The 60948-nt window shown below is 36.3% G+C and overlaps 10 protein-coding genes across 16 annotated transcripts; 4 read left to right on the plus strand and 6 right to left on the minus strand.

Annotated features, from left to right (window-relative positions):
• Positions 1 to 6727: 6727 nt before the first annotated feature.
• On the plus strand, positions 6728 to 8665 carry CYCD3;1 (CYCLIN D3;1). The gene is made up of 4 exons (XM_016321031.3): positions 6728 to 7529; positions 7630 to 7831; positions 7930 to 8063; positions 8151 to 8665. The coding sequence occupies exons 1-4, from the start codon at positions 6942 to 6944 to the stop codon at positions 8451 to 8453; spliced, it is 1227 nt and encodes a 408-aa protein (XP_016176517.1). The 5' UTR covers positions 6728 to 6941; the 3' UTR covers positions 8454 to 8665.
• Positions 8666 to 19684: 11019 nt separating this feature from the next.
• Positions 19685 to 22528, minus strand: LOC107617623 (cyclase-like protein 2). Of its 4 annotated transcripts, none has more exons than XM_088499749.1 (7): positions 21836 to 22528; positions 21717 to 21761; positions 21553 to 21625; positions 21046 to 21143; positions 20407 to 20477; positions 20245 to 20290; positions 19685 to 20092 (listed from the first exon to the last, which is right to left on the minus strand). In XM_088499749.1, the coding sequence occupies exons 1-7, from the start codon at positions 22161 to 22163 to the stop codon at positions 19980 to 19982; spliced, it is 774 nt and encodes a 257-aa protein (XP_088355875.1). In that variant the 5' UTR covers positions 22164 to 22528; the 3' UTR covers positions 19685 to 19979. The 4 variants fall into 4 exon arrangements, with proteins under 4 accessions (XP_088355875.1, XP_016174919.1, XP_016174918.1 ...); XM_016319433.3 differs by having other exon boundaries at positions 19685 to 20105; XM_016319432.3 differs by lacking the exon at positions 20245 to 20290 and having other exon boundaries at positions 19685 to 20105; positions 21836 to 22226.
• A 76-nt stretch (positions 22529 to 22604) lies between these two features.
• LOC107617622 (cyclase-like protein 2) lies at positions 22605 to 25324 on the minus strand. Of its 2 annotated transcripts, none has more exons than XM_016319431.3 (7): positions 24804 to 25324; positions 24640 to 24684; positions 24294 to 24366; positions 23834 to 23931; positions 23630 to 23700; positions 23141 to 23320; positions 22605 to 23000 (listed from the first exon to the last, which is right to left on the minus strand). In XM_016319431.3, the coding sequence occupies exons 1-6, from the start codon at positions 25231 to 25233 to the stop codon at positions 23195 to 23197; spliced, it is 843 nt and encodes a 280-aa protein (XP_016174917.1). In that variant the 5' UTR covers positions 25234 to 25324; the 3' UTR covers positions 22605 to 23000; positions 23141 to 23194. The 2 variants fall into 2 exon arrangements, with proteins under 2 accessions (XP_016174917.1, XP_088355874.1); XM_088499748.1 differs by having other exon boundaries at positions 23141 to 23463; positions 23525 to 23700.
• Positions 25325 to 28613: 3289 nt separating this feature from the next.
• On the minus strand, positions 28614 to 31131 carry LOC107617621 (cyclase-like protein 2). 2 transcript variants are annotated; one of them, XM_016319430.3, is made up of 6 exons: positions 30594 to 31131; positions 30273 to 30317; positions 30062 to 30134; positions 29587 to 29684; positions 29210 to 29277; positions 28614 to 29080 (listed from the first exon to the last, which is right to left on the minus strand). In XM_016319430.3, the coding sequence occupies exons 1-6, from the start codon at positions 31129 to 31131 to the stop codon at positions 28955 to 28957; spliced, it is 948 nt and encodes a 315-aa protein (XP_016174916.1). In that variant the 3' UTR covers positions 28614 to 28954. The 2 variants fall into 2 exon arrangements, with proteins under 2 accessions (XP_016174916.1, XP_016174915.1); XM_016319429.3 differs by having other exon boundaries at positions 29210 to 29280.
• Positions 31132 to 31868: 737 nt separating this feature from the next.
• LOC107618737 (Leucine-rich repeat (LRR) family protein) lies at positions 31869 to 33217 on the plus strand. The gene has a single exon (XM_016320875.3). It carries the CDS (start codon positions 31869 to 31871, stop codon positions 33042 to 33044), a length of 1176 nt encoding a protein of 391 aa, XP_016176361.1. The 3' UTR covers positions 33045 to 33217.
• An 8631-nt stretch (positions 33218 to 41848) lies between these two features.
• Positions 41849 to 45464, plus strand: LOC107617239 (ribosome biogenesis protein). Its single transcript, XM_016318988.3, has 6 exons — positions 41849 to 42332; positions 44000 to 44104; positions 44215 to 44267; positions 44373 to 44422; positions 44897 to 45051; positions 45147 to 45464. The coding sequence occupies exons 2-6, from the start codon at positions 44085 to 44087 to the stop codon at positions 45346 to 45348; spliced, it is 480 nt and encodes a 159-aa protein (XP_016174474.1). The 5' UTR covers positions 41849 to 42332; positions 44000 to 44084; the 3' UTR covers positions 45349 to 45464.
• Positions 45465 to 45593: 129 nt separating this feature from the next.
• Positions 45594 to 46941, minus strand: ARFB1A (ADP-ribosylation factor B1A). The gene is made up of 5 exons (XM_016318987.3): positions 46670 to 46941; positions 46522 to 46592; positions 46261 to 46380; positions 45987 to 46105; positions 45594 to 45887 (listed from the first exon to the last, which is right to left on the minus strand). The coding sequence occupies exons 1-5, from the start codon at positions 46815 to 46817 to the stop codon at positions 45791 to 45793; spliced, it is 555 nt and encodes a 184-aa protein (XP_016174473.1). The 5' UTR covers positions 46818 to 46941; the 3' UTR covers positions 45594 to 45790.
• A 518-nt stretch (positions 46942 to 47459) lies between these two features.
• LOC107617240 (stress enhanced protein 1) lies at positions 47460 to 49231 on the minus strand. Of its 2 annotated transcripts, none has more exons than XM_088500311.1 (4): positions 49025 to 49231; positions 48823 to 48930; positions 48092 to 48267; positions 47460 to 47768 (listed from the first exon to the last, which is right to left on the minus strand). In XM_088500311.1, exons 1-4 carry the CDS (start codon positions 49071 to 49073, stop codon positions 47664 to 47666), a joined length of 438 nt encoding a protein of 145 aa, XP_088356437.1. In that variant the 5' UTR covers positions 49074 to 49231; the 3' UTR covers positions 47460 to 47663. The 2 variants fall into 2 exon arrangements, with proteins under 2 accessions (XP_088356437.1, XP_088356436.1); XM_088500310.1 differs by having other exon boundaries at positions 48092 to 48270; positions 49025 to 49197.
• Positions 49232 to 49309: 78 nt separating this feature from the next.
• NHD1 (sodium:hydrogen antiporter 1) lies at positions 49310 to 53160 on the plus strand. Its single transcript, XM_088500309.1, has 10 exons — positions 49310 to 49680; positions 49939 to 50115; positions 50216 to 50344; positions 50600 to 50776; positions 51104 to 51210; positions 51532 to 51652; positions 51891 to 51952; positions 52060 to 52362; positions 52502 to 52796; positions 52880 to 53160. Exons 1-10 carry the CDS (start codon positions 49468 to 49470, stop codon positions 52997 to 52999), a joined length of 1704 nt encoding a protein of 567 aa, XP_088356435.1. The 5' UTR covers positions 49310 to 49467; the 3' UTR covers positions 53000 to 53160.
• An 81-nt stretch (positions 53161 to 53241) lies between these two features.
• EDA9 (D-3-phosphoglycerate dehydrogenase) lies at positions 53242 to 56668 on the minus strand. The gene is made up of 5 exons (XM_016318986.3): positions 55731 to 56668; positions 54940 to 55316; positions 54717 to 54827; positions 54531 to 54626; positions 53242 to 54201 (listed from the first exon to the last, which is right to left on the minus strand). Exons 1-5 carry the CDS (start codon positions 56272 to 56274, stop codon positions 53530 to 53532), a joined length of 1800 nt encoding a protein of 599 aa, XP_016174472.1. The 5' UTR covers positions 56275 to 56668; the 3' UTR covers positions 53242 to 53529.
• Between the last annotated feature and the right edge of the window lie 4280 nt (positions 56669 to 60948).

Below are 60948 nucleotides of genomic sequence, written 5' to 3' on the forward strand. Positions count from 1 at the left end.
AACAATGGGTGTCTTTCCGAGCCATTCAAGGCCGAAAAGTTTTTTTCATCTTTGATGAATCATTCCATGACTTCAAAAATTTCTTTTTCAAAGTACGAACCATTGAAGGCCATCACCCTTTTTTCCTGTATGAGAATAATGAGTCCCGATTTCCTTTGTACTAGGTAGAAGCCTCTACTGTAGAGAAGTATGGCTTGGCAGATTTGGATGAAGTAGAGGAGGCTGTGGTAGAGTTTTTTCGAGAGGCTTGGGAGCGGGCTCCAAACCTGAATACTAAGAAATTTCTTCTTGACTCTCCGAATTTTGTTCGAACCGAGCTAGGTAGTTTTTTGTCTCTTTGTAGCTACTTTCGATAGCTTCCGACTTGTATATACTTATTTCCGACGTGTATGCTAATCACTTTTGTTCTTCTTTTCAGAAATGGTGAAAAGTGGCTTACCTAGAATCGGATGATTAGGTTTGGATTAAAGGCCCAAACGATGAGGGAATGTGGACTCCGGCTTGCTTTGTGTCTGGGAGCCGCCGTCCGAGTGGATTTGTATGTGTATTGGCAAGTAGAGGGTGGTACCTGCAATGACACTCCGATGCCTAAGTCAGCAAGGGGTTAAACAGATTTAGAGTATATTGGAACTTAGTTTTACCTGAGCGTGTTAGTGCATTTATAGATGGTGAACCAATAACCACCGTTGGAGTAGTTCCACTTCTGATGGTGGATAATCGTCCATTTATCTTAGGGTTGTTATGATATCTCTTCTAAAAGTGGCTGAGAGATTTTAGGAGGCAGTTATTTATTTGAATAAGTGTTATTTGCCAACTCATGTCGAATCCGACTTCTTTTGGGGAAGTCGGGTGAGCGGTGAAGGCCAACCCTTTCGATTGGGCTTTTTTAACTTAATTGGGCCTGACAATTGCATTGGGCCAGGGTAGGAATAAAAGTAATGTGATTAAGTGTAATTTACTTAGATGTGATTAAAAAATAATTGAATAACTATATACCGTAAAAAATTGATATTATTGAAGGATAAAATTAAAATTAATTTGTACGTATCGTTTTTGTCCCCAATGTTTTTTTCCTATTTACATCCCTAACGTTTTAAAATCATCTCAATTTTGTCCTACCGTCAATTTTGTTAACAGATTCCTAACGACAGGACAACATTGAGCCAATTTTAAAACGTTAAGGATAGGGGTGTGCATGGCCCGGCCTGACCCGAAGACCCGGCCCGACCCCGAACACTTTAGGGGCTAATTTGGTGTGATTTCACCGGGTCTAGGGCCGGATAAAGGTCTCAAAAATAGACTCGGTCATTATTTTGGGTCGGGTTCGGGCCATGGCTCAGGTCACCGAACTCGGCCCGGTGGCCCAGTCATCGTACACAATTAATATTTTGTGTTATTAGTGATACATGATGGCTATTCTTATGTGAAATTTAAGTATTGTGAACCTTAATATTTTGTGTTATTAGTTATTATAAGACTATAAGTTAATGTTTTATGTTTAAAATGCATAAGATTTTAGATTAATGCATAATATTGTGTTATTTGTATTGATTTAAATATTTGGTGTTATTAGACAATATTAGTATTGATTATGGTTATGCTTTAATTTTAGAGAAGAGTTGGTTCTTGTTGTATTTTTCTAAGTGAATTTTACCATGTCAAATAATGGTTGGAGTCTTAGAAATTTAGATATTTTCACATGCTAGCTTATAAGAAGGTATCAAGGTAATGTAATGTTAACGACCCATTTTTCACCCGGTTTTTACCTGGTATAATCGTGGCCCGAAAGTGTATAGATTTCATCGGGTCTAAGATCGAATTCGGGTCTAATAAATAGGACTGGTATGTATTTCAGGTCGGGTCTGGGTCACATCAAATCCGATTTCATCCGGCCCATGCACACCCCCTAATTAAGGACTTAAATAGGACGATTTAAATGTTATGGACAACTTTAGAACTTACCTCAAATGTTGGGGACAAAAACGATACTTTACTCTAGTTATTATTATTATTATTATTATTATTATTATTATTATTATTATTATTATTATTAACTTTAGAATTATTTTAGGACTTAGTTAACAAAAATGAATGACAAATGAAAAATATTGTGTTTGAATATTCTTTTAAATTGGTGACGTACTTTTTAGATAGACCATTCATAATTATTTAATAAAATTATAGTTGTCCACTTGAATTTATCTTTTATTCTAAAATTTAATAAATGTATCACAAAAATATGAAATTTTTTTGGTGTCAGTAACAAAAGCAAAAACAACCAAGAACACAAACTCATCAAAAAATTACATAGCAGAATTCTTTAACAAAATCTACTTGAGGTTATCACTTAGCTGAATTTACAATGTTAAAGTGGTAAGTTTTGGAAAGTGAAAGAGCAACTTTACAAAACTCAGAAAAGGGAGGCTGTGTTTCTTATTCACATCTCAATCACCATTCTACTTGAAAATGAGAATGCAAAAACTAACTATACAAAAGAGTACTGTTGATATATATAGTCACTAACTACTCTACTGCTAAATGGTTTTTCTCTCTTGTACAAGGTAACTAAGTCACTAGAGTTTTGTAACCTACACTATACACATAAGCCCACTACCCTAACTAACTAGTGGAAGTGTTAAGTCATGTAACACCCCCTCTCAAGACAGAATCAGTTACATCCATCATTCTGAGCTTGTCATGACAGTCTTGAAATATCTTTAGAGTTAAAGCTTTAGTCAATATATCTGCAGTTTCATTAACAGTTGAAACAGGAAGCAATTTTGTCACTTGTTCCTGCCATTTGTCTCGAACAACATGACAATCCATCTCTATATGCTTAGTTCTCTCATAAAAAACTGGATTGGCCGCAACATGCAAGGCCGATTGACTATCACAATATATTGCAATTGGCTTACTCAATTCAATCTTCAAGTCTCCAAGTATATTGGTGATCCACTGCGCTTCTCTGGTGGCCATTGCAAGGGCCCTATATTTTGCCTCACATGAAGAACTGGCCACTGTGTTTTATTTTTTGCTTTTCCAGGATATAATAGATGTTCCTATGAAGAAGCAATACCCTGACATTGATCTCCTTGTGTCTGAGCAGGCTCCCCAATCACTGTTTGAAAAATCAGTTGGTTCCAAATCAGTTTGGGATGAGAACATTAAACCCAGGGTAGGTTTGGTCTTGAGGTATCTTAGTACTCTGATGGCTGCTTCAAAGTATTTGTCAGTAGCACAGTCCAAGAATTGGCTTAATTTTCCTACTGTATATTCGATATCAGGTCGAGTATTGGTCAAATAGAGTAATCTTCCTACTAATCTTCTGTATTCAGATGCTGAATTGAGTAAACTCCCTGAATCTTTTGCCAATTTTATTGTGTAATCCATTGGTGTAGTTGCTGCCTTTGCATCCATTAATCCATACTCCTTCAATAGGTCGATACAATATTTTCGTTGACATATTGCAATGCCCATCTTGCTTCGAGCTATTTCAAGGCCTAGAAAAAAGTTTAAGTCACCTAGATCTTTGATCTTAAACAAATCATGCAAGTGCTTCTTGACGGACCCAATTTCATCCGGCAACGATTAAGTCATCTACATATACCAAAATGGCTGTAAATTGTGAACCATGACACTTTGTGAAGAGACTATAATCATTTTGAGATTGAGTGTAGCCAAAATCGATCAAAGTGGTTGATAATTTGGTATTCCATTGTCTACTGGCCTGTTCAAACCATACAAGGATCTGTCCAATCTACAAACCAAGTCTGGTGAAGACAATGTTAAACCTGGAGGGGGTCGCATGTATACTTCCTCAGCTAAATCTCCATGTAAAAAAGCAGTATTGACATCTAATTGGTGTACAAACTAATTCTTTACGGCTGCTATTGACAAAATTATCCTCAGTGTGCTCATTTTTACCACGGGACTGTAGGTTTCAAAGTAATCCACCCCTGCTGTTTGGGTGAAGCCTTGAGCTACAAGTCTTGTTTTGTATCTCTCCACATATCTACCAGGATTCAATTTCAACCTGAACACCCATTTGCATCCTACCGCCTTTTTAGCATGAGAAGTTTTGGTAAGAGTCCAAGTCTGATTTTCCTTTAGAGCAATTAATTCTACATTGATAGCTTCTTGCCAGTTCGGATCACAAACTGCCTCAGCATAGGTTTTTGGTTCTTTGTATTTGGCCTGGTTGAATTTTTGTGTGATTGACTCAGGTGATAAAAGAAGGAGAGGAAGTGGGGACTCAGACTCAAAGAAAAGAATGGAAGACTTGTCAAAAAATTGATATGCCTGGTTTAGTAACATATTTGTATAATTTTCAAAACATTCTTGAGAAGAACACGATGAATTGTGTGAAATGTTAGAAAAATTATTTGCTGATGTATTCATGGTATTGCAGTGATAATCATTGAGGTATGTGAGACATCTTCTTTCTCTTAAGGATCTTCTAGGTTGTGATGCTATGTCAGGATATGGATGCATGTTTGAGTTAGTGTGGTGATGTGGTGATGCATGTAGATTGTTATTGGGATTGATTTGAGTATGTTAGGTAGAATCTAAATGAGATGATAGATGCATGGTATCTAACCAACTTTGGGAAAAAGAAGGTTCATCCAGATCTAGAAATGGATCCTCAAATAAAGATGCATGATGCAATTTTGGGACAGCTTGTATTTGTCTATTATTTTTATCATTGCTTGAAAATTTCTGTAATGTAAATGGAAAATTTTTTTCATAGAATTGAACATTTCTAGAAATGAAAATGTTTCTACTCTTAACGTTGTAAAGAATGTATCTTTTAACTCCATCTTTGACCCCCAAGTATACACACTTGAGAGCTCTTTGATCTAGTTTTGTTCTATGTGCTGTTAATGTTGATGCATATCCGAGACATCCAAACATCTTGAGGCATGATATATTAGGTAATTTTTGTTTCAAAATGTAGTAGGGTGACTGGTTTTGCAGTAGAGTACTAGGAATTCTATTTATTAGGTGCACTAAATGTCCTACTGCAAAGTTTCAGAACCTTTTAGGCATGTTTGAGTGAAACATCAATGCTCTTGTAATTTTTAAAATGTGTTGATGTTTCCTCTCTACTGTGCCATTTTGTTGAGGAGTCTCAACACAGGTAGTTTGATGTATTATACCTTAGATGCATAGAAATTTAGCAGCTTAAATTCATTTTCATTATCTGTTCTAACATTTTTAATTACCATGCCAAACTGAGTTTCAACCATTTTAACATAATTTTTGACCAAATCAGCGGCTTCTCCTTTTGATTTCATAAAATATAGCCATGTAAATCTACTTTTGTCGTCAACTACAATTAAAAATACTTGAAACTAGAAATTGAAGTTGTATTTATAGGTCCCCAAATGTCCATATGGACAATGTCAAATTTATTTTCACTATTTGAAACTCTAGTTGTATATGGTAATTTTTTTTTGTTTTGCATAGTGACATGAGTCACAAGGATTATTATAAGAGAAAGTATAGGGAGCCAATGACCTAAGCGGACAATGTGTACAATGAAGGTTTAGAAAGTATTAGAGATATGATTATTAGTGTTACATTGTCCTGTCAGGTTACGCTTTTGGGATGAGTGGTTTCAGGACATGGTATTAGGTGATGTTCATTTTATTCATAAACCAAAGATTTAGCCCATTGTACACATTGTACGTTTAGGCCATTAGCTCCCTAGCACTACTCTTATTATAAACAGAAAAATTTAAGTCATTGTATTCTTTTTTCATTACAACAATCCTATCATGAGGTATGTGTCCTAATCAGAGGTGCTAGAGCTCAGAGTTTTAATTAGATAATTCCTATTTTAATTAGACAATTCATAATAATATTAGCTTCTTTTTTTAATCTAAGTGAATGACAACTTCTAATTTTTATTTAACAACTTTATAATATTTTTTATAATATTTATATTATTACCTGCAATATTGTTGATAATATTATTCAGTCAAAAATATATCTTTATAGAATTAGTTTTACAAGTTAAAAACTCACAACTAATTTTTCACATAATCATAAGACTATTTTAGGTTGGCAATAATTCATTCTTAAACATTGAATCAAAGAACAGACTTCCTGGATTACCTAGCACCTAAGTACCATAATGATCGAAGATAATACACTTAAAATTTGCTACAAGGAAATTTGAGAAAACACTAACATCACAGTTAACCTTAAAAATATTATAAAAAAAATACTGTCACAAAAAATTTTAAACTGCATAATCCAAAAAATTTCTACTTTTCTTCAACCTTTTCAATTTATATACATATAAATGCATCCTCTACTACAGCGTTGATGATTTAATTTCAAATTAAGGTTATTGGAACAGAAATATAAAAATGAAAACAAAAATTTAGAGATTTAGATATTTTCTATCTTATATCTTATATTTTTAATATTTTTATTTTTTATTTTTTTGTAATTTTTGTTATGAAAAATAATTAAAATTTTATTATTTTTTATTATTTATCATTTATTCCATTTTTTAAATATTAATGATTAACTAATATTAAAAAATAATAAATCTTATCGACTCTTTTATTATAACACAATATCAAATGGAACGTAGTTACCTCTAAAACGTTAAAAAAAGGGTTATGTTTTATGTATGTGAATATAAATATTAAATAGTGTTGAGTATTCTTAAGAAATTGATGGATGTATAAATATGTAAAAGACAAGCGTGAAACCTACTCTGCTCAAAATCAATCTCTCTCTCTCTTTCTCTCTCTCTCTCTCTGTCTCTCACTGTTTTTCTTTCTCTGCTTTCCTTCTTCTTCTTCCATCGAAGAAATAAAAGTAGTAAAGGGAGAAGAAGATGGGTGTGAGAGTGATGAGTGTTTTCTTTTTACCATGAACAAACAACTACACACTACCCTCTTCTTCTTCTTCTCTGAAGAAAGAAGATGGCAATCCAACATCACAATGACCAACTAGAACAACAACAACATCACCACCAACACGCTGTCCTCGATGCCCTTTACTGCGACGAAGGAAAGTGGGAAGAAGAAGAAGAAGAGTTCTCAGGAGAGAGTGATGTCACAACAAACCACGACCATGAAGAAGAAGATGATGATGGTGTCAACTTCAACTTGAACTTCCATTCCCTTGACCCTCTGCTCTTGTTGGAGCAGGACATGTTCTGGGAAGATGAAGAGCTCAACACCCTCTTCTCCAAAGAGAAGCTTGACCAAGAAGCCTATTATAACAATGCCGATGATGTCATGAAAGCATTGGATCCTTCTTCTTCTTCTTCTTCTTCTTCTGTGTGTATGGCTCGTCGTGAAGCAGTTGAATGGATGCTTAAGGTGAATGCTCATTACGGGTTCTCAGCTCTGACGGCAACACTTGCCGTTACTTATCTGGATAGGTTCCTCTTGAGCTTCCATTTTCAAAGGGAGAAGCCATGGATGATCCAACTTGCCTCTGTCACTTGCATCTCTTTGGCTGCTAAAGTTGAAGAAACTCAAGTGCCTCTTCTCTTGGACCTTCAAGTACGTGCTTTTTTTTTTCCTTTATTTAAAAATTATCTCAGAAAACTCATCATCACGTTTCTAATAATGTGATTATTATTTGATCATGAATCATCATCAGGTTGAAGATGCAAAATATGTGTTTGAGGCAAAGACTATTCAGAGAATGGAGCTTCTGATTCTGTCCACCTTGAATTGGAAGATGCACCCTGTGACACCACTCTCATTTCTAGATCACATTATAAGGAGGTTGGGACTCAAAACACATCTTCACTGGCAGTTTCTCAAGCGTTGTGAGAATCTTCTTCTCTCTTTGCTATTGGGTAAGAATAATAATTAACAACACTAATTAACCCTCAATTAGATCTCATTATTTAAATGAATGCTTATTATTATTATTATTATCATTTTTGGTATCTAGATTCAAGATTTGTTGGTTGTCTTCCTTCTGTATTGGCCACTGCAACAATGCTGAATGTAATAGGCCAGATTCATCACAGCACTGAGGGAGTGGAATACAAAAACCAACTTCTTAGTGTTCTCAACATTAACAAGGTTAGTATATTAGAATAGATTAGATTAGTAGTAAGTGGTGATGCAATGAATGCAGATTAATTAATAAATTGCAATGCATGTGTACAGGAGAAGGTAGATGAATGTTATAATGGCATAGTGGAGGTGACAAATAACAATAATAATGGTGGTAGGGGGAAGAAGAGAAAGTATGAGGAAATCCCTGGTAGCCCAAGTGGCGTAATTGATGCAGTGTTCAGCTCTGATGATGGTTCCAACGATTCATGGGAAGTGGTGGGGTCATCATTGTTATGTTCATCACCATCACAAGAGGAGCCTCAGCCTCAGCCTCTCTTGAAGAACAAGAAACAACAATTGAAATTGTCATCACTTAACAGGGTCATTGTCGGAATTGTTGGCACCACCCCATAAAAAGTACCCCTTTGATCTTTTAACTATTCTTATTATTATTCTCAATCTCTTCATTTCCAACAATGTCCAACAAGGTCATAGAAGAAAGGGGAAGAGGAGGGACAAAGTTGGCAATGAGGACTATGATATATCTCTTCTAGACCATACCAAATCTGGACATATGTTACATCTTTAATTTTCCTAGTATAATAAATTGGGAACAATTTTGTTTATGTGTGTGTTTTAACTTTTAATTCTATTCACTTGCCTTATTATTATTATGTGTTTGAATGTGTTTGGGTAGAGCATTGAGATGGGCGCCCAAAATGGTCCACACAAACCTTTTTCTACTACCATTACTTTAATTAATTAGTTTCTTTGAAATTGGTAAGAGAGAAGAAATAATAAAAAAGGGTTGTTATGCAGAGATTAGGAAGGTGAGGTTTGTTTGTTTGCATGTGAAAGGAAGAGTGGTTTGTCGGCCAGTTTTCTTCTTCATTGGGGGTTTCACTCTTTTGACCTCGTTACAAGGGCCATCACCCTTTCTCTTTTAATATTATTTTTCCACTGACCCTAATAATCCCTCACTACTCACTACTATTAACTATTAACCTAACCCCTCAACTAATTCAATATATATACCAACTTAACTATTCCTCTTCTCTACTCATTCATTACTTATATTTGTCATTCATTACTTATATTTGCGGGATTTGGATTCTCTAAAGTTTGAATTTCACTCTAAAGAATAAAGTATGATTTTTTACTATTTATTTTATAGATGAGACTAAAAATAAATATAAAAAAAATTATTCAAAGATAAAAGATCACACTTTATCCTCTAAAGTACAAATTTAAAATTTAGAGGATGCAAATTCATATTTGCGCTTCTTCACTTCTTTTCCTGCCAAAAATCATAGTTAAAAATGATGGTTAGGTTAATATTTTTAAATTGATTTTCGAAAAATTTTATTAATTATATTAGTCCAAAAATTATAGTTCTAAATCAAATGAGTCATTTTAACTGTTAAATGATGTGTCGTGTTAAATGTCGCATGATATGATGATTTTTTGTTCGAAGTATTAATTTGCTGTTATTATCCTATCATGTCACACTGAATATTATTGGACTAATTTAATTTAAAATTGTATTTTTTAAAGACTAATATAATTAATAAAATTTTTCGAAAATTAATTTAAAAATTATTCAATAACGAATTAATCAAGTATACTAAATTATCAAATAATTTTCACCGATTATATTTTTGATTTGAGAGTAATGTAATTTTTCATGACTTCATATTTGATGATAGAGGCCTGAGTAATAACTAATAACATGTTGGTAGCTAATGGATCCATGTATTACTTACTAATCAGAAGTTTAGAATTAATTAATCTATGCACATAGTTGGCAACTTGGAAAGAGTTGCATTTTGTGCAATAATATTAATTGCGGACTCTTGCTTCCACGCAATCTTAGAAGTTCTCATAGGGCCAGGCATGTAAGGACGAATGTACTGTTTTTTTTTTAATTAGTGACTAACCATCTTAATTAATAATAAAAACTCTCTCTGCTCTGCTATCTCTGTCAATTCCACTGTAATCTTACTTCTTTCAATACATCAAATTAAAGTATACAAAATATTCTCAATAATGTAGTTATAAACTTTGCAAAATATATTCAATCTTACTTATTACTAATATATAGGAGACAAATGCTTAATCATGTTTATGGAGACTTTTAATTACTTTGTTAATCGTTAGTTGGATTAGATGATTAAGTGCATTCTTTTTAAAGAAACAAGAAAAGGTGGCATGCACCATGTGGATAACATTCCGTAGACCTTCTCTTTCTCTAAATTGCGCTGAGATTTTTCTTTTCTTTTCTTTTTCCTTTTTGTAATTCTTCCTTACCCTTTTTCTTTTATGAATGCAAAGATTCATGATTATCGTTCTAGTGGAGTGACTATAGTGCATGCTTCACCTTTTGGTTATTTTTATTTTTCTTTCTTTCTTCTTCCCATGTGAAAATAAAATTAAAGCTCACCTTGCTTTTTTCACGTGTATAACTACTATATATTATATGTATAATTTCTATAAAGATAATGTATCTAAATTCATTGCATGAAAGCAAAATGGAATAAGAATAAATGAATAATAATGCCATATATTTTAAGACTTCTTACCTTAGTATATGAGACCAATTTTTATTGGAGGAATTTAAAGTCATAACAATGCCATGTTGGTTTGGGGTAATGATATGGAGGCAAAAAAAGCAGTCAGAACTTGTCTTATTTAGCATTCATTAATTGTCGCAACATTTAATGAATGCTAAATAAGGCAAGTTATGGCTGTTTTTGGCTGATTTTCTTTGGTTACCAAACATTTTCGATTGGTTTGTCTCTGTTAAGTGGAGTGTGTACAGAAATGAGTAAGACAATAAGTAAATATAAAAAATGGTTTTAGTTTTTGTGGTTGCTTTGACTAAACACCCACTAATCCTTAATTATGATATTGTAATGCATTAAGGCAGTGGATTTTATTATGGGGGACAAAATCTGATTTTGTAGGAAGATTGTCTCTGCCTCTATTAATATTTTCTTTCTTAAATTATGTTAATGTGGTCACAGTTATAAATTATTTAATTTATTTTTGAGTCATTTTAAAAGAATAGAACTCACATATAATAAAAATTATTTATTTTTGTTTTAGGACCAAAGCTAATAATAAGGACTCGTGAGACCATGAATAAGTACGTCCCCACAACAATAATTGAAGAATAATATGATGCATAAGCTTGATGAATTTAAAAACTTTCTTTTTTGACCAAGTCTAACTCAACCTTGTCCTTGTGTTATTTATTTTGCATTAGTTAATTGATTCACATAAATACAAAAAATTTGGGCTAAAATTCATCTAATGAAATTTCAGTCTGATATTTTCCTTGCTTACAGCTGTAAAGTCCAAAAGGACAACAAAAGAGGACCATAAGTGCTGGTGGACCCTCCCTCTGCTTTCTTTCTGTCTCTTAATTTCTGCACACTTAATTAATTTCTTATATTCTTTCCCTTTTAGTGTAATAGGGATTTATTAATCAATTATAATTAAGAATTTGTGCTAATCTTCCTAGCATCGAGTTAGATACAACTTTTAACCATTGTTTCTAGATACTCATCAACCAATCTAACTTTTTTCTTCTATAATAATTATGATTTTGTCATTTAGACTTGCTAATATCCTTCTCCTTTATATTACAAGTTTATAATTATACTATAGGTATATAAAAAATTATATACATTAAAATATATATTAAAAATAAATTTAACCACATATATTTATATATAAATATATAATAATTAATTCGATAACTAATTTTTTTGTATGCACTTAATATTTTTTTTATTATGTTACTAAGGTTCCAATGTTTGCTAGAATCAAAATTTTGAGATACTACTCAATTTAGTCCCTGAACTTGTATGCAAGTCTCAATTTAATTTTTAAAGTTTTAATTGCTTTTATTTATTCCCTAAATTTTGTAAACATAATTCATGTTAGTCCTTGAAACAATTTTCAACGTATAAACGTTAACGGAACACTATCTTGAATTGTCGGATGCCACACTAAACTTTATAAAATGATTTCGTTTTAGTTTTGGCACTCAAATAACCCAAAAATAACATTGTAAATAGTATTTATTAAAATTTTACCTAACAAAATAAGTGATACGATACCGTTTTTTAGCTATTTAAATACCAAAACTAAAACTGTATAATTTTATAAGTTTTAACTAGTTTATAACAATGCTTCATTAACGTTTTTATACTAAAAATTGTTTCAGAGACTAATATGAGGCACGTTTATAAATTTTGGAGACTAAATAGAAGCAATTGAAATTTTAGGCACTAAATTGAAATTCGGGACTAAATTGAGTATTAAGTACAAAATTTTAGAAGAAAATAAAAATAATATCACCTAGAAACAAGGTTGATACATCAACATGCTATTATTAGTGTACTAAATTATGATTTCATGAGGTTACATCATCTAACTTTTACATGGAAATGTATGATTGCATCAAATGATTTTGTCAATCCACACAAACAATATATGAGAATTTCAATTGTCCCCATGCATTATTTCAAATGCTAAGATATGCTGATTTCTCTTTTTAATACATATATATAATTTTAATTCAACTGTTCTATGATAAATACAAAACAGGTGGAGGTAGCCCACTCTATTAATAAGGTAAAATGTCACATCCATTATCCTTTAATTTGGCCTATTATGTGTTGAATTAATTTTATTGTAGTCAACATATTAAAGTAATTAAATTCTTCAAAGATTTGAAGAAAAGTAATTGAAATCCAGAGAAGGAGGGAAAAAAAAAAATCCAGAGTTTGTATCTATAGTTTCTATGTTTCGTCATCATGGTGTGGTAAGAGAGATAATCAATGGACTTAAATTTGAATATAATAAAATATGAAATATTTTCACATTATTATTCAATCATATATTAATATATTTGTTGTTATAATAAGTTGTTTTACTCATTAATTGAATTTACTTAGCTATAACAAAAAATAATTTTATATTCTCAGTACATGTTAATTAAACTTAAAAAAAGAATGTAAAAAAACAGTGGTTCGACTAGTCATTATCATGAGGAGGCTAAAGAGAAAAATATATATTGACTTATATATTATTTATTATTAATAGAATATAAATTCTATTTAAATTAATTAAACTCGCATATGACTTAATTACAAATGTGATATAAATCCATATAATCTAGGCTTCGATACTATATATAATAGAAATATAGAAATGATTGGTATACTATTTTGTTTTCTTTCTAAAATACACTTCATTATATATAATCCAAATATTTATTTCCTGTTATTTTTAAAACTTAAACCTAAAATGACCTAGTTAAGTTATAAGCAATTTGTCACCATAGTTAATTCCATTTTCAATACCTTTACACATATTTAATAGAGATTATTTTTGATGTATAAATAATATAAAATATTTTACACACTTGTACGATCATAATTATTTTTTTGAATGACTATTCATATAAATAATGTAAAAAATAATTATTTTTATTAATATAATGTTATGTGATTGAATACACATATAAAATCGTTTAAATATAAAATATTTAATAAATTAAATTTTATTTAATAAATAAAAAAGTGTTACGACACAACTAATATTGAGTCGCTTAATTAGTTGGTTAATTAGCACATTAGAATTTGTTAGAAATATAAATAGGAGCAATAATGACTTAATGAGTCATTGTATTAAGTATAGAAAAATTAATGAATTGATGAATTCTTTAGAATTCTTTGGAGATTACTGATTTGTCTCGAATAATTAACTTGGGTTGGTTGAGTAGTTAGCTCACTCGTCCTCTAAAGTAAGTGTTCGAAGGTTCGAATTTCGCCTTATGTATGCAGTAATCCATTGGCCAGCAACAAACCCTTAAATGAAGCTCCAATCAACGGTAAATTAGTCTTTGGCATGACGAGTTAGGAAACACCGTGGACAACCAAAAAGCAAATTAACAGAGGGTTACAATATTATCAGTAGAAAGCAAGAAAAACTCATTTGTTTTATCCTTGGACACTAGAGATGATCTTAGCTTTTCAAGTTGATTTAAAGGTGGAAGTATAGCAGAGATGCAGAGACAAATTTAGAGGCATCTAAGTCCTGAGGCCAACGTGTTGATTTGTGAATATCTCAAACTCTAAAGGAAAGTAACTATCCAACAAGTTCCATATACAATATGGTCCCCAAAAAAACCAAAGTTATTCTATTTCAATGCACAGCGCAGTTGAATGTTGATGCATGAATAATGGCCCCCCAAAAACCTCTGTCAACTTGCATTTCCACACCTGATGCGTGACCAAATTATTATCACAATTTGTTACACAGTTAATGTTTCTTGCTACCACCATCAGCAATTGGCATCCAATGTTAGTTTATGATCCATCAAATTTTAACTGGCCACCACATCTCTCAAGCAGAGACAAAAATCTTCAACACTAGAAACATTATTATAATTTGGCTATCTTATATATACATATACTCATCAAGATGTGTGAATAATCAATTAATTCAATAAGACACACGTATATAAATGCCTACAAGACAATTATTATCATCAGCATCGGTATTATGTTTTATCTTAAATTCAGATCAGATCGCATTGTGGTCCAAACTACAAACATTTCTAACCATAATGAATTTTAATTAATTAACTATATCTACATGGGCCTACTATATGTAACATTTGAGAATATTGTTGGAATAATTAGATTTATGATGAAGACCTGAAAGGTACAATTCAAGTTCTGGTAAAGTAATTACCAATCACTGTTCTAACAATCTTGAAAATTTCATAACCATGATTAATTCATCTAAACTATACTTAGAAACTGATCAACCTGGGTTGCATTGCTAGCTAGACTAATCTAACACTAATAAATAACACTAATAAATAAGAGACTTTATTTAAAAGCAAACATTAAGGTAGCATTTGTTTCGAGGTACTGAGACAGAGACTGGGAAACTGAGACTCAGTATCATATTTGTTGATTTAGAAACTGGTACTAAAATTTATGTCTCTGTCTCCAAAATTTCAGTATTTCAGAAAACCTCCAAAAAGTGGGGACATAGGAGATTAAAATTTTTAGAGATGGAGACTGAAACTTTAATAACATTTTATATCTAAAATACCTTCATTTCAATTAATTAATTCCAATTTTACCCTTTGTACAAATTAAATTAGAATTTTATTCTTGTTTCAATTTCTATTTCAATCTCTGTCTCTTAACCTCTGTTTCTCAGTCTCAATCTTTTCGTCTCTGTCTCTCCACCAAACGCTACCTAAATGAACTGAGGCAATAATAGCACACGTTGTTTTATGACAATTTTGGTTTTTATCACCTACTATACTAAGTAGATAAAAATGAACCATGTCCAGAGAATAAGACATTGAGCTATTAACTTGTTTGGAAGCTCATAGTAATAATATAAGTAGACAAGTAGTGAGTAAATCTTCATTTTAACCACTAAAAGATTTGATTTATGATACTATGAAAGAAAAAATTGATACAATAATTGTTTCAAAATTATTGTATGATAGAATGCATTAAATATAAAAAGATATATTCTAAAATATTATCTAAAAATTGAATTTCACCATAACTTTTTTCAACCATTCTTAAAAAAAATGGAAATATTTTTTTCTTTGAAAGCCAAATGTTGATTTAATTTACTCAATGGGGTTAGAGTAGACTCATCTCAACAAATAATAATCTTGGCGCCTCAATAGGGTTACCCCACCATATTCATTTGATGTCTTATATAGAAAATAAAACGTTTATAAGGGAGATGGGGACAAGTAACATTAAATACCCAAAACAAAAGGGCACAAACAGTAATATGTCTAAGTGGTCCAATGCAAACACACAAGTGTGTGTGTCTTGCTAAATCATTTTCCCTCTCTTTTTTCAATTTCATTAGCCTAAACCACAAATATCCTCTTTTAGGGTTTTAATTAATCTAGGTCATCAAATAAGCTTAATTATTTATATTTATTAAAGAGTTTAATTTTGATACGACGAGTATGACAATTTTATACAACATCTAATTAGATTCATGCGTTTATATAATTTTTTAAAATTGTGAATCTAAAAAATAATTATTTTTACTGATGTAGTAATACACGATTAAATATTTGTTTAAAATTGTTTATTTTGATTTTGTATAAAAAATAAATTCTAATTATATTAATAAAAAAAATTCTTTTCCAATTGCAAGTCTCAAATTTTAAAATATTACACACACAAAGAAAAATGTGAAGCAATAAACTTGAAGTACTTAACATGATATGTATCATTTCCTTTTTCTTTTTTTTTTTTTAGGGAAATTGGTTAATTGTTAAGGAAGGGAGCATCCCATTTTAGGGATCAATATGTAGTTGCTTTAGAAAGTCAGAAGAAAAGGACATGTGAAGTTTTAGATGTTATGATGAGGGGGCCATGGCCATCCAAAGAGGCCATATGACATGGCTTAGCTTGTGTCTCAAATCTGTGATACTTGGCAGTGATTGCTGCAACCGAGTATGTCCGACTTATCAGACAAAGATTTGGGTATCTTTTCACAGGCAATAGTGACCCCAATAAGTAACTAACCCCCCATGCAACCCTTCTCATATATTACCTCCTTTTAAGTCAATTTCGGCTATAACTTCTCTAAATATTGATAAAAAGAAGGGTTAGTTTAAATTCAGGTGCAGTAAAGTTGATAATTGAAAACTGTTAGATAAAAATGTAGTTAAATCAGTTAAATTATTTAACGGTTCTCAATTATCAACTTCACGTGAAGTTTACTATACCTAATTTTTACCAAAAAATAAGTTCAATGTGTTAATTGAATGGATAAATAGAGAAAACGTGGTGAAATTTATTAGATTGAAGTATGCAAATTTGCAACATGATGATGGTCATATTAAAATAAATTAAAGTTAGTTGGTTTGCTTCTTATATATTAATATATACATGCCTGTATTTATTAACGTGAGACAATGCAACCATTCATGTATTGTTACAACCTTAAAAATAAAGTAAAAACTCAGGTACAGTTGTTTTTAAGTAAAATTGATATTTGAAAATTGTTAGATAATTTGATAAATTTGATTAAATTATAATTTAATAATTCTCAATTATCAACTTTAAATAAAAATAATTGTACATGAATTTTTACTTAAAAATAAATGATTTTTAGATATATTGTTTAAAAAATTATTTAAATATATTAATCTAATTGAATAATTATATAAAACTCTTTACATTGTGCGGAAATAAAAATTGGATTATGCTACGTGTATACTAAAATCAACCACCAAAATCAACCATTAGTATAAAATACATGTTAGAATATAAATACACATTAAAAATAAATTAAACCACACATGTATTTATACACAAATACATTGTTAGCTGATTTTAGTGGTTAATTTTAGTGTACAAATAGCATTTTTCATAAAAATTAAACTTTTGTTTTAAGGCTTATTAATTAAAGAAGGGCACATAGAGTAAGGTAGTAAAAAACGGTGACTATGGAGGAGTGAGTTGTAAATCATAAATGGTAAAGAGAGCAAAATTAAAGACCTTATCTATTGGAAAACGCATACTTGAAGTGGTGGCAATCTACTACGTAGTACATAACATCACTGTAGGTATAAATAAAACAGACAAGGTATGATGAGGACACCAACAAATACACAAAAACAAAAGACATGCGTGTCTTGGTGTAGGGTTCATGAAAAAGTCAAAATTCTACAGTCATCAACAATGCAAGTATCTCGTACAAAAAAAATAAATTAAAAAAAAAAGCGTTTCAACTTTCTTTCTATTCGTGCCAAAATTATAGTCACATAATAAATGAAACCGTACGGATGGATGAAATGATTAAGCAAATAATGATATTACTTTGCGTCTGTAATGTTACAAATTATAATGTCTCTGCTGTACGTTCTCCTTAGTGCTAACTTTATTTCAATTTGACAATTAATCAATTTAAATTAGTCAAATAGTCAACTCACTCCTCCACTTAGTAAATGTGAGAGGTTCGAATCTCGTTTTATGCATGCAATAATTCTTTGGCCAGCTACAGATCTTTAAATAGAATTTAGATCTGTCACAGATTAGGAAATACCATGGATAACTAAAAAATTAATAATAACAATCAATTGTTGTATACACAAAACTAAATTTAAATTCTGAATATTTGATTAATTGAACGAGTGGTATTCAACCAACTTGGTTTATACGCAGAATTACTAGAATTTATACAAGATAATGATATAAGAATTGAGATATGGTCCAAGAAATTGAGATGAGATTAGAGTGTGCAGTTAGAGGCATCCACATGGCAGAGTTGATTTCATCATCACAGAAAGATAGAACCCGTGAGTGTCTTAAATGGTACAATTTTAGCTGCTTTGCATGCAGGTGGGTCAGTAGAATTCTCGAAGCTAAGATAATTAAATGGTTGGAATGTGAAGGTTTCGATGAAAGGAATTGAAGGGAACGGTTAATGATGAATGCATCAAGATAGGAACAGACAAATCTAATCCTGAGCAGTAGGTAGAGAGTAACAGTGTGTGTGTTCATTCTTCAATGTTGTTATATGAGAATTTAACATTCGTCCTTCATATATATACACAGCTACCTCTATCTTCACGTGCATTTCAACCTTCAATTATTATCTATGCCTCACTTCACTTAACTCTTACAACAATAAGAATGAGACCGACATACTTATCATCTTATCAAATTTGCTATCTAGCAAAATTAATTACTAAGAAGAAGGGGCAATATAGTAAATGTATAGTGATATTCACAAGATTTCTTTCTGTACGGAAAGAATAGTAGAAGTAGATTATCATCCCATAATTATTAGTACATTTTAAATTCTTCCATGTTGAGACTAAGATTACGTAATATATTCAAATGACGAGTGTTACGTCGTCACATGTCACAGAAGTGGTATCTAGAACATTATTATTCTAGATTGCGTTGTGTGCAATGTTTGGTCTTTTTAACTTGTTAGTTTACTGATGATATAGTTTGTTGGTGTTGCTTAGTTGATACCATTACTTATATTACTGTGTTAGTGTTACCATGCTTTATATACAGGACACAGTTTACAAGGCCTGACATTAGTGGGGATGAAGAGATTGACTTTATGAATTTCACATTGTAACAAGATCCATGCATTTGGGGCCTCTGAAAGATCAGAACACAGTACTTAAAAGGGGCATGCATGCACCCATTACATATAGCAAAGCTCGTTCTATGATTTCAGGCACACTACCTGCATTATATTCATGATATGGACCATGGTCAACCTACTGCACACTTCCCTTTGCTAGCTGCTACTAATAGTAAAAAACACAATCAAAACACCCATTATCAACTTCCAATTGAGACCAAAACCTACTATAGGTGTATTTTGTTTGCAGACTCTAGTTTTTACTATACTTTTTTCTTTTTATTACTATTTTAGAGAGATAATTATTTATATATATTTTTTATTAACTTAAAATTTTAGAATAATTCATTTTATCATATAATATTAGAACTTTTAAGATTAAAAGATCTGGAGATTCATCTTTGTTGACTCTTAAAAAGAAAATGAGTCCAGGCAAATTTCATGCAAATATAAAAAGAAGGCTCTTTTATAAAAAGATATATTAGAGATATAATTATTTGTGTGTCTCTTATTTATACAGTGTGATGATTGAATTCGTCGAGAGGGTATGGCAACAAACTTGAAGTCCAATGTTGCTAACTTGCTATGCTATCTTGCTCCCCAAGGATACTACTATACATGTGATTCTAACTTAGCATGCAAAAGAAACCCAGATTCAATGTAATGCTATTAAGACTGGTGAATACATCAAACAACACTATAATGATACCCATCCGATCCAAGCCTTCTGCATCAATCAAACCTGCACTTACACTGTTATTATTCGATCAAAATGCAGCGTATTGGTGATCCCTCAGCACCAGACAACCTAGGAGGTAAGCAATGGACTGTATATAATCCTGCTGGGATATCATCAAGCTTCAAGGCTTCCACTGGAATGATTTCCTAAAGTATTTGGAGTTGTTAGTTCATGTCATGCTCATGATGATTTCATTTCCTAAAACTTTGGTGCATCATAGCATTGTTCATAATGAGAATACAGAAAAGGCAACATCAACAACAAAGGTTACTTGGTCTTAACAACCTTCAAGAGCTCCGTTTGACAAGTGGACAAAATGAGATTTCCGTGTCTGTATATTTGACCCACAAGATGTGAATGAAAGAGGTAGCTAACAATTAACTAACATGTAGTGATATGCATAACATCAAAATCATTAACCACAAAAGATAACTTTTTTAATCTTACCCTGTCTTTTAGGAAAACTAGGTGAGATCCAACCAAGTGATCATAAGCAGCAACTGATAAGTAATCAACTCCTAAATTTTATCACAGAAAAGCCCGTCAGTAGGCAACATAAGATATAGCATTTACTTAAGATCATGATTAAGATACATATAAATAATAAAGTACTAAAATAGTTGAACATGGTGATCCGGATCACACCGGGGAACTCGTATAAGGAGGTCAAGAGATTCAGAGTAATGGCCAGAAATGATACACTTCCCTATAATTATCTTAAATGAATGTCAACATTCAACAACAAATGAACCTGCGGAAATTCTAGTTATCCGTTAAATTTTAGGATGACTCTTTTGTAATAGTACACTTCCAGTTAGGAGTAAATAGTGTATAAATGGCATCATAATCATAATATAATGATGCCAGATCAACTTCGTGGCATTCACATTACTAAATAAGATTATGCTGCCCTATCTTAACTAAGAAAAAAGAATTTTTCTTTTATTCAACTCATTACAAGAGCAACTTGACTAAATGATTAGTTTCTTATAGTCTCATTATGTTGCACGACATGTACAAAATACCTATGAAGCAATCACAGTCAAAGAATCAATTTAAGGGGCAGAGAAGCAATTTGCGGCTTACCTACAAGTTTGATGTCAGTGTTGTCCACTAGCCATTGAGCACCATCCACTGTAAATCCTACATAGCTTAAGTCACATTCCTTCTGATACATGAGCCGCCTAATAATGCAATGAAATCCAAAGATTGTGAAAGAAGATTAACATTATAGATTAGACTTGGAGATCAAAATACCAATATATAAGAATTAAGAAACAAATAAGGTAAAGACTCATATGCAATTGTCCTTTTCATATGTAGTTGATAATTGAAAATGGTTAGATAATGATTTAATTAAACTTGTCAAATCTTCTAATGGTTCTCAAATATAAATTTCACATGAAGATAACTAACTGCATGTAAGTTTCCACCAACAAATAAATGCTATCAAAGTCTCTAAGAACAGCATTAATGGGAATAAATACATATTTTGCTTATAGTGTTCCCCTGTTTCAACAGATTCATAAAAAATTCAAGTATTAGCAGTACTGAAATAGTGAAATGTCTTAATGTTGTGTTAAGAGCAGTTACCTGTCGGTATTGAGTGTTCGAAAGAGCACACGATTGACACCCCTTGGAATATTCAACGATTTCATAACTTGAGCTGCAACACAGAAAGAGACATAGCTTCATTTAATCCACAGAAGTGTCAGAAACACATGAAGTAGTAAGTAACAGTTAAAGATATACCATACCAGTAATATTGCTATGTCTTGGAACATCGATCAACAGAGCAGGACCTATAAACAAATCAGCATAGAAGAATTAACAGAAAATGAAAGAGGTGAAGAAGGGAGGGTTGTGAGGAATTAACCATTGAGGACATGAAGATCGAGGGAGTCAACATCGAAGGAAGCATAGAAGTAGTGGTCGTAGAAGTGGCCGGGGGCATCCACATGGGTGCCGGTGTGAGTAGGGAGCTTCATAAGGGAAGCGTTGGCCATGGAACCGTTCTTCATGCTACTAACCTGCCATAGGAACTGCCCGATGCCGCCCTCTGATTCCCACTCCGGCATGTCAGCCTGATACCTGTGGCTGATGTCCACTATTCGCAACCGCATATCATCATCGTACACCTCTCGCCGACCACCTACGAGGGACAAGGTGCACCATACAACAAGCCACGCCAATGGAGACTTCATTCTTTGTTAGTTGCCAAGCTGCTATTCACTCTAGACAGATCTAATTAGTGTCTTAATTTTTTTTTTATTTTTTTAGTAATAAAAAAACAAGAATAATTCAGTCGTCAATATCAGTCTTAGGGAGACCGCTTGTTAGAAAATATCTCTTTTTCCTTCCATAATCCGTCTCACTGATGGTGAAGGATTTGGTAATTTACCAAAGAATAATTATTGTTTAAAAAAAAATTAGGCAGAATTATAGAATAATGATATTCTTTTAATATATATTTATAAAAATAATAAAGATAAGAAATCAAAACAAATGACAAATCATGAACCGTGAAAATGTATATACAAAATGGGCGGCACGAGAGAAAACATTATCTCAGAAATAAGATAAAGTTTCAGGCAGAGATACTGTTTTCATTATGAATACTGTTTTTTCATTATGTTTCAGATTCCTTTTTCCGGGAGATGGGGGCATATTATTCTTCGCTCAAAAGATAAATACATGTCATTGTTTTACAAAGAGAGAAGTTCGTATAATTATTGAGAATGTATACGCATGACACGTTATGATGATGACTTGCCTGGGCAATTTTCTTTCTTTTGTTTTCTTTTCCCGACTAATCGCGATAATTGACTTCTACATACACTGCTCTTAAAGAAAAAAAAGTTCCAGATACTATGTACCCCAGACACTAGACTAGCGATATTTATTATTTAGCACTCCAAGCCGAACACGCAATTAAAAACAAAAGGATTATGGCTATTCAACCTATTACTATCAACATAGTTGCATGAAAATGTTCCATGTGGCCACCAACGCCGTTTGTTTCCTGCTGCATTTTCTCCCTCCTGCATCATCAGCATTTGACTTTAATAAGGATAAGGGTGTCTTGATAAGGAAGGATAAGAATATCAATCAACAATGTATAGATAATATGCCACACTCCCCAGGCAGAACAGGAATTTGTATAGATAAGATATGATCATACCCTAATAATGGAAAACAAGGTTTGTAGGACACAAGCAAACTCGGATGGAACAGATCATCTGATCAGAATGCAACGGATCGGTGATGCCTCAGAGCCAGCCAACCTAAGTGGCAAGCATCGTAGGGAATAAATTCCTGCTGGGACATCATCAAGCTTTAGCCCTTCCACAAGAATGATTTCCTGTGCCATTTATTTCAACTTTGTTAATACATTGCTTCTCTAATACTGATCACAAACACATTTGCTTTAACGAAAAATACAACTCATTAATTAAGCTCCCTGCATTCTCTGTAACCGTGAAACTAAAAACAGCATGATAGCAACTTATTGGATAATGACAAAAGGAAATTAATAAGAAGCTTATGAATTATCCTGTGGTCAGACAAATTTGGCCAACAAGATCTTATTTGTAGCTTTTCTTCACTTTTTGTTTTGACCCATAATAATAAAGTTAGCTTATTAGCAGTGAGGCTAGACACAACTTCTTACCCTGCTTTCCAGGAAAACAAGATGAGATGGAGCTGAGTGATCATAAGCAGCAACTGACAAATAATCAATCCCTACCATGTGCATAATAGATAAGAGAATTAGTGAAGTGACTATCAGTCATTGAGGCCAAAAAAGGGATAAGGATTAAAGGAAATGCTTTTGGGAAGAAGCAATCTAAATCTTCAAAAGTAATTTAACCCTCACCTACAAGTTTGATGTCAGTGTTCTCCACAAGCCATTTTGCTCCATCTTCCTTGAATCCCACATAACTGGTGTCAAATTCCTTCTTAAACATGAGCCGCCTGACATTACAAACAAAAATTTAGCTCACAGCCATATTATAACAACTGAAAACGTGAAACCAATAATGGTGTGTAAATGAACACAATTTCTTCCTCGTAAGGAAAAAACACAGTTGTTGTCATGTTCAAAGTCATGAGAAATTAAGACTCATATTTTTTACTGTTCTCAGAACAATATTTTGCTATTTACACTTATGAACGACGCACATGACTGTTTGGATTGAAGCATTATATTGGTAGAATAATTTTCAAGACAAAACAAAAATTATATATGCAAGAACGATGATTCAATGCTTATGGTATACAGCCAAAATAGAACATGCTCCTACAGCAGTGACTACATAGCAACTTCTACAACTTGCCTGTCAGTATTTAAGGTTCTGAATAGCACACGGCGAACACCTTTGGGGATATCTAAAGACTTCATAACTTCAGCTGGAAAAGGATTAATATGCAATATATAATACAACAAATGTTAGGGAAGACAAGTTTGCATTTCTATAGCAGAAAATCAAAACAAAACATGGCAGGAAAACGGTTTGCATAGCATATGAGAAAGCATCTCCCGAACTTCTAAGACGAATTTTAACAAATCACAATTTCCTGTGTTGCGAGATTCAGCATCTCACATGAATGAAAATTGCTTAATGGACAGTAAAATAGCAGAATCAGAGAAACTTTCAAAAAACTCCATCAGTTTATACATACCGGTAAGGTTTTGATCCCTAGGAACATCAACCAACAGAGCGAGACCTACAAACAGAACAATCAGCTTATTGATTTGTGATTTCTTCTTTCAGTGGCAATTTCAAATCCATTTCCGGAATTTGCAGAGTATATAGAATTGAAATCGATGAAAAAGGAGAGGTTACCATTGAGGACCTGTAAATCAAGAGTATCGACATCGAAGCCAGCGTCGAAGTAATTATCGTAGAAGTGGCCAGGAGCGTCGACGTGAGTGCCGGTGTGAACGCCGAGCTTCATGGCGGAGTTGTTAGCGAGGGAACCGTTCTTGATGCTCTTGAGAAGCCAGAGGAAGTCGTTGCCGAGGCCGTCCTTGGAATCCCAAACCGGCATATCCGGCACGTACCTGTGGCTGATGTCGAAGATTCTGCCGTCGTCGTAGACTTCTCGGCGCGGAGGGATGAGGATGGAGTTGGCTCCAGCGACTGAGACGTCTTCGGTGCCGGGGATGGTAGGATAAGCGGTGAAGTCTGCCGCTGCATGTGAAGGTGCAGCAGCTGCGATGTACCATAGAGAAAGTGCTGCGCACAGAAACGCAAGTAGCAAAACAGAGTCCATGCTGCTTCTTCCTTCGATGGGCTGATTCCTCTCTCCCCACTGTTCTGCCGCACTTAACACTCAACACTATCCGTCAGAGTTACAATTTTGACTCTTAAAATACTATTACGATTTTAAATTAGTTAATGAATTTTACAAAATTTTTAGGGCAAAAAAACCATAATAAGCCAATGTCAGGCCGAAATTACGTAAATAAGTCAAAATCAAAATCGTTTCAGTAATGAGCCAAACCATATATTAATATAATTCGAACCACAATGATTCGAACTGCATTCATGAATAATTCGAACCAAAGCAGTTCGAATTACAGAGAGAGAAGCTGGTTTAAGTAAATCGAACAAGGTTGGTTCGATTTAGCAACGCTAGTAATTCGAACCAGGCTGGTTCGAATTATAGAGAGAGAAACTGCATCAAGTAATTCGAATCAGGCTGGTTCGAATTACACAATCCCTAATTCGATGAAGGCTGGTTCGATTTAGTGGTAGACAGAGCAGTATATATATAGTTGTAAACGTGAGTTGCTCTCATTAGAGGGTGTAAGATGGCTAGTGAGGAGAGTTTTGTTGTTTTGGTTCACCACAGAGGATCCATTAAGAGGAAAACTCGTTCCGGTGTGAAGTTCACAGATAAGGATTCTCTCTGTATTGTCGTGAGTCCAACGACGAGCTATGATGACCTTGTTAGATCTGTGCTGATGAAACTTGGTCTGGAAGGTGCGAAGCGGGTTAAGAAGTTTTTCTATCGCATTCCAATCACGGTTCTGCAGGATACCGTGAAGTATGATTGTTTCACGATTGGTAGTGATGAGGACTTGCAAGTCATGTTTCTTTGTCGGAGGCAGTTTCCGGAGGTGAGGACACCAGAATTGTTGGCAAAGCTGGTTGATGTGGTATCCAGCTCAGGGGGTTCGAACCGGAATACCACCACTGTAGCCACGGCAGTCGGTTCCAGTTCCAGGCCTGCCGTTGCTTCTTCCTCCATCCCTGTGTACGAGCCAGCGGTCCAACCTGTCGCCTCCCCGTCTTTTGCTGTTGATCTCAATGACAGCGTAGACGACGAGGTAGGATCATTTGATATTCTGCCGAACGCTTTACAGGGCGTTCCACCGGTTGGCGTCGGAGACGGATTGTTGGGTGATGCAGAGGAGGATGACGTCAAGCCGGATATGATTGAGGATGACAGCGGCGATGAGGTAGGAGGGTAGTTCTGGCACACAGCAGTATCCACCACATTTTTTCTCTTTGGACCTGGATGCCATGAGGCAGGAGGGGGTTTCTGGGCACTCTGTTGGATTCGGAGCTAGAGATGCAGAAGGGACTGCTGGTTTGACAGAGTTCCAGGTTGGTCAGCAATTTCAGGATAAAGATGAGGCCCTGTTAAGTGTGAAGACTTACAGCATCCGGCGAGGGGTACAGTACAAGGTAGTGGAGTCTGATTATCGCCGGTATGTGGGCAAGTGTTCTGAGTTTGGGAATGGGTGCACATGGTTGATTCGACTGAGTCTTCGGCAGCGCAAGGGCATTTGGGAGGTCAAACGGTACAATGGACCTCACACTTGTCTGGCCACATCCATCTCGAGTGACCACAGGAGTTTGGATTATCATGTGATTTCGGCGTTCATTATGCCAATGGTTAGGGCTGATTCATCCGTCAGCATCAAGGTGCTCCTGAATGCCACGACAGCACACTTTAGGTTTAGACCGACTTACATGAGGGTCTGGATGGCGAAGCAGAAGGCTATTGCCCTCATCTACGGTGACTGGGATGAGTCATACAACGAGCTGCCTAGGTGGGTGTTGGGAGTCCAGCTGACGATGCCTGGTACTGTTGCAGTCCTAAGGACGAGCCCCGTTCGAGTTGGAGGACAGGTAGACGAGTCTCAAGCATATTTTCACAGACTTTTCTGGACTTTTCCACCGTGCATCGAGGCATTCCGTCATTGCAAGCCGCTAGTCAGCATTGACGGCACACATCTGTATGGCAAGTACGGGGGAACGTTGCTCATCGCGATTGCACAGGACGGGAACTCCAACATTCTACCTGTTGCATTCGCATTAGTAGAGGGTGAGAATGCAGAGTCCTGGACATTCTTTCTCTCCCACCTTCGACAGCACGTGACACCACAGCCGGGTCTGCTGGTTATATCGGACAGGCATAACGGCATCAAGGCTGCGCTTGAGGCTCCTGACGGAGGTTGGTTACCTCCATCTGCCTACCGTGCATTCTGCATTCGACACGTAGTGGCTAATTTTGCCCTTACCTTCAAGGGCAAAGACGCACAGAGCCAAATAATGAGTAATTCGAACCAGGTTGGTTCGAATTACTATTGGAGCCAAATATTGAGTAATTCGAACCAGGGTGGTTCGAATTACTTGGTTCGCATTTACATCGATAATTCGAACAAGGCTGGTTCGAATTATGAGCAAGTGAAGTTCGAACCACCTTGGTTCGAATTATGTTCAACTCTTTCTTGGTAATTCGAACTGCCCTGGTTCGATTTATAGCTAAATGCAGTTCGAACCAGCCTGGTTCGAATTACATTAAAATACAGTTTGGCTTATTGCTGAAACGATTTTCGTTTTGGCTGATATACGTAAATATGAAGTGATGTTGGCTTATTAGCGTTTTTTGTCCAAATTTTTATTAGCTCTAATGATTTTATAATTTAAATTTTATTAAAATTTTAAATTTTACGTATTTAATTTATTTTTTTAATTTTATGTAAAATTTTGATTCTTTATTTTAATAGGTTAAAATTATTATTAATAAATTTTTTATTTTAAAAACTAAATTTTGTATAATATTTTTATGATATGTCCTAAAATTACATGTTAACTAAATTCATTTTATAAATTATAAAATGTAACTACATTAATTTACTTTCTTGTTGGAGTTTATATAATGCATCTCTTGTGTATTTTAAGAAGTAACCTTGTCTTGTGTTCGTTTTTCAACTAGGCACTACCCGGAATGTAGTTAAATTTGTTTTACACATATTATTTTGCCATTTATATTTTTCGACAAGGTATATAATTTGGAAGTAAGAAATAAGAACAAGTCTAAGGCTGAAACTAGAGTTGCTCATGTATGGGATCGTATTTGTAGATTTGCAGTAAATATCCGCATTCGATCCAAAAATTGTAGATACGATTCGATCTGCACTTTTTACGGATCGGATCGCGGATATATGCTCTACATTTGCATATCCGATTTGTGGATCCGCAGATCCGTACAATAATAATTAAAAATATATATATATATATGTTTGGTATTATATTCACTTGTTTGTATGTTGTTAGTAATTATTATTTATATATTGTATTATTTTATTTTTGTTATTTTAGAAAAGTTTGATTAAAAATATTTTAGGAATAAATAAGTTTAAAAGTGTGTAAGAAATATTTTTATTGAATTTTTTACATAGAAATATAATTAAAAAGAGAAGATTCAATTATGCAAATATATCCGATATCCCATCCGATCTAATCCGCACATTTGCGGATCGGATCGGATTCCACACTAAAAAACGCAGACATGATATCCGATCGATTCAATGAGAATGATGCGGAGCAAATCGAATTTTCGGCCATACCCAATCTAATCCCATCCGCATACACCCCTAATTGAAACCCTCAAGCATTTACTTGTAGTAAAAATGTAAAATTGTTCATTTTACATGGCCAATACTTTATTTGCAGATATTTGGAAGCTGAGGGCGAGATCATTTCATGAGAATGCAACGTATTGGTGATGCCTCAGAGCCAACCAACCTAAGAGGCAAGCATCTCAGTGAATATACTCCTGCTGCCACATCATCTAGCTTTAGTCCTTCCACAATAATCATGTCCTGCACCATTTTTATTTCAATTTTATGTTATATACTGCATTATTCTACTGTATTAGCCCCCTGGCTTATTGTTATAGCTAATGATGAGTAAAAGATTCATTGGCAATAAATAGAGAAACGATTTCTTACCCTGCTTTCCAGAAAAGCAAGACGAGATGGCACCAAATGATCATAAGCAGCAGCAGATAAGTAATCAACTCCTCCAAGTTCAACACAGAAAAAGGCATTTCTTAGTAAATGAATTCAAAAATCAAAATAATCAAAAACAGAAACATTAAACAATTTGTAAGGTTGATGTCTCTATTGAAAATTGACAACAGATAATTTATAAATTAAGCTCTGTTAATTAAGAATACCATTATGCATCAAAGGGGGCAGAGAGATAAATGAAATGCTTTAGAATCATATCCCAAAAGCTAATAATAACAATATATGGCACATAATGTAGGGGAATTCTTATTAATCACAATAGCATTATGCATCCAGAGGAATGCTTTATATCTTACCTACAAGTTTGATGTCAGTGTTTTCCACCAGCCATTTGGCTCCATCTTCCTTGAATCCCACATAGCTTGCATCAAATCCCTTCTTAAACATAAGCCTCCTAATGATTTCAACAAAACTTTAGCTCACATACCATGCAAATTAAAAAAAGAATACTACAACACTCAGAGTCCAGATTAAGCTACAACAGTTTCAAACTCTTATCACATGTAATGCAATGAGTTAATACTCAAAATGGTACTTGAACTTGCAGTCGCGCCTCAATGTCATCCCTAAACTTAAAATTGCCCCAAATTTGTTCCTGAACTCAACAACGGTTGTCCTTGAGATATTTTTTTGTGATAGAATAATGACGACCGTTGTTAAGTTTAGGGACAAATTTAAGACGATTTTAACTTTAAGAATGACACTGAGGCTCGACTGCAAGTTCAAAGATTACTTTGAGTGTTAACTCATAATACAATATATAGAAGTTACCTGTCAGTATTTGATGTTCTAAATAGCACACGTTGTACACCTTTAGGGATATCCAGTGATTTCATAACTTCAGCTGTAATAAAAGTACATTGTTAACATTAGAGAGAATTATGCCTAACACAAATTTTAACTAATAATAAAACAACACAATTAGACGACTACTATAGTTGAAAAGAATATCTATCATCTTCATTTAACATCTTAGGCATACCAGTGATGTTTTTGTCCCGTGGAACATCAATCAGCAGAGCAAGACCTATGAAAAGAACAAATGATCATGCATCAAAGTCATAGATGATTCATGAATTGAAATGGAGAAAGATCAGGAGAACTATAAGTGATAATATAAAAGATTAATAGCCATTGACTTTGTAACAGATAGAAACTCACGTGCAGTTATTATTTGAAAATTGTTAGACTAAATTATTATCTAACAATTCTCAACTATCAAATTTACATGAATTATCATCGCCATTTGTAACACCTAAAGTCAAACTATTTTGATTCAAGAGTGATTAGATTCTTCCGTTACCATTGAGGAGGTGTAAATCGAGGAGATCGACGTCAAAGCCTGCATGGACATGGGTGCCGATGTAAAGGCCAAGCTTAAAGGTAGAGAAATTGGCGACGGAACCATTCCTCATACTCCGAGTCAACCACATCAAGTACCCAAGCTCCTCCTCAGATTCCCATAGCGGCATCTCCGTGGTGTACCTGTGGCTGATGTCAAAGATTCTCCCCTCGTCGTACACTTCCCGCCGTGGAGGGACGAGGGGAGTGTCTCTGCTGCCTATCCAGCAGTCGCCGGAATCGGTTCCAGGGATTGAAGGATAGGCAGCGAAGTCTGGAAGTGCTTGTGCAGAGTAGCGGAGAGACAGAGTGCATAGAAAGGGAAGGAGGTGGGAGAGAAGAGTGTGAGAATTCTTCATGGCGGTTGGTGTGTGAATATAGGCATATAGCAGTGCATCGCAATTAATCACTTTACTTTTGATGCAGAATTGCACATTCACACAGTCACAGTGACACAGACACAGTTCGTTGGTCAAAGGTGATATCATTATCATGGACATTTCTATTCACATGCCATCATATAAGAGAAATCATTTTTGGTTCTTCTTTTCCACCATCACTTCAAGATTTTAACTTATCAACACATTGTAATTCATCAAAACTTTAAAATAATACTTTATTTTAGTAATAGTGTGTTACTTTTTCTTTTTTCACAAAACACTATTACTTTAACTGACATTTCACTGTATATATAACATGTTTTTTGTATTATGCTAACAAAATTTCAGTATCATTTTACTGATATTTTTGTACACACCAATTGATATTTACTTTTTTTTGTTATTATTTTTAAGTTCAACAAGGAGAATAGATATGTGAAAAACAAATAGGATTTATATATTTTTATCTAATATAGCATAACCCTGGAAATCTAGTGTCGCGCATTTACTTTTTCAAGTAGTTATAGTCAAACAAGTGTCCCCCATTGTTTTTCTCCTTTATGATTTAGAGCTCCCACCAAATAGTAACTTGAGAAAAAGGCAGTTTCCATTTGCATATAGCAGCATTGCAATTTTGTGACTCTTGTCTCAAAATATCAGCAATAATCCACGAGAGTTTAAGATCTGGCCCCTCACTCCTTAAAATACCACCAACTAACGAACTACTCAAAAGCACTCGCATCTCAAAACCACAATGCCACAAACTAGTGGCGTCTATTAAAGAGCTAAGAAATTAAAAGCACCTCAATTCCCCACACACTAATCTCTATAACCAACCCTCTCTTCCAAATTCCAATATGCAAAGCATCATTTATCTTTGCGTAACAATCATCTTGTGCATTCACACAAACAATAAGTGTGGTTTCCTCGTACAAGGTCTCACCTCATCCTCAGACATTGAAGCACTAAAGGCTTTCAAGGCCTCAATCAAATCCTCCTCAATAACACCATGGTCATGCATAGCATCCTGGAACTTCACCACTGACCCATGCTCCGTCCCTCGCCGCACCCACTTCACGTGCGGCCTCACCTGCACCGCCGACAACACCCGCATCAACCAAATCACCCTCGACCCCGCTGGCTACACAGGAACACTCACCCCACTCGTCTCTCAACTCACCACACTCATCACTCTCGACCTCTCCGATAACTCTTTCTATGGCACAATCCCTTCTTCTCTATCTTCCCTCTCAAAACTCCAAACTTTATCCCTCCGATCCAACTCTTTCTCAGGTTCAATCCCTCCCTCCATAGCCACCCTCAAATCGCTCCAATCGCTTGATCTTTCACAGAATTCTCTTTCTGGGTTCCTTCCAAAGTCCATGAACTCTCTCACTAGTCTCCGAAGATTGGACCTCAGCTTCAACAAGCTCACCGGTGGACTCCCCAAGTTACCACCCAACTTGCTGGATTTGGCGATCAAGGCAAATTCTCTATCTGGGGTTCTTCAAAAAACAACCTTTGAAGGTTTGAACCAGTTGGAAGTGGTGGAACTCAGTGATAACGCACTTCAGGGGATCATCGAAACGTGGCTCTTCCTTTTGCCTTCCCTGCAGCAACTGGATTTGGCCAACAACTCCTTCAGTGGTGTTGAGATCTCGAGGCCGGTTGTTGGCGGTGGCGGGAACAGCCTCGTGGCGGTGAATCTTGGATTCAACAAGATCCAAGGCTACGCCCCCGCGAATCTCGGCGCGTATCCGTCGCTGTCATTTTTGTCGCTCCGTTACAACGCGCTACGTGGCGCGATACCATTGGAATACGGGAAAAGCAAGTCCATGAAGAGGTTGTTCCTGGACGGGAACTTCCTAATGGGGAGGCCACCGGCGGGACTGGTGGCTGCCGGAGCTGAAGTTTCCGGCAGCTTGGGTGACAACTGCCTTGAGGGGTGTCCGGCGATGTCGCAGCTGTGCACGCCGAAACAGAAACCGAGCTCTGTTTGCAAGCAAGTCTACCGTGGAAGACCTACGAGATAGTGTTTCAATAATGTGTCGGTTGCAAAACAATAAAATAATTAGGTTTCTATTTTACTAAACAAGGTTCTTTGTACTTCGTAGAACCATCTTCTTGTTATAGATTACGTGTTTTATAAAGGAATCTGTGTAAAAACTAGTATACTTTATTAATCAATTAATGATATTTATCGCCATCTTATGTCGTCTTCATATATATATATATATGGAAAATTATTCTAGAAAAGCGTTGGAGAGATTTAATTATTAAAAATAATTTTTAATATTAAAAATATTTAAAAAGATTAATTTTTTTTATAATATTTAAAAAAATTAAATTTTTTTATAAAAAATAAATATATTTTTAATTGTTTGATTTTATTTATTTTTTATAATTTTTATGTTGATAAATTTTATTTTTCTTAAAATTTTAGTGATTTTATTATTTATATTTTTTATTTTTGTGATCTTTATCCAACGAAAAAAGGATAAAAAATCAGTAAATAAAAATAAATAAATAAATAATAAAAATTATTAAAATTAAAAAAATATTAATATAAAATTATAAAAAATAATTAAAGATATTTGTCAAAATTTATTTTTTAAGAATGGAAGATATAATGAAGATGTAACTATATTGTAATTTGGTGTGTATTTCATAGATATGGATCTGTTGAAGTTAGAAATTTGCAAAATGCAGGTTATGTTTTGCCATACCAAAAATAAAAAAGTTGAGTCACCTGCAAAACGCAGGATACGTTTTGCATGAATTCAAAATTAGAAAGCTGCAACAATTTGCAAAATGTAGCTTCCGATTTTCAGGAAAACAGATCAAGGACTCGAAACGTGTCCTGTTCCCTGCATGCAGACCAGACCTACTTTGTTGACCATATTGAAAGTCCAAAACGAAAGTTGCGTTTGGCAGCTGGCCAAACTAAAACGCAGGTTGCGTTTGACAATCTTTCGAGTTGCATCAGAAGAGTGTTGTGGGGAGGTGTTTAAAACGCACAACGTAGAGGGGGAGTCACCGAAGAGTAAAAAGTGTTGTGTGAGGGAGTTACCGAAGAGCGAAGAGTGTTGTGTAAGGAAGCTGGTGGGAGGAAGAAGAAGAGTAGAAAGCTTAGGTTCATTTGGTTCTTAAACAAAAAATTATGGTTTATAATTTTACTAGATCTGAAGATCACATTATTGAGTAATTGGATATTTTTTATGGTACGTAATTTTTTTTAAATTTTATAATAAATATATTTATTTGAATTTTGTTTATTTATTTTTTAACAAACAATTTAATTATTATTATTATCCAGTATTATGATGCTTAAGCCTGATAAAAAATTTGTTATCATGTATAATAATAAATTACTGTATAGGATAATAATAATAAATTATTAATATTTTTTAATAATAAATAAAGAATATATCTGGGACCCTTGATACAAATAGATGCGTCTCGAGTCCCATACAGATTACTTCTCAATACTATTTCTTTCAAATTCATTAAAATTTCATGTACTGATTCTTGAATACCTACTATGGTCGAATATTCATGTGGTATTTTCTCAGATTTTGCACTACTGTCTAATAATAATAATAAATTGTTATTATTTTGTAATGAAAAATAAATAATGTTTAATTTATTATTATTGTTGTTGTTGTTGTTGTTAGACACGTGAAATTGAGTTTGTTGATAAATACTTGTTGTTGTTGTTGTTGTTAGACACGTGAAATTGAGTTTGTTGATAAATACACAACATCTACTACATACTGGCATCGTCAGGGCATTATTTGAAACTATATTAGCCCATCAAATATTTGCACAGGACTTCTATATAAAAGGTTGCTCACCCTTTTCAAGATGTGGCTTTGAATGTTATTACAAAGCTCATTTTGCAACTCGACAAAATTCATGGTACATAGAATAGCAAATGACAACGGACATTCACAAACAAAAGTTACTCCTTCATGTGTGTTTGGTATAACCTCACCGTTATAATACACTCGCAAATTTGTAATTGTTCGGTAGGTCGGGTACCGGACGGATCGGGTTGGTATATTGGTTGGTGGTGAGGGGTCTCGTCTCGTCGTGGACTACCGGTCTCGTGTAGGCAGGGTCCCGAACACTTCTTGTAGAGGGGGTGTCACCTGCAAAGACACCCCGCCGCTCTAGTCAGTAATATGCAGGCGAAAAAGGGGGGGGGGAGAGTGAGATGTGACGTACCTTGGGGGAAGGGTAAAATCTTCCCCTTATATACTGTGTCAGAGGTGGGCCCTACAAGGACAGGCCCATCTTCGCCGAGGCGTTTTCCCCACAGCTGTACATGACCTGTCTGAGACGCGTGTCCGGGTCGGTTGCGGGGCGCCTTACCCTTGACCGTCCGGGTCGGGTGACGCTCGAGTCGAACCAACCCGTGAAGGGTTTGGGCCAGGCCGTAACAGTAATATTTTTTATAACTTCAACCTCACATAATCTGACTTTTTTGACACACGTAATTGCCAAACAAAATTTAGAACTATCAAATATGTGCAACAAAGAAGAAAAGGAGTAGAAGTGGAATGAGGCATTTTAAACGAGTGTTGCTTCTTATTTATAAGCAGGCCTCTCGAATAAAATATATTTTTTACGCAAAATGCAACTTGCGTTTTATTTTTTCAAAATTTTTTTTTTGACATTTTCAAAACGCAACATGCGTTTTGGGTCTTCCAAAAATAAAGCTGATGCAAAAAGTAAAACGCATCCTGCGTTTTATTATCTCAAAAAAAAAAACAAAAAATGTACATCACTAAACGCAGCTTGCGTTTGGACTTCAATGAAATTAAAAAAAAATAAAAACCTTTCAACAATCAAAACGCACCTTGCATTTGATTCAATATGCTGAATAAAAAAAAAATAAAAAAATAAAAGAGAAAGTAAAACACAAATTGCGTTTGTTACTCACACCATAGCGGTGGATATTTTGTCCATTAACCCATTTTAAAGCACTACACCCATATATTTTCTATAAAGAAAAAAATAGCCTATATTTATCTCTTTATAAAAAAATTTAGCCGTTAATAATTTTAATATTAACAATATCTTTTAACAATTAAATATCTCTTTTTAGAGTTAATTTTTTAAAATTAATTAATTAATTAATCCTAAATAAATATTCATATATGTTTATATAATGTTAAAAATTAAAAAGCATATATTAAAATTATAAAAAAATAAATAAATAATTAAAAATATATTTATTTTTTTATAAAAAAATTTAATTTAATTTTTTAAATATTATAAAAAATTTAATCTTTTCTAATAATTTTAATATTAAATATTTTTTTATAATCAAATCTTTCTAACAATCTTTTAAAATAATTTTTTCATATATATATATTTTTTTTTAATAAATATAAAAATAACAACTTAAGTTTAGTTACTTACAGCTATGACTGACTTTTCTAGTTGAAAGTAAGTCCACGCTTCCCATTGAGTATGCCCCACCCTCCAGTTACATAAAAATTGAATCAATAAAATAGTTATATTTATCCTGAAACATTATTTGTTTTTTAAATTATTTTTAAAAAATTTTAAATTAGTTAGGTTAATTTTCTTGTCACTTTTGTTATTCAATCAGTCATATTTATCGTTATGGTATGTTAAATGATATTATATTAATATTTAAGAGCCTTAATTGAATTACTAATATAATAAATTTATAAAATTAAATTAAATTAATTTTAAATTAAAAATTTTTAATTTAGAGTTAATTTAGTCTAATTTTATAACTTATCATATTAACCGATTAAATATGTATTATAATGTTATTTAACATGTTATATCAATAAATTTTAATATTATCAATAACAATAATAAAAAAATTAATATAACTAACTTTAAATATTTAAAAATAAATTTGAATAACAAAATTTTTTTAAAAATTAATTTAAAAAACAAATAATTTTTCAAAAATAAATTTTGACCATTTACTCAAATGAAATTGCTTCTAAATTTTAAATTATTATTGGATCAACTTGTCCGCCTTGTCCCCATCACCTATGTTTCAATATTTGTTTCATCTACGTAACAATTTCCACCATTTTCACGTACAATCTGAGATTGAATATTAAACTATCATTAAGTTCCCTTTTCTTTTTTCGGTTTCTAACTTTGAGTTTTAAATATTTGAATTTGATATCATTACTTGAATATTTACTTTTGATATTGATTTGCATAATGTGAATTTAAGTACGATATTTAGTACTTTCTATTAACATTTTAATGACAAGTACGAAGTGAATATTTCAAAACATTATTTATAATACGAATGCTTTTTATATATAAAAAGAAAATTCTATATATCCATTCTTTGCCATCCATAGAATCATTATCCCCAGATCTGTTTTCGGAAGTTAACAGCTGTGATGATCTTGATCACAAAATTGTTGTGTTGATCGCTTTTTGAAGCTAAATTCGGCTTTTTCGTGTAATATCCCTCTCCTTCCATCTTTTAATAGCCGCATAAGCATTTGCTCTTTGAATCTTATTTTCTTACCAAGTTACGGTATTTGTATTGTTTGAGATTTCCAGAAAACGTATTTTTTAAGTAAAATTATTTTTAAATTCATATAACTCTAAAGAAATTTCATTATTTTAGTAGCAATTTCTTTTTTTTTTTTAAGTCTCATAAAAATGAATTTGAATGAACCCACCTATGTTACACTTGCGGTACATAATCGGTCCCAAGTTCGGATAAAGGAGGAGGGTTGTGTTAAGTCTTTGACAACCAATATAAAAACTTAGTCGAATATTCATAACATGAATCAAAGACGTTATTGTGCTAAAGCTAGGTCGTTGCCCGGAAGTAACGCGCTGTATAGCTCGAGTACAGTGTCAAATGAGCAAGAGTCGCTGCATCGGTACTCGGATGTAGTGTTAAATGAGTAAGGGTTCCCGCGTTTCCGTGAACGGACGAGGGTAAATAAGCTAGTTCACAAAGTAAAAGGTAAAAGTCGGAGCGATAGAAGGTTGAGATTTGTGACATGGAACATAGACACCATAACAAGAAAATCTATGGAAGTGGTGGACACGATGACAAGGAAAAAGATTAACATTATGTGCCTACAAGAAACAAAATGGGTTGGTGCGAAGCTAGGGAGTTGGATACTTCCGATTTCAAACTTTAGTATACAAGAAAGGTGAAGAATAGGAATAAGGTATGTATTATTGTGGATAAGCAGTGGAAGAAGGACATAGTGGATGTCAAGAGGATGGGAGATCGGATCATCTCTATCAAATTTGTGGTGGAGAGAGGTATTTTTCATGTGATTAGCACTTATGCACCGCAAGTGGGTTCGGATGAACAACACAAGATAAGGTTTTGGAAGGATCTAGAGAGTTTGGTCCAAGACATACCTTCGGAAGATAAGATTTTCTTAGGAGGAGATTTAAATGGCCATGTTGGAAGAGAAGTGTATGGGTATGAAAGTATTCACGGAGGCCATGGTTTCGGGGCGATCAATGTCAATGGTAAAACTATTTTGGACTTTTCCTCAACCTTTGACCTTCTCATCGCAGATACATGTTTTAAAAAGAGAGACGAACATCTTATAACTTATAAGAGTGGCATGACAAGCTCTCAAATCGACTTCTTCTTGTTGAGGATAGTCAACTGAAAATTTTGCATTAATTGTAAAATTATTTCGGTAGAGAGTTTAACAACACAACATAGGATGCTCGTCATGGATTTTTACGTTGAGTAAAAGTTGAGGAAAAGACATCATACGAAGAACCCAAGAACGAGGTGGTGGCAGATGAAAGGTGAGGAACAAAGAAACTTCCTAAGACGGGTAGGATAAGAGGCAAAGTGGGATGGGAATGGAAGCGCGAAGGAGATGTGGAGGGAGATGACAGAAGTTATCAGAAGAACAACAAAAGAAAGTTTTGGTGAATCTAAAGGAATAGGACCAAGAGACAAGGAATCCTGGTGGAAGAATGCGAGTGTACAAGAAAAGATAAAGGTAAAAAGGGAGTGCTTTAAAGAGTGGTCTTTGTGTCGCAATGCAGATAATTGAAAAAAATATAATGCGGTTAAGAAAGAGACAAAAGTGGCTGTAAGTGAAGCAAGAACAAGAGCATATGAGGGTCTTTACCAATCTTTAGGCACGAAAGAAAGAGAAAAAGGTATATATAGAATCGCAAAGAGCCGTGAAAGAAGAACTAGAGATTTGGATCAGGTTAAGTGCATAAAGGATAAAGACGGAGAGGTGTTGGCTCAAACGGAGAAGATTAATGAAAGGTGAAAGAGCTACTTCTACGAGTTATTTAATGAAGGGCATAAGACTCTTCCGAGCCTTGGTCGATTATGCACAAGGGAAGAAGATCAAAACTTTTACTACTACCGGAGGATTCGAGACTTTGAGGTAAAAGAGGCTCTAAAGCAGATGAAAAATGGCAGGGCCTTGGAGAAAAAGGTATCAATTGGTTAACCAAGCGTTTTAACGAGATTTTAAGGTCAAAGAAGATGCATCATGAGTGAAAGAAGTAGGGCTGTACACGGATTGGATCAGATCGGATATAACCTATAATTCTATTCGATCCGCACTGCACTCATCGGATCGGATCAGATACAATATCCGCATTTTTCACGTTGGATCCGATCCGCATCGGATATCGGGTATATCCGCATAATTTAAAAAAATTGTTTTAAGGTCCTTTTTGGCTCTATAAAATCTATTTTGTCATTCGTTTAAGCCTATTTACTCCTAAAATATTATCAGTAAAGGTTCTATTGAATAACAAAAGAACAATAATAACACAAGATCTAAGTTTAATTATTCTAAGTTAAAGTACAACATAAAAAATTAAAAAGAAGATATCATAAAATTCATAAAACAACATACTAAAATTCATATCATATTAGGGTTTACTTTCTTAAACTATGCTATTTATGAGATGTGCGGATATGCAGATTTGCGGATCAGATCCGCGGATATCATTGCCAAATCCGCAATCCGATCCTACCATAGTGCGGATCGGATCCGATCTGATAGCTCTGCGGATCGAATAATATCTGTAAAATTCGGATCGAATGCGGATAATTACCGCGAATATGCGGATATTATCCGATCCATGTGCAGCCCTAGGAAAAAGAGCACCTTGGTACCTATCTATAAGAATAAAGGGGATATACAAAGTTGCGGAAACTATAGGGCTCAAGCTCATGAGCCATACCATGAAGTTATGGGAAAGAGTGATAGAACAGAGGTTGAAAAAGGAGACACAAGTAACAGAGAACTAATTTGGTTTTATGCTAGGCAAATCCACCACCAAAGCAATATACTTGTTAAGAAGGATGATGGAGAGGTATTGTAGTAATAAAAGGGATCTACATATGGTGTTTATTGATTTGGAAAAAGCATACGATAGGGTGCTAAGGGAGGTCTTATGGAAGGTTTTAGAAAAGAAGAGAGTAAGGATCACATATATTCGTGCAATTAAAGACATGTATGATGGGCCCTAACAAGTGTGAAGACTCAAGGTGGTGTGACAGAGGAATTTCCTATTGGTATAGGATTACACCAGGGATCTTCGTTAAGTCCATACCTTTTCACATTAGTCTTGGAAGTACTCACAGAGCACATCCAAGAGCTTGTGCCATGGTGCATGCTTTTTGCCGATGATATCGTCCTTATGGGAGAGTCAATGGAAGACCTAAATAAGAAGTTGAACTTATGGAGAGAAGCTCTGAAAGTGTATGGTCTGCACATAAGTCATAGCAAGACGGAATATATGGAATGTAAGTTCGGTCTGTGAAGGAAAAACCCTAATATAGAGGTGAAGATTGGAGAAAACATCTTACGAAAATTCAAAAGTTTTAAGTGTATTGGGTGCATCATATAGGATAATAGAGATATTGAACATGATGTAAATCATAGGACTCAAGCAGGTTGGTCAAAATGGCGGAGTGCATCTGGTTTTATATGTGACAAAAAAGTGCCTTTAAAACTTAAAGGTAAATTCTACCGCACTGCTATAAGACCGGCTACGCTTTTATGGTACAGAATGTTGGGCGGCCAAAGAAGAGCACGAACATAAGCTAAGTATGGCAGAGATAAAGATGTTGAGATGGATGAGCGGTCATACGTGACTGGATAAAATAGGGAACGAAGATATAAGGGAGAGAGTTGGAGTAGCACCCATTGTGGAAAAGATGGTAGAATCACGTCTCTGGTGGTTTGGACATGTGAGAAGAAGACCGACAGATCACCCAGTCAGGAGAGTGAATGAGATGGAGGATGGATAAGGGGTGAAATGTAGAGGAAGACCTAAGAAAACCATCCATGAGGTGGTCAAATGAGATCTACATGTAAACGGTATCGCTGTAGACATGATTTATGACAGAACTCAATGACATCGTTTGATTCATGTAGCCGACTCCACCTAGTGGGACAAGGCTTTATTGTTGTTGTTGTTGTATGAATATCTCATTTATACTATCAGGTTAAGGAGGCCCATATAAATAAAATTTTAATTAGTGAGGCCCATTTTTAGGCATGGGTCCATTGTTTAAACAAACCAGAAAACTAGGTCTTATAGGCCGCGTCCCAAAAAAAAAAAACGGTTAGAGGGATTGAAACCGAAACAGTACAACCGAACCAACCAGAACGTGGGTAGACCAATATTCTAAAAACCGAACCGAATTGGTTCGTCGTACCGGTTCAACTCGAACCGGCAACATTAGCAGTTCGGTCAGACATGTAAAACCGTCATTTAAAAAACCGGTGAAAAATTGTTGAACCGAACCAGAACCCGCCCGCTTTACACAAAAACGGAAGCTCCTTCGTTTCTTTCTCCCTTTCCCCCTTTCTTTCTTTCATTCAGAAAGAAATCAAATCACACAACCCCAGCCAAAAAACCCTAGCACTGTAAGCTTACACCACCCCCGCAAGGAGTGGCATACTGCCGCGTCCGTCGCACTCAAAGTTCGCCATCCGTCCGTCTATCTAGCTTCCATCGTGATCCAAGTCTTCAACCCCTGTTCGCTGTCACCGATCGCGGCTGCTTCCTCGAGCTCGGCGTCCGTCGTCTTTGTCTGCTCAGCCGCGCTTCCGTCGCCGTTTGTTTGCCGTTCACGTTCGCCTGTTCGTTCAGCTGTCGTCTTCGTTCGCGTTCTACGCCGTTCACGTTCGCTCGGCGTTCACCGTTCGCGTTCACTCGCCGTTCACCGTTCGAGTTCGCATCCGTGTTCGTCTGGAAGCCACGTTGCTCTGCTTCAAACACTGCGACCAACCCGCGCGCTCCACCTAGCCGTCGAACTGCTCTCTTTTGTCACCGCCGTGAGTTCCCTAAACCCGCCACCAGACAATACACTCGCACAACACCAATACTCTGCTTCAAACTCTGCAACTTCTGATTTCTATTACAATAAGTAACTATTTGATTTGGTAGTGGTTTGGATTATTTCATAGACTGAATTAAAGTTACAATAGTTATGTTCTCTTCTCTATCACATTGATATTAAGCTTTGAATTCTCTTATTTTGTTTTAATTTTACTGTACTCAACATGTTTGATGAAATGCTTTAACCATATTTCTGGTTGGTTTTATAATTTCTTCCTTTTAGAAACTTAGTAAGTTGATTGCATGTGAAATTAAAATAATTGGTTCTTACTAATTAGGAAATTTTAGCTGCACAAATAGCATCTTTGCAGAAAACATATTAGCATGATGATTCCACTTGCATTAGTGTTCTTCTGCTAAATTTTAACTGTTATTGTGGATTTGTTAATTTGCTAATTGTTCTTGTGTTGTTGTTCTGTTGTTCTTCGTACTTTTAATTTTTTTGTTTTTGTTGTGATTTTCTGTTCTTGATTTAAGCTGTGATTGAAGGTTCTTTGGTTTTGGTATTCTTCACTTTCCTGTAAGCTTAACTTTTAATGCTTTGAGCATACACGGATCAAATCATTGTTTTCAGCAATGGTGATTTTTAGATTTTTTTTTTGGGTTGCTTTGTTTTAAATGTTCCTATTGTTGTGTTTTTGATGTGATTTAAATGTTCTTTTGATTCTTTTTTTTTTTTTTTTCTGGAATGCCCAGTCAGTACTTGGTTGATTGGTTTTGCTCACTGAATGTCTTTGATGATAAATTTTAAATTGATAACTCTATTACTGCTTTACTGTCTGTTTCTGTAGTTAAATTTTATTAAAGTTTTTTGAATTTGCACTGCCTATGTTATTGATTCACTGATCTTTCATTGCCTTTTTTTTTGTTGTTAATCATTGTGATGAGCTTTGTTAAAATTGGGTTGAAAACTACTAATCTTTCTTCATTTTTCACTGTTCTAACTCCTGTTCATAATAAAAGATTTGCAATTGGTGATCTTTTGATTTATTATATGCTTCATGTTTTCATTGTTCTGTTCTTATGAAGAAAAAATTTGCAATTAGTGATTTATGATTCATGTTTTGATTGTTTTGTTATATAAACAAAATTCTGTTTTCATTGTTTGGTTGCACTGTCCCTGTTCTTGATCTCCGCCGACTTGCTACCCCTCCTCCGTGTTGGATTCTTTTTGTTTCAGGCTTTGTTGTGTTTTTGTTTCAGCCTCTGTTGTGTTGTGTGTTTGTTTCGGGCTCTGTTGTGTGTTTATTGTCCAACACTATCATTTTTTGTTTTACTTTTTGACTTAGCTACATTAAGACAATATTCTCTATCTTTAACTTGTGCATTGTAATTCAATCCAGCTATTTTTAATGGAAGTATAATTATGTTAATTGTCAACAAATTTGCAGCAAGTTATTGCATATTTTGATGATTAATTACATTAGTTGGTGATATTTTACGTAGGGTTTTAAATTTGAAAGATATTTAGGATGTTTATTTATAATTTATTTATTATTTTATTATGGAACGGTTTTTCCGGTTGAATCACGGTTAGACCGGTTGGACCAGTAAACCAATGAACCAGTAACTAAAACGCTCTGATGACTGGTCTGATTTTCAGAACCTTGGGGTAGACCCTATTTGCGGCTTTCCATCAGTAGTTCTTCTCCGCCGCTTCGATCACCGCTTCGCCGCTACCTTCCACCATGGGAAAGACGAGGGAAAAGTTAATATCTTCCCTTCCTTCCCTGTTTTCCTAGTTTCCAAAGTTTAAAATCTACTTTGCGACTTGAGCTGGAGTTTGCAGTTATTTATGTTCTTCTCTCGCTTTTGCAGGGCGGAATCAAAGTCCAATCGCAAGTTAGATAAAAAGGTTCAATTTTACTCTAGTAAGTTTCGAATCAATTTTTTTCTGTTTCTTTCAAATATGGAATTATTACATACCAAAACTGTCCATATATTTTAACTGCATCCAATCCTTGGTGTTACTGCAGAGGTGAAAGATGCTGTGGCCAGCTTGAGTGCTCAAAAGTCTATTACTAAGGTAATAATCTTATTTCAAACGGTATTATTCTTAAGATGGATTATGGAAATACTTCATTGTGCTTGTAATAGGTTTGTTGGCTAGTTAGATGTACTTTGCACTGTTATTTTGTTAATAGACACTAAAGATTTTTAGGGTTCTTTGTTGTGTATTGCTTTTGTTATTGTTTTAGGGATCAGGCATTCTGTCACTTAATATACATGCTGCTCTTGTGCTCATATCTGGATGAGCTTGTATTTTACTCTTGATGTGAGTATTCCAAGGAGAATTTTATTTTTGCTTTCAAAAGAATCTATATTCTTCCTGTGAGTAAATAGCGATCTAGGATTAACTAAATGGTTGATGCATTCACATAAGAAATGCAGTTTGATGTAATCCAAATGAATTAGTTTTAATTTTAAACGATCCTTTACAGGGGAGACCGTTAGATATAATCTTTTTTGGTTTTTTAGTGATGTTTTCCTCTCCTTTCAGAAAAATAGTAAACAGCAAAGGCGGCAGAAGAAAAAATTGAAGGCATATGATCTCTCTGCTCTCACAGAATTCCTTCCTGATCCTGAGCCGAAGACACCGCGGAAACCAGATCTGCAGGATGTCAAAGTTAATTGTAAATCTCGGCGAAAGATACTGTGAGCGCTTCCTTTCATAATTGAATATTATGATATCATATTTTCTTTTGATGTTTTAACACTATATACCTAACCTTGTATCCCCGTTTAATCAGATTGAGGGAAGTGCAACAATTTTCTGCAGTTCTAAACAATCCTGACTTCAAATCAGATCCCGTGTCTGCCATGAATAAACACTTACGGAGCACACTACCAGTTAAAGAGGAACAACGGCCCAAGAAAAAAGTGAACAAAAATGGATCCAAGAAGAAGAAGTCAAAGGCTTCTTCAACCGGGCTAATGTCTATGGACATGTAATGGTTATGTGTGACTACTAAAATGATCTTCTTTCTAGGTCTTCCTGTAATTCATTACTTTTCCAAAATGTTAGAATACTCATATTGTGAATGGAAATACTGCAAATTTCTTAAGCATTTTCAATGTCGATGTCTATGATATAGTTTGTGATAGTTGTATCCATTGGTTCGGGGGTAACATGTTGCTGGAATGAAGCCACTCATAAGGGTTCAGAACAAAAAAAAAAGTATACTGTGAGAAACAAATGGAAAAAAGAGTTCCTGTTCCTGAATGTTAAAATCATGACTAACAATTAATTGAAATTCAGACTCATTCTTTGTCACTACCCTCAGTGTTGTAACAGATTTACAACAATGTCTAGGAAACTTTTCCATTTCCACTATAATAAGACGTATATAACTTCAAGCTGGGAAAACCTCCATGATCCATGTGTGGAAGTTAATCATTTCTCATGCTTCCTAGTTGATATGTTGTCAAGTAGCCAATCAAGACCTTGATAGAGTCCTTGGCCTGAGATGGCAGAAGTGCTCTGAATGTACCTGAATGAAAGAATTCACCATATCATTTTTGTTTTGGGTTGTAAGTTTAGAAACTTGGAAATGAATATATGTGGCAATAGAATGAAGCTTAAAACATACCAACTACGATCTTCAAGCGAATGTAAGCCAAGCTTATCAGCAATCTCAGCAACACTCATGGCAGTTGAGAGGTCCTGCTTATTGGCGAACACAAGTAGTATAGCATTGCGTAGTTCATGCTGCAAAAGGATGCATAAGGCAAATCTAGCTCATAATACGCTACACTTAACACAAATGATGAGATATACTAAAAGATGACAGCAACACTGCAACAGAATAAAAGAATGAATAGAATATATAGTATCTTCTATTGTTACATTATGGCTAGACTCACATCAGTTAGAATATTATGGAGTTCATTACGAGCTTCTATGATTCTGTGCCGGTCACTGCTATCCACCACAAAGATAAGTCCAATGGTGTTTTGAAAGTAATGCCTCCACAATGGCCGAATCTGCATTCACCAGTTACTTACTTATGACTCATAATAACTAATGACTGATCATGAAATGAAGATTTGTTCATTTTGACTCTTTATACTTATAAACATATATTATATATTGACATAATAACACAAAAGCACCTGTTATATTACCTTCTGTTGTCCTCCAACATCCCAGATAGTAAAGCTTGCATTTTTGTACTCTACACTCTCCACATTAAAACCTGATCCATCACAAAACAACATTGTACTATGTCACTTCTGTTGAATGTCAATGAGGGAATGATAAGAAAGTGGGTACCAATAGTTGGTATGGTTCTGACTGTGTCCCCCAGTTTGAGCTTGTAGAGAATGGTAGTCTTCCCTGAAGAATCAAGACCCACCATTGGGATCCTCCATTCATACTTTGGTAAGAACCTCTTTGCCAACCGAGACATCACCTTACCCATGGAACCACGCAAACTAGTTCTCAAGAATGGAGAGAAATCTTACTTACAAAATTCTTTAGCTATTATAATGCGAGAATATGTTCATATCTGATTGGGACAACTAGGTGGATTGTCACACTTCCATTCATAAAGCCTAAAAAGGAAGTAATCTTATTGTATTTTTTTAAGTAGACATCACGAGACAAACTTAGAGACATAATAAGGATATTGTGCTATAATATTATTAGGAAAAAATTGTGACAGAATTATGTCCCTAACTTCCAAATTAAACAACTATATAAAAGAATATCCCATCCCTCACACCAAAAGGCTTAACACATTAAAATAACTATATAGTTGTGCTGATAGTTAAGCTTTTCCTTATATAATTTTTCTTTCTTTATTAGACTAATTCCTGGTTGCAACTAAAAGATTCATTAAACAATTACTTAAATTAAAGTCTTTGCTTCAAATACATGCTATTTACACAAGAGGTTGTGCCCGAAAATACACACCATACTACGTGCAGAACCATTGATAATACAAGATGATGTTTATTCTCTTGCATATGATTATATCACGTTTTGTTGTGTTAATCATCCATTATGCTGTGCAAAATTCTTCCTCAATTCACAATGATACTTGTTTGGAATGGGGACAATATTTCGAAGGAATCAAAATTGGCTTGCACAACAGGCAAAGTTTTGAGGCCTTCAATATCGCTTCCATTACTACAACATTCTGAGGCGTTGATGCTAAAAAAAAAAGAAATTACAACAAAAAATAATGGAATTTTTATGTTGAAAAAAATAAACACTGTAACAACAGAATTTACAGTAAAACACCATCAACAGCATAAATACATTATCAGTTCTTTGAGGCTGACTGGAAGATGAAAACTGCAGTCAAAACACCCACCAGTCCTGTTACTGCCAAGGCAACTGTAGGCAGTGGAGCTGTAACTCCAAAATTCTGCAAAATCAAAGCACAAGAGGAATATAAGTTACTCTTTTGCATCATATATTTTGTTATTAATCATTTGGAATTGGTGAAACAAGTAGTAGGAATTGAAGAATGAGTCGCCGAATTTAAGTTTTATGCAGTGTCAGAGTAATCATATTTGAGACTTATTACAACTTGAAATGATTCTAGCTTAGCTTCCTTTAAATAACAAAGTATGCTATTTACATGTGGAAATTGTTAATTTTATCAGGGCCTAGAAATCGGAAACATTAATTGCAGTCTAAGTCTCTAAATCAAGCCTGAAGTAGTTCATTCAATGCTTTGTTTCATACCTCAAGGAGACCCTTGCCAGTAGCAATTTCAACAGTGATGGCCGACGCAAAGCCAACCATGGCTAGCCGGCCTAGCCATACATCCACACTGTTCCCTCCCTGCGAACTTTGCTCGCACTTTATTGAAACTGGCATTGCCTTGCATATGGTTTTCCTTTCATAACTTGTTTGAATCACTGCTACAGACACAGGAAACATTACATAGCTTAATGACTATGTAAAGCTATGTACTATGTAGGATCTTTGATGAGCAACACTTTAGTTCCATAAAAAGGACATGGATAGCATTATAGTTCTTAGATGTTATAGATAAAACAGCAAACACCCAAGTATACATAAAGTTAAAATGATTTTTCCAACAGACTTATGTACAGTTATCCTAGCTAAGAATAACATGAACATATCTGAACTTCTGAAGAAGCTCAAGTTGAATACAAAGAGTGTTTGGTTACAAGCTCATGTGGCCATGTAATTGATTTTACTCAAGAATTGGAATTCAATTCCTTCATTTGGAACTAATTAATTGTATGGACATAAAATTAAATCAGAGGAATAAGGTCTATTTTGTATGGAATTGATGTTAGAAGATTATCTACCTAAATTGAAACCTAGATATCTTCTTCCCCTTTCTGTCAAGTGCATTCCAAACTCAGAAACTTCAATTCAATTCAGTGATATAATTTACTTGTTTACAGAAAAGATAAGACGGGTTGATAAAGTAGGAGTCTTACAGAGTGGGGAACCAGCAACAAAGGATGCTCGAGTTGGAACCAAATTCGAAAGAGCAAGGCGAGAAGTGGCAAAATGCTTTGGAGGTGGAGTGAAAACACAAGCAGCATCTGCAACACAACGCAAGTGAGAAGTGAACATGTTAGTATTAGAAAGAAATGGTGTGTGTGGTGTGAATAGAGGAAAACAGAGATAGATAGCAACCGCGAAAAGAGAGGGAAAGAGAAGCAGAGGGTTGAACAACAACTGCCATGGCTTCTGTCACTGCGAAATATGCGGTGTGAGTGTAGTGTTGTGCTTCTCTATCTATTGGAGAAAGCGATTACACTCTCTGTCTCTCTGGCTTCTCCTTCTTCCACGACCACCTCAAACACAATCTTAGACTCATCTTACTTACACGTGCCCTTTTCTGCCTTTTTCCTTTTCCTTTTCTTTTTAATTTTTATGCTTCATAAAAATTATTACTTTATTAGTAAACAAAATCAAGTTGCATTTTTTATTACTATTTTATTACACCTGAAAGAAAGATGAAGCCCCGTATCATCGTTTTTCCAAGTTTATCACCGAACGAGAACACCGAACACCCTCTTCTTCTTGTTTGACTTTGTCACTGCTGGTTCAAAGTTACTAGATTTGGGTACACTACGATGGCCACGTTTTCCATTGGGACACACACGCACTTGTGCATGTTCCACCATTTCCGGAACTCTAGGCTCTCACTTCATCGTCTTCACTCTCTTCAATCCTCGCCCCCCTCTCTCTGTAGAATCAGAGGGCCCAGCTTGCTCCGTAATCATGTCTTGGCGCGTGCAGAAGATAAGGCCAGAGGTTCCTCCACTTCTTCCCAGCAGCAGTTCCAGGTTCTTATGGATACCCATTTATAGCAAAGTTTGTGAATTTGTATATTCGATACTGATTTGCATACTTTGAGTCAAGGGTACCTCAAAAACCAATGCAAGATTCAAAATTTCTGGAAAGTTTGTTGAATTTGAACCTAATGATATTAACTCCACTTAAAAATAAAATAAAATATAAACCTCCATAAATGTGGCAAAGTTACATAATCTGCTGCTTATAGCTTAGTGCTTAACTCATACTTCACGTATAAATGTTTTCAGGACTTACCAACTGAATCTGGAACCTGTGATCCCCTATGTTCACTTGATGAAACAAGCTCACAAGATTTTGAGAGCAGTTACAAGCCCAAGACCGATTTGCTCAAAGCTGTTGCGGTATTTGCAGCAGCTGCAACTGGGGCAGTGGCAATTAACCATTCTTGGGTGGCCGCAAATCAGGTCTATCAATGTCCTCTTAGCTGAAATTCACTTGTGTATGTTTCAGCATGAAGTGTTTGCATTTGGGAATATGTTTACAAGTCTGTGACCATGACTGCAGGATCTTGCCATGGCATTGCTATTTGTAATAGGATATGTAGGCATCATATTTGAGGAATCTCTAGCTTTCAACAAAAGTGGAGTAGGACTTTTGATGGCTGTAAGCTTGTGGACTATAAGAAGTATTGGGGTAAATATCGATCACTTAGCTTTTTTTACTTTTGAAATTATCAGTGAATTCCTTATGCATCTGTTCCTTGTTGTGCTTCCGAGATTTAGGTAGCTCATACAAGCTTTTGTTTTGCAATGAATAGGACACAGACACTCAATACACATTGACCTGAAGTTGATGTACCTATTCAAATTAGTTCATGTCTCCTTCCTCCTGATTTGATTTTCCACTGCTGTTTGCTTTATCTTTTATGGAATGTCTGTACTGTAACAGGCTCCATCAACTGGTGTAGCTGTTTCTGAGCTAACGCGTGCGTCTGCGGAAGTCAGTGAAATAGTGTTTTTCTTGCTTGGAGCTATGACTATTGTGGAAATAGTTGATGCTCATCAAGGATTTAAGCTAGTTACTGACAATATAACAACTCGAAAGCCACGACTTCTCCTTTGGGTGGTAAATTCAATTGCTTTATCTCTAATATATTTTTGGCCATTCTAAAGATTTCTCGGAAGATACCCTGCAAATTGAGACTTTTGAGATTTGATTACATTAGTTGAAATTTTCATTCTATGGTCAAATATGTTATTATCATCCAGGTTGAACATCAATGAAAGGAGTTTTTCAACAATATTTCAATTCACGCACCCCCCCCCCCCCAAAAAAACACCCACCACCCCTCTCTCGTCTCTCTTCCAACCAAAATATTCTAAATCTTCAGTGAATTTGCATGACACATCAGTCTTCATGATGGAATTTGACAAGTTATTATTGAATTTGCAGATTGGATTTGTGACATTTTTTCTCAGTTCAGTTTTAGACAACCTTACCTCTACAATAGTCATGGTTTCTCTGTTGCGGAAATTAGTACCCCCATCAGAGTATCGAAAGTATGTGTCTCTGTTGTGTTGTTAACTTATCAATCTGAATACTTACGTGAGAAATCATGAGTAATTTTCTTCCAGAAATTACCTGTCTCTATATATATATTATATCTGTTCCTTCTAGTGTATATAATTCATTGTTGATGATAGGAAATTGCTGTTAGTATTATCAATGGTTTCCTTTGTTTATGTCGAAGGCATGAAGATTCAATGGGAATATTCCAAGTTTACAGTTTTGGGAATTCTGCTACTGCCATTAAGTTTAGCTATGAATCTCTTTGCATGTTATCAAATTCTCCAGAAGTAGATTTTTTATTCTATTGACAGGATTCTTGGAGCCGTTGTTGTAATAGCTGCAAATGCTGGTGGTGCATGGACTCCTATTGGTGATGTTACCACCACTATGCTGTGGATACATGGTCAAATATCTACAGTGCAAACAATGAAGGTACTATAAATTACACTATAAGTTATAGTGGTATAATGAAGTTAGCACTAGCGACATCTCGAAAGATTGTTGAGACATACATAGAGTCTTTCTGTTGGTGATATTTGATTTCAAGAACACTCATATTCTGCTAAGTGTCGATGTCATTTCCTTGTTTCAATTATGGACACCAACGAAGTGTTAACCAAATGCAATATAAGAGCAAGCAGTAGCATAATTATATATTATTTGATTACAGGGTTTGTTTGTACCTTCAGCCATTTCTCTAGCTGTTCCATTGGCGCTCATGTCCCTGACTAGGTATCCTTCTATCTCTAGAAAAATCTGCCAGCAAAGCTTAATTGAATGCCGAGATTCAACGTAACATATATTACAGTTTAGATGATGTTGATTATTCTTATTTACAGCGAAGTGAATGGGAAGGGACAGGATTCTCCAAATGTCTTGGCTTCCGAACAGATGGCTCCTCGAGGACAGCTTGTTTTCTCAGTTGGTTTAGGGGCTTTGATTTTTGTCCCCGTGTTCAAGGCCCTCACAGGTTTACCTCCATACATGGGGATGCTACTTGGACTTGGTGTCCTGTGGATCCTCACTGATGCTATTCATTACGGTGAATCGGAACGACAAAGGCTAAAAGTGCCGCAGGCTCTGTCAAGAATAGACACTCAAGGAGCTCTATTCTTCCTGGGAATTCTATTGTCTGTTAGCAGGTAAACAAGAAGATATATTTGATTATGCTATTGCAGCAACTTGTGGGCGATAGCCATCAGTTCACCGATATGAATCCATAATAAGATGCGAAAGACACCGTTAACTTATTGATTGAATTCAATGTTTGTTGTGTCACAGCCTGGAGGCAGCAGGAATCCTTCGTGAAATAGCGAATTACCTTGATGCTCATATCCAGAGCAGTGAACTGATTGCAAGTGCCATTGGGGTCATATCAGCAATAATTGACAACGTTCCATTGGTTGCTGCTGCAATGGGAATGTATGATCTTGCGTCTTTCCCTCAGGATTCTGAGTTCTGGCAACTGATTGCATTCTGTGCCGGTACTGGTGGGTCCATGTTAGTTATTGGCTCGGCTGCCGGAGTTGCATTCATGGGAATGGAGAAGGTGGATTTCTTTTGGTACTTACGGAAGGTATTTCTTACTTTACATGACATATTGACCTCTTGAAATATTTGTTCATATTTGTTGACAGAAGCCACTTATCTACACTGCAGGTTAGTGGCTTTGCTTTTGCGGGTTATGCTGCCGGTATTGCTGCTTATTTAGCATTACATAACCTCAACATATCCCCGCCTACAACTCTAGCAGAGGTTCCTTTCCTTTCTGGTTCATAAATTGAGAATTCAGAGTCCATTTGGTTCAATTTTTGTGGCACTAAGCAGTAGTTTGGAAATTATGTATACATGGGGAACTCATGGTGGAAATTCTCAAACCGTTAAGATTTTTGTAGACAGGAAGTTTATGCAATATGTTGAAGTTTTACTTGGAACCTTAAGTCAAAAGCGTATTGAAGAAATTGCCATCAGGACTAGCATGTATGCATGTATGCTCGAAGTCAACAATGACCAGTTGGATATGGATAGGGGAATTCCGGAAATTATTATTAAGGAGTATAATGGCTTTAATAAACAACAATTCATAAAGCACAGTATCAGTTACACAGATTTCTTTTTCATTTGGACTGTATCAATGGCAAGTTTAATCATTATTTTCCTCATCCCCCAAAAAACTACAGCTACTCTCAATCTTTCATTGATGATACCGCATCAAAACCGGGCACACTATGCAGTCATGCCCAACCCAACATTTAAAGAAAAAGGGGGGCAACAACCCCCGGTAAATAAAAACAAGCATGTCACATCTTTTACAACTTGAGGAAAACGAACTCTTCAACAGCGGGAATTTCTCCAATCTTCTTCAAGGTGTCTTTGCTGGGTTGTTCGTCAACGCCAATTGCCATCACAGCTTGCTTACGGGGAGCAATCCTTCCTACACTCATGAAGCTGACGTTCACATTCTCTTGGCCCAAAACGCTCCCAACCTTTCCGATCATGCCTGGCTGATCCACCTGCCTACAGAGTATAATGCTACCTTCCAAGCTCACATCAACATCGAAGGATCCAACCTTGGTCAAATGCGGGATCCCATCTTTCACTTTACCCTCAACTTTAATCTCCCCAGAGTCTGATATGGCACTAGCAAATCTGGATTCGACATTAGCAATCTGTACCTGGACGAACTCCACTGGGCTCTCAGGTGAACCATCAAGAATAATCCTCTCTTCGGTTATCCTGATTCCTCTTTGCTTGGCAGTGAAATCAGCATTAACCAAGTTAACGAAAACACTTGATATGGGCTCAATCAGACCCTTGGTTATCATAGCACGAAGAACACGAGTGTCAAGATCATCAGGAGCCCTTGCAGAAGCATAGGTCACTTTCACTGTTTTCACACCACTTCCTCCTGCTACTAACTGGACAGCCAGCCTCCCCAATTTCTCAGCAAGATCAACATATGGTTGTAATTCTGTCAACACCTGCAGTCAGGAAGGATACCTCAGGTGTTTAATCTCAGCCCGGTATCAAATTAAACTGAGAATTCTATTCCAATTCCACAGGTTGGTCGGATAAATTTAATTGTAGAATAGAAAGCAATAAAATCCATTTGAGCAACTGAAACTTGGAATAAGAGTGCTTTTCCTTTATCTTTTTCTCGGATTCTAAGATTGAAAATGGTACGGCAATATTTTTCTGCATTCCAAACTAACATAAACCTACCGGTGTACCAAATTTGATGAGATATAGTGAACCAGGCAATGAATAGGCGATGAAGAAAGATTGTTTATCATGCTAAGGAGAAAGATACCTCTGAGGGAACCATTGGTGCATTGACTGCAGTAGAAGCAAGCTCCCCTTTCAATGCTCCAACAACAGCTTCTGCTATTTCAATGGCCACTCCTTCCTGATGGGCAAATTTAAAGGTTATTTCTTTTTTATTTACATAAAAGCCAACACAGCTAAATGATCATATGAAATTATTTAAGTAACTTACCTGAGCTTCCATGGTACTGGCACCAAGATGAGGTGTTGCAGTGACTTGCTCATGCATGATCAACTTGCTGTCTTTTGCGGGTGGCTCCACCGTGAAAACATCAAGCGCTGCCTGCAACAACCGAGACACAAGACAATAGTTATTTCTTTAGTAGGAGAAACCAATGATCTTACTAAACGCTAAGGTGAACTTTTAATGCTTCCAACCAAGGGATGGCAAGAACCTGAGCTACAATGCCAGAATCCAATGCTCTAACAAGAGCATCCTCATCAATGACTCCTCCACGAGCAACATTGACTATGCGAACTCCTTTCTTCATCTTGGCGAAAGTCTCATCATTGAGCATCTTGTTTGTAGCAGGTGTAAGAGGCATGTGCAAAGAGATGAAATCTGCAGTGGCAATGGCCTCATCAAAGCCCACAAGCTCCACACCAATGGCACGAGCACGATCTGCGGGAGCATAAGGATCATGTGCAATGACATTCATACCAAGCCCCTTGGCACGACGAGCAACTTCAGAACCAACCTTCCCGAATCCCATGACAGCCAGTGTTTTTCCAACCAGCGAAACTCCAACGTACTTGTTCCTTTGCCACTTCCCTGTATCATCCAAAACAAAGAAATAATAATTAAAAAAAAAAAAACAGAATTCATAGCACGAACTCCAAGGGGAAAAAAAGACAGCATCAAAAGAACAAATATCCAATATAAAATGTTAGATCTCAACATAAGTACAAAAATAATCAGCGAGAAGTCCTACTTTTAGCTAGGAATATCTAATATTTATTTAGCTCAACACTTGCTTCCATGAAAAGACATGGTGAATCTTCGAAAAGCTTTTTCCCCTGTTCAAGACTTCAAGCTACTTCACTTCAGCACACACGACGATACAACAATCGAGAGTTCAATATTCTTGACGAACAAATCAACTGGCGTAATTCAATAACAGGGATCTAAAACAAAGCTAAAGAAACAAGGTGCTCGACGAAATGCTTAAAGAGATTCGAAACTAACCAGCTTTGACGGACGCGTCAGCCTGAGCAACGTTCCTAGCCATGGCTGCGAGAAGCGCGATCCCGTGCTCAGCGGCGGCGACGGTGTTGGCGGTGGGGGCATTAACCACCAGGCAGCCATGCTCGGTGGCGGCAGCCAGATCCACATTGTCGATCCCGACGCCGGCCCTTCCGACGACCTTGAGCCTGCCGGCGGAGGACTCAAACACCTCGCGCGTGACCTTGGTTCCACTCCTGACGATTAGCGCGTCGCAGAGCGAGATCTTAGTGCAGAGCTCCTCAGGGCTGAGGTTGTAGCTGCAGTCCACGTTAGCAAACTCCTTGAGCAGCTTGAGGCCCGCCTCGCCGAGCTTCTCGGCGACGAGAACGGTAGGTTTTGCGTCGAGGCCGGCGGAGACGAAGACGACGAGGGGGCGGGCAGCGCGGCGGCTGGAGCGGAAGGAGACGGAGAAGGCGGAGGAGAGAGGAAGTTTTGAGGAGAGAGAAAGAGAGCTGGAAGATGAAAGTGAAGAGATTCGAAGGGTTTGTGAATGTGCGGTGGCCATTATTGAAGTTGCGTAGAAAGAGGTGAAGTTGAATGCGAGTGTTAGTAAGAAGAAGAGTGTGACGAGAAAGTGCGTTTGAAGTATTAGGGGTTTTTATAGTCAGTGATAGGGTTTATGAATGAATGAAAATCAATAACGTCTCTCTTTTTTGTCCAATTTTCTTCCTTCTCTTGCGGCTTTTACTTTCAGGCTCAGCTTTCTCTTCTGTGTGTGTTTGGTGTGCGAGTTAATTCCACGCGCCGGGGTTGCTCGTTGCCAAACACATAGAGACAGGTGGACTTTGTATTGTTTGTTTATAGTGACGGCCACCTACCCTCTCTCAGTAGGATTTTTACTTAAAAAGATGCTGTCAATGAAATGAATCTTCCTGGATTAAATGGAATAATTTAAGGATTGTTTCCTAGTTAAACTTCTCTACCATTTATAAATTATGCTTTGTCCTTGATTGGAATATCTATTATTAAACACAATAAAAAATATTTTGTCTTAAAATACAATTCATCGATCGTTTTTCACTTTATATAAATGGTTTATACACTAATAATCTTATGACATATTTTTCTTATTAAATGACTAATTGAAATATTTTATAATAATATTTATGAGTTCAATAGCATTGTTTTATCTATGTAGTCCATCCCGTTTAATAGGATAAGACTTTGTCGTTGTTGTAGTATTTAGTATTTAAAAATACTTAAGAAATTGTGTGTGTATACATGTGGCCGCCGCATGATTTTGAATTTTTGATTAGCACACTCATTAACCAGCAAATCACATAAGGTGCAACGGATCTACCCACAGGGAACAGGCCATATTCAACTATTCGTGCATGCCGCAATTTGCCAAAACTTCAACAGAGATTACTTTTGTCTAACAACTTTGTTTCAATTTGCAGTTTTGAAGGGATCGAAATGGTATTTATTGTTTAGGAATTAAAATATTAATTTCATACGGGAGTAGAATAATGTGTAATCTAAATACTTAGGATGAAAGTCCAATAATTTAAATTCTTAATTCATTTTTTTAATTATTTTCTGAATCCAAACTTTTATCTTTTTATAGCCCCCGTTTTTTCTCTCCTCCTGAAACAACCTTTTTCCCTCGCTAATGTCAACTTGCCAAACGTGGCGACGGAAGATAAAAGCATAGAGAGAGTAGGGCACACGGTCTTCCTGTCGCGTGGAGGTGCAGCCCCGCAGAGTGTATGAACCAATGATCAATTACACCAGCAAATCTAACGAATCAGATAATCAGCTACGTGGAGGCCACTTTTTTTCTTTTTCTCTTAAAATAAGACTGTAAGGGAGTTGTAAACTTGTAATCGATCCGATTGGTTCGAGTTTGAGGGTGAAAACTGAAAAGGACCATATACCGAAATTAACAATGAACAAACTTTTCGTTTATTGGGCTGGATAGAGTATTATGTTTTTGGGCCCAAAAAAAGGCGTTCAGTTCAAAGTTATTATTAACACCAGGCCACCAGCTAACAGCATTCCAAAGTGCAAAGCAGTACAAGCACTAATCTCCAAAATCGAAAAAATGACAGATAGATCTTTTCGTAGACGGATATTTAAGTCTTTGAAGATTTGAAATATATTTAACTTTAAATTTTTGACATTCCTAAAATTTGGACATATCAATTCTTGAGTTTAATTTGTTTCATTTTAAAAATTCTCCCACATATACATTCGTATCGTATGTTGACCAAATCAGTATAACAGAAGCCATGTTTGATTCTATTGGGCCTGACAAACCCAAATAAACAGAGAGATTGATATGTTTAAATTTTAAAAAATTCAAAGACTTAAATATATTTTTAAATTTTCAAAAACTTAAATATTGTTACGGCCCGGCCCAAACCTTCCGCTGGCTTGGGCCGACCCGAGCTCCACCCGACCCGAACGGTCAGGGGGCAGGGCGCTCCGTCACTGACCCGGACACGCGTCCGTAACAGCTCACCCTTAGCTGTGAAGGAAACGTCTCGGGAATAGTAGGCCTGCCTTCACAGGGCCCACCTCTGACAATATATAAGGGGAAGATTTATTCTTCCCCAGAGGTACGTAATACACTCTATCACTCTTTTCGCCTGCACACCTTACTGACAAGAGCGTCGGAGTGTCTTTGCGGGTGGCATCCCCCTCTCACGCAAGTACCCGGGACCTCGCGCACCGCTGACCGGCAGTCCACGACTTGACGAGCCCCTACCATCATCCCGGATCACAACCCGAACCGTTCAGCAACCGACTTACCGAACATTGGCGCCGTCTATGGGGAGTCGTCCATGGACTTCGTGCTAGTCGAAACGGAGGCAAGCCGCGAGGCCGTACCCGGAGGCGATGCCGCCGGGACAGGAACCTGACAACATCCGAGATCCCCCCCGAGGAACGCAACCCAGGCGCATGAGAGACGCCCTTTCAGGGGGACTGGCGACAACCACGCCAGAATAATGCAAGAGCTACGCCATAGAATGCAAGACTTAGAGCGCCGATTGGCGGACAGAGAACGCGACCAGCGCACCCCGGAACAGAGTCACTCACGCTCTCGCTCCAGGAGCCGCTCCCAGCGCACACCTAGCCCTCAGGGCGAGTCAGAAAGCACCGGGGAAAGAGGGCGCGCGAGAAGGCGCCATGACCCCGTCATTTACGCCAGGTACGAAGGGCGGCGTACCACAAACCGAGAGGACGAATACGCTCGTCGGGAGAACGACGATGGGAGAACGAACACCCGGGGACACGTGATAATAGGGGCCACCCCATTCCACCGCTCCATACTCGAGGTTCGGCTGCCAAAACATTTTGACAAGCCGACGGACATGAGGTACGATGGAACGCAGGACCCCCTGGAGCATCTAACGGCCTTCGAGGCCAGGATGAACTTAGAAGGAGTAGGAGATGAGGTAAGATGTCGCGCTTTCCCGGTCACTCTGGCGGGACCTGCAATACGGTGGTTCAATAACCTCCCGCAGGGCTCGGTGACTCAATTCTCCGACATCAGCCATGCCTTCCTGGCTCAATTCACAACCAGGATCGCCAAAGCCAAGCACCCGATCAATTTGCTAGGGGTGACCCAAAGAGCCGGGGAGCCGACCAGGAAATACTTGGACCGTTTCAACGACGAGTGCTTGGAAATTAACGGTTTGACGGACTCAGTGGCGAGTTTATGCTTGACGAATGGGCTCCTGAATGAAGACTTCAGGAAGCACCTTACTACAAAGCCAGTCTGGAGAATGCAGGAGATCCAGTGCGTGGCTAAGGAGTATATCAACGACGAGGAAGTAAGCCGGGTCGTGGCTGCCAATAAACGGCAATCCGCCTACAACCAAGCCCGGCACTACGAAGGGAGAGAAAAACCAAGGGAACACGCCAGGGAACACACCAGGGACGGCGGCCCAAGCAAAGCCTCAAAGCCATTCCCCCGAGTCGGGAAATTCACCAATTACACCCCCTCACGGCACCGATCACGGAAGTCTACCAACAGATAGCAGAGAAGGGGATACTGACGAAACCCCGACCTCTGAAGGGCAGGACGGGGGGAGACAAGAGCCTCTACTGCGAATATCATAAGGGATACGGACACAAAACCCAAGACTGCTTCGACCTAAAAGACGCCCTAGAGCAGGCAACCAGGGACGGAAAACTTGCCGACTTCTCCCATCTTATAAGGGAGCCGAGGAGACACAATCGGGATCACGAAGGCGAGGACAGCTCCCGGGCAGCAAGACAACGCCGAGAACCAGAGGGGGACGACCACGGTCTCACGGTGGTGAATGTAGTAACAGCGAGAAACTCCGCCCCAAGGTCGAAATCGGCACAGGAAAAAGATGCCAAGGTCCTCGCGGTCTCCTCCTCCTCGTCTGCCAGAAGTTCCCGGGGACTCCCATCCATCTCCTTCGGCCCCGAAGACCAATGGTTCGACGAGATGCCGGAAAGTCCCCCCATGGTCATCACGGCCAGGGTCGGAACCGGCCTCGTCAAGCGGATCCTGGTGGATACGGGGGCAGACTCGAACATCATGTTTCGAAACGTTTTTGATGCCCTGGGACTACGAGATGCCGATCTGACGACCCACCAGCACGGTGTGGTAGGATTGGGAGACCACTTCATCAAGCCGGATGGAATCATCTCGCTCCCGACCTCCGTGGGGCAAGGGCAAAGGCGAAGGACTGTGATGGCCGATTTTGTAATCTTACGAGATTCCACAGCTTACAACATTATCTTGGGGAGGAAAACCATCAACGACCTGGGGGCTGCCATTAGTACGAAGCTGCTCGTGATGAAGTTTGTTGCTGATGACGGATCCGTAGGATCCATCAGAGGAGACTTAGAAACGGCGGTCGCCTGCGACCACGCCAGCCTCTCTCTCAGGAAAAAGTCCAAAGAAGCTTCAGGAGTTTTCCTCGCCGACTTGGACGCCAGGATAGAAGATAAGCCCAGACCTGAGCCAGAAGGGGATTTGGAAAAATTTAGGGTTGGTAATGGGGACGAGAAGTTCACATTCATAAACAGAAACCTTCCCCATGAATTAAAGGAGCCTCTGATGGAGATGATCAGAGCCAATGCCGACCTCTTCGCTTGGACGCCAGCCGACATGCCAGGGATAGATCCCCAGCTCATGTCACACCATCTGGCCGTCAAACTAGAAGCCAAGCCAGTGGCCCAGAGGAAGAGAAAGATG

Source organism: Arachis ipaensis, chromosome B9, assembly GCF_059453495.1.
Source record: "Arachis ipaensis isolate K30076 ecotype BB chromosome B9, ASM5945349v1, whole genome shotgun sequence".
In the NCBI taxonomy this organism is placed as follows: Eukaryota; Viridiplantae; Streptophyta; class Magnoliopsida; order Fabales; family Fabaceae; genus Arachis; species Arachis ipaensis.

Bases quoted from the DNA above. Each gene is read 5' to 3' on its own strand.
- EDA9 (XM_016318986.3), bottom strand. From the start codon at position 56,274: ATGGCCACCGCACATTCACAAACCCTTCGAATCTCTTCACTTTCATCT. The intron at 54,627-54,716 runs GTAAGTTACTTA...TTTGCCCATCAG, and splicing joins CCAGTACCATGGAAGCTCAG to GAAGGAGTGGCCATTGAAAT. The intron at 54,202-54,530 runs GTATCTTTCTCC...TCCTGACTGCAG, and splicing joins CACCAATGGTTCCCTCAGAG to GTGTTGACAGAATTACAACC.
- LOC107617621 (XM_016319429.3), bottom strand. From the start codon at position 31,131: ATGTCCATGATAATGATATCACCTTTGACCAACGAACTGTGTCTGTGT. The intron at 30,318-30,593 runs GTAACGGAAGAA...TTCTTTTCATAG, and splicing joins CGATTTACACCTCCTCAATG to GTCTTGCTCTGCTGATTGAT. The intron at 30,135-30,272 runs GTATGCCTAAGA...CTTTTATTACAG, and splicing joins ACGGGACAAAAACATCACTG to CTGAAGTTATGAAATCACTG.
- LOC107617623 (XM_088499749.1), bottom strand. From the start codon at position 22,163: ATGAAGTCTCCATTGGCGTGGCTTGTTGTATGGTGCACCTTGTCCCTC. The intron at 21,762-21,835 runs GTTAATTCCTCA...ATTTGTTTATAG, and splicing joins CGATCTTCATGTCCTCAATG to GTCCTGCTCTGTTGATCGAT. The intron at 21,626-21,716 runs GTATGGTATATC...TCTGTGTTGCAG, and splicing joins AAGACATAGCAATATTACTG to CTCAAGTTATGAAATCGTTG.
- ARFB1A (XM_016318987.3), bottom strand. From the start codon at position 46,817: ATGGGTAAGGTGATGTCTCGGTTGGCAAAGAGGTTCTTACCAAAGTAT. The intron at 46,593-46,669 runs GTACCCACTTTC...GTGATGGATCAG, and splicing joins CAGAACCATACCAACTATTG to GTTTTAATGTGGAGAGTGTA. The intron at 45,888-45,986 runs GTATGTTTTAAG...TCTTTCATTCAG, and splicing joins TCGCTTGAAGATCGTAGTTG to GTACATTCAGAGCACTTCTG.
- LOC107617622 (XM_016319431.3), bottom strand. From the start codon at position 25,233: ATGGACTCTGTTTTGCTACTTGCGTTTCTGTGCGCAGCACTTTCTCTA. The intron at 24,367-24,639 runs GTATGTATAAAC...ATCCTTTTCCAG, and splicing joins TAGGGATCAAAACCTTACCG to CTGAAGTTATGAAGTCTTTA. The intron at 23,321-23,629 runs GTAAGAAGTTGT...TAAATGGCACAG, and splicing joins TTGTTTTCCTGGAAAGCAGG to GAAATCATTCTTGTGGAAGG.
- LOC107618737 (XM_016320875.3), top strand. From the start codon at position 31,869: ATGCAAAGCATCATTTATCTTTGCGTAACAATCATCTTGTGCATTCAC.
- NHD1 (XM_088500309.1), top strand. From the start codon at position 49,468: ATGGCCACGTTTTCCATTGGGACACACACGCACTTGTGCATGTTCCAC. The intron at 51,211-51,531 runs GTATGTGTCTCT...TTCTATTGACAG, and splicing joins CCCCCATCAGAGTATCGAAA to GATTCTTGGAGCCGTTGTTG. The intron at 52,797-52,879 runs GTATTTCTTACT...TCTACACTGCAG, and splicing joins TCTTTTGGTACTTACGGAAG to GTTAGTGGCTTTGCTTTTGC.
- LOC107617240 (XM_088500310.1), bottom strand. From the start codon at position 49,073: ATGGCAGTTGTTGTTCAACCCTCTGCTTCTCTTTCCCTCTCTTTTCGC. The intron at 48,931-49,024 runs GTTGCTATCTAT...GTTGTGTTGCAG, and splicing joins TCTTTCCCTCTCTTTTCGCG to ATGCTGCTTGTGTTTTCACT. The intron at 47,769-48,091 runs GTATGAAACAAA...TTGATTTTGCAG, and splicing joins CTGGCAAGGGTCTCCTTGAG to AATTTTGGAGTTACAGCTCC.
- LOC107617239 (XM_016318988.3), top strand. From the start codon at position 44,085: ATGGGAAAGACGAGGGAAAA. The intron at 44,268-44,372 runs GTAAGTTTCGAA...GTGTTACTGCAG, and splicing joins AAAGGTTCAATTTTACTCTA to AGGTGAAAGATGCTGTGGCC. The intron at 44,423-44,896 runs GTAATAATCTTA...CTCTCCTTTCAG, and splicing joins CTCAAAAGTCTATTACTAAG to AAAAATAGTAAACAGCAAAG.